General features: G+C 43.6%; 1 protein-coding gene across 1 annotated transcript; it reads right to left on the bottom strand.

The window, feature by feature from the left end:
• Window positions 1–28,888: 28,888 nt before the first annotated feature.
• On the bottom strand, window positions 28,889–58,787 carry LOC126424644 (uncharacterized). The gene is made up of 2 exons (XM_050087376.1): window positions 58,716–58,787; window positions 28,889–29,965 (listed from the first exon to the last, which is right to left on the bottom strand). The coding sequence occupies exons 1-2, from the start codon at window positions 58,785–58,787 to the stop codon at window positions 29,345–29,347; spliced, it is 693 nt and encodes a 230-aa protein (XP_049943333.1). The 3' UTR covers window positions 28,889–29,344.
• Between the last annotated feature and the right edge of the window lie 13,302 nt (window positions 58,788–72,089).

Genomic DNA, 72,089 nt, shown 5'->3' with positions numbered 1-72,089 from the left:
AGCAAAAGGAGGAGGTGGGGAAAGGGGATGAGTGCTCCTACAGTCGTGGGGGGAAGGAAGGCAGATATAGAAGACAAGGCAGAGCACATGGCGCTCTGGGGTTTGGAGGACCTTATAAAAGTGGGAGGGGGGCGGAGATCCAAGTGATGCTGGCATAATAGAGGATAGGGCAGATGAGGGACTTGTAGGTTTGGAGGATAGTGGAATGATGCAATCCCCATGTCTGGCCAGACAGGAGTTTCAGGAGGTAGACACCAGTAGGGTGGATGACGTTGTATAAATTGGCAAGCACAGGCAAGAATGAGAAGGGGCATTCTTGAGATGGCGGTAGGTGGCGTAGTCATGGCCAGGGTCCGTATTGCGTTTTGACCGGAGGATAAGTTTAATATCTTGCGCTGAAATAGGAGTGTTGATGTCGAAGGGGGGCAATTGCCCAAAGTACTGGAGATGGAAGTGAGTGGGGCGACTGAGGTATCGGTGGATTCCATGACAGCTGGGGAAAGAGAATAATCAAAGTGGGGATCATCAGGAACGGAGAAGATCTTGGAAAGGTAGGAAGCGAAGTGGTTGGCCCTACTGAAGTTGTCAGGAAGGGGTGTTCGTTATGGAGAAGAGGGTAATGGGGTGTGGAACGGGAACCAGCAAAGTGATGGAAGACTGACCAGTACTTAGAGGAGTTTATAGGGAGGGTGGCGTTGAGTCGTGTTAATGTCTGGCGCCAGCGTTTCTTTGCTGTAATGAGGTTGCGAACGTGTCGCTGTATTTGCCGGTGGCGTCGGAGTGTATCCCTGTCACGAGTGCGCAGGAAGGAGCAATAGAGGCGGCGGGATTCCCGGAAGAGAAGGATAGCCCTCGGAGGGAGAGTGGAATAGTGGGGGTGGATGGTTTTCGTGGGGACATGCGCCTCCATCAGTAATGGCCTTCTGAAGGAAGTGTCATTATTTTTCTTCTTTATTGGATTTCGATCCCCCCGCCAGAGGGGAGGGGGGCGGGGGCTGGCAGCAGCATAATACGCCACTATTCAGCCTACAGAAAAGTTAAGAGAATTAGGAGATTTCATAACAATAAAAGCAGACGATGAAACGGTGACTGTTAAAAACTGAAACATGGCGAAAAGTTGCGTAGAAAATATGAAAACAAAGGGTCAGTGATGCTGATTAAAACACATAGTACATACGCAGGCTCAATTAAAAAACATGACGACAGTCTGGTGTTTGTTCAAAAGATTTAAAAAGGGGGAAGCGACATTAACAGTTAAGGATCCTTTCTGTGTTTTCACGTGTGTACAATACACAGCACGCAATTTGATTTATTGCCTTTTACCTTGTTATTTTGGCCCAGGTCTTTATATATATTATCCACAATTTTATACGATTAATTTCTTATCCCCCCCCATGAACCATGGACCTTGCCGTTGGTGGGGAAGCTTGCGTGCCTCAGCGATACAGATAGCCGTACCGTATGTGTAACCACAACGGAGGGGTATCTGTTGAGAGGCCAGACAAACGTGTGGTTCCTGAAGAGGGGCAGCAGCCTTTTCAGTAGTTGCAAGGGCAACAGTCTGGATGATTGACTGATTTGGCCTTGTAACAATAACCAAAACGGCCTTGCTGTGCTGGTACTGCGAACGGCTGAAAGCAAGGGAAAACTACAGCCGTAATTTTTCCCGAGGGCATGCAGCTTTACTGTATAATTACATGATGATGGCGTCCTCTTGGGTAAAATATTCCGGAGGTAAAATAGTCCCCCACTCGGATCTCCGGGCGGGGACTACTCAAGAGGATGTCGTTATCAGGAGAAAGAAAACCGGCGTTCTACGGATCGGAGCGTGGAATGTCAGATCCCTTAATCGGGCAGGTAGGTTAGAAAATTTAAAAAGGGAAATGGATAGGTTGAAGTTAGATATAGTGGGAATTAGTGAAGTTCGGTGGCAGGAGGAACAAGACTTCTGGTCAGGTGACTACAGGGTTATAAACACAAAATCAAATAGGGGTAATGCAGGAGTAGGTTTAATAATGAATAGGAAAATAGGAATGCGGGTAAGCTACTACAAACTGCATAGTGAACGCATTATTGTGGCCAAGATAGATACGAAGCCCACACCTACTACAGTAGTACAAGTTTATATGCCAACTAGCTCTGCAGATGACGAAGAAATTGAAGAAATGTATGATGAAATAAAAGAAATTATTCAGATTGTGAAGGGAGACGAAAATTTAATAGTCATGGGTGACTGGAATTCGAGTGTAGGAAAAGGGAGAGAAGGAAACGTAGTAGGTGAATATGGATTGGGGGACAGAAATGAAAGAGGAAACCGCCTGGTCGAATTTTGCACAGAGCACAACATAATCATAACTAACACTTGGTTTAAGAATCATGAAAGAAGGTTGTATACATGGAAGAACCCTGGAGATACTAAAAGGTATCAGATAGATTATATAATGGTAAGACAGAGATTTAGGAACCAGGTTTTAAATTGTAAGACATTTCCAGGGGCAGATGTGGACACTGACCACAATCTATTGGTTATGACCTGTAGATTAAAACTGAAGAAGCTGCAAAAAGGTGGGAATTTAAGGAGATGGGACCTGGATAAACTAAAAGAACCGGAGGTTGTACAGAGATTCAGGGAGAGCATAAGGGAACAATTGACAGGAATGGGGGAAATAAATACAGTAGAAGAAGAATGGGTAGCTTTGAGGGATGAAGTAGTGAAGGCAGCAGAGGATCAAGTAGGTAAAAAGACGAGGGCTAGTAGAAATCCTTGGGTAACAGAAGAAATATTGAATTTAATTGATGAAAGGAGGAAATATAAAAATGCAGTAAGGGAAACAGGCAAAAAGGAATACAAACGTCTCAAAAATGAGGTCGACAGGAAGTGCAAAATGGCTAAGCAGGGATGGCTAGAGGACAAATGTAAGGATGTAGAGGCCTATCTCACTTGGGGTAAGATAGATACCGCCTACAGGAAAATTAAAGAGACCTTTGGAGATAAGAGAACCACTTGTATGAATATCAAGAGCTCAGATGGAAACCCAGTTCTAAGCAAAGAAGGGAAAGCAGAAAGGTGGAAGGAGTATATAGAGGGTCTACACAAGGGCGATGTACTTGAGGACAATATTATGGAAATGGAAGAGGATGTAGATGAAGATGAAATGGGAGATATGATACTGCGTGAAGAGTTTGACAGAGCACTGAAAGACCTAAGTCGAAACAAGGCCCCCGGAGTAGACAATATTCCATTGGAACTACTAACGGCCGTGGGAGAGCCAGTCCAGACAAAACTCTACCATCTGGTGAGCAAGATGTATGAAACAGGCGAAATACCATCAGACTTCAAGAAGAATATAATAATTCCAATCCCAAAGAAAGCAGGTGTTGACAGATGTGAAAATTACCGAACTATCAGCTTAATAAGTCACAGCTGCAAAATACTAACACGAATTCTTTACAGACGAATGGAAAAACTAGCAGAAGCCAACCTCGGGGAAGATCAGTTTGGATTCCGTAGAAACACTGGAACACGTGAGGCAATACTGACCTTACGACTTATCTTAGAAGAAAGATTAAGGAAAGGCAAACCTACGTTTCTAGCATTTGTAGACTTAGAGAAAGCTTTTGACAATGTTGACTGGAATACTCTCTTTCAAATTCTAAAGGTGGCAGGGGTAAAATACAGGGAGCGAAAGGCTATTTACAATTTGTACAGAAACCAGACTGCAGTTATAGGAGTCGAGGGACATGAAAGGGAAGCAGTGGTTGGGAAGGGAGTAAGACAGGGTTGTAGCCTCTCCCCGATGTTGTTCAATCTGTATATTGAGCAAGCAGTAAAGGAAACAAAAGAAAAATTCGGAGTAGGTATTAAAATTCATGGAGAAGAAATAAAAACTTTGAGGTTCGCCGATGACATTGTAATTCTGTCAGAGACAGCAAAGGACTTGGAAGAGTAGTTGAACGGAATGGACAGTGTCTTGAAAGGAGGATATAAGATGAACATCAACAAAAGCAAAACAAGGATAATGGAATGTAGTCTAATTAAGTCGGGTGATGCTGAGGGAATTAGATTAGGAAATGAGGCACTTAAAGTAGTAAATGAGTTTTGCTATTTGGGGAGTAAAATAACTGATGATGGTCGAAGTAGAGAGGATATAAAATGTAGGCTGGCAATGGCAAGGAAAGCGTTTCTGAAGAAGAGAAATTTGTTAACATCGAGTATAGATTTAAGTGTCAGGAAGTCATTTCTGAAAGTATTTGTATGGAGTGTAGCCATGTATGGAAGTGAAACATGGACGGTAAATAGTTTGGACAAGAAGAGAATAGAAGCTTTCGAAATGTGGTGCTACAGAAGAATGCTGAAGATTAGATGGGTAGATCACATAACTAATGAGGAAGTATTGAATAGGATTGGAGAGAAGAGAAGTTTGTGGAACAACTTGACAAGAAGAAGGGATCGGTTGGTAGGACATGTTCTGAGGCATCAAGGGATCACCAATTTAGTATTGGAGGGCAGCGTGGAGAGTAAAAATCGTAGAGGGAGACCAAGAGATGAATACACTAAGCAGATTCAGAAGGATGTAGGTTGCAGTAGGTACTGGGAGATGAAGAAGCTTGCACAGGATAGAGTAGCATGGAGAGCTGCAGCAAACCAGTCTCAGGACTGAAGACCACAACAACAACAATTTCTTATCGGTTTTTTACATGACTTGTGACAACTCTCATGTTTTGCTATTTAATACTTGTCTATATTTGGTAAAGAAATAGCACTTCGTAACTCGCATCTCACTAACGCCATCTACGGTACTGTGAGCTTGGGACACCCGGCGGCTGTGGCGAAGCGGTTCTAGGCGCTTTAGTCTGGAACCGCGCTGCTGCTACGGTCGCAGGTTCGAATCCTGCCTCAGGCATGGATGTGTGTGATGTCCTTTCGTTAGTTAGGTTTAAGTAGTTGTAAGTTCTAGGGGACTGATGACCTCAGATGTTAAGTCCCATAGTGCTCAGAGCCATTTGAACCATTTTGAGCTGCGGACACCTGGCGCACATTTCTGTGTGTTTTCGTGCCCAGTACTGTTTGCGTAGCCCGAATGTGAGTAGCTACATTTCCTACATGTTTAAACTGTGACAGATCTGTGTAGGACTGTATCTCTATCCAACTCAATGGGCTAAGTTGCATGCCTCAACAAAGTGATCTATTTTTTTTTATCTTTTTAAATTTTTTGATGATGTGACAAAAACGGGCACTGAGTTTGACCACTTTTAGGTTAAATTTAGATTTATTTTTTTTATGGGACACCGCGCGATGTTTCCGAATATTTGACGAGGGCAATTTGCTGGGACGTTTTGTTTGCTTGGCATCCCGTGTACCTAACACCATGTATTATCAGTAAGTTGAAAAGCGTTATGTTACATTTTCTTGCGAATGACTCCAGATTTGCGAAATGGGATCACGCAACTTCCAACAAAACGTATATTTTTACGTATAGGGTAATCTGAAGATGCCCGAATCAGGCGAAACGCATCGTTGGTTGCTGTATCATTACCGCTATGAGCTAGAATAAGTTTTGCTGCGTCGTCTTCCTTTAATCCGACCTGGTGGGGATCCCAAACACGCGAATAGTACCCAAGAATGTGTCCCACTAGTGTTGAGTACGCGCCTCCTTTATAGATGGGCTACACTTTCCTAGAATTCTCTAAAGAAACCGAAGTGGAAATGTCACGTTCCCTGCTACCGTACTTGCGCGCTCGTTCCACCTCATAGCGCTTTGCAACGTTACGCCTAGATATTTAATCGGACTCACCGTTTCAAGTAGCATGTTAGTGATTCTATAAAAGAACATTACAGGGTTATTCTTCCTACTGATCCCCATTAACATTCATTTTTCTACATTTACAACAAGCTGGCCTTCATGACACCAGATAGAAATTCTCAGTCATCCTGTATCCCCCTATAGCCACTCAGCGACGATACTTTGCCATCTACTACAGCCAAATCAGCAAATTGCCGATGATTACTGCTGAAGCTATCCGACGAATCGTCTGACTATGTAGGGAACCAGAGCGGTTTCTTTTGGAGCACCTGGCGATAGGCTTGCCTTTGATGAACACTCGCCGTCAAGTACGAGGGCAGTTCAATAAGTAATGCAACACATTTTTTTTCTCGGCCAATTTTGGTTGAAAAAACCGGAAATTTCTTGTGGAACATTTTCAAACATTCCCGCTTCGTCTCATATAGTTTCATTGACTTCCGACAGGTGGCAGCGCTGTACGGAGCTGTTAAAATGGCGTCTGTAACGGATGTTCGTTGCAAACAACGGGCAGTGATCGAGTTTCTTTTGGCGGAAAACCAGGGCATCTCAGATATTCATAGGCGCTTGCAGAATGTCTACGGTGATCTGGCAGTGGACAAAAGCACGGTGAGTCGTTGGGCAAAGCGTGTGTCATCATCGCCGCAAGGTCAAGCAAGACTGTCCGATCTCCCGCGTGCGGGCCGGCCGTGCACAGCTGTGACTCCTGCAATGGCGGAGCGTGCGAACACACTCGTTCGAGATGATCGACGGATCACCATCAAACAACTCAGTGCTCAACTTGACATCTCTGTTGGTAGTGCTGTCACAATTGTTCACCATTTGGGATATTCAAAGGTTTGTTCCCGCTGGGTCCCTCGTTGTCTAACCGAACACCATAAAGAGCAAAGGAGAACCATCTGTGCGGAATTGCTTGCTCGTCATGTGGCTGAGGGTGACAATTTCTTGTCAAAGACTGTTACAGGCGATGAAACATGGGTTTATCACTTCGAACCTGAAACAAAACGGCAATCAATGGAGTGGCGCCACACCCACTCCCCTACCAAGAAAAAGTTTAAAGCCATACCCTCAGCCGGTAAAGTCATGGTTACAGTCTTCTGGGACGCTGAAGGGGTTATTCTGTTCGATGTCCTTTCCCATGGTCAAACGATCAGTTCTGAAGTGTATTGTGCTACTCTTCAGAAATTGAAGAAACGACTTCAGCGTGTTCGTAGGCACAAAAATCTGAACGAACTTCTCCTTCTTCATGACAACGCAAGACCTCACACAAGTCTTCGCACCCGAGAGGAGCTCACAAAACTTCAGTGGACTGTTCTTCCTCATGCACCCTACAGCCCCGATCTCGCACCGTCAGATTTCCATATGTTTGGCCCAATGAAGGATGCAATCCGTGGGAGGCACTACGCGGATGATGAAGAAGTTATTGATGCAGTACGACGTTGGCTCCGACATCGACCAGTGGAATGGTACCGTGCAGGCATACATGCCCTCATTTCAAGGTGGCGTAAGGCCGTAGCATTGAATGGAGATTACGTTGAAAAATAGTGTTGTGTAGCTAAAAGATTGGGGAATAACCTGGTGTATTTCAATGCTGAATAAAACAACCCCTGTTTCAGAAAAAAAATGTATTGCATTACTTATTGAACTGCCCTCGTACAACGTACAGGGCACTATTACATAACAAGTAATCAGGATATCTGCAGTTCAACAAAAAATGAGGGAGACCTCCCAATATAGCGTCGGACCTCTTTTTGTCCGGCATAGTACAGCAACAAGTCGTTGGAAGTGCCCTGCCGAAGTACTGGGCCTTTCTGCCTCTATAACCGTTCACAATTGCGAAAGTGTTCCCAGTGCAGGATTTTGTACACAAACTGACCTCTCGATTGTGTTCCACAAATGTTCGATGGGATTCATGTCGGGCGATCTGGGTGGCCAAATCATTCGGTTGAGCTGACCAAAATGTTCTTGAAACCAGTCGCAAACAATTGTGGCCCGGTGACACGGCGCAATGTCATCCATAAAAATTCCATCGTTGTTTGGGAACATGAAGTCCATGAATGGCGCGCGGGGTAGCGTCGCAGACGAGACGCCTCGTCACGGCCCGTGCGGCTCCTCCTGTCGGAGGTTCGAGTCCTTCACCCGGCCATTGGTGTGTGTGTCCTCCACAGCGTAAATAAGGAACGGGCATGTGAAATTACGGAATGCTACTAGCGTGGTTCACTCCCGTGCGCATCTTTGCCTTAAAATGCAGGGAGCAAATTTTGAACACTTGCTTTAAATCCACTCTGAATGCAAGAGACTGCTACAGAACTGTTTAAATGAATTAGTATGTGCATTTTTATAGTGAAATCCTACAGTAAAGTTTCTGCCATTTTCCTTTCAATTACTGTACCCCTTAATTATGGATCTGATCCCATTACTGTATTTTTTGTTCCAAATAACCTAATGAAACCCTCCATAAACCGGGGGAAACCCTCGTGACTCATCCTGTATAGGTTTCGGCGACAGCCGTCGTCAGTAAAGAAACACACACACACACACACACACACACACACACACACACACACACACACACATACACAATGGCTTTTCAGCCCGAGATGCTGGAGGTGGCGGTCGCGTGTACGTGAGGTGTGCTTGCTTTTCTGAGTTTGTGAATGTTGTGAATCTTTATTGACGAAAGCTGTGGCCGAAAGCTGTATGTGAGCCTTTAAACGTGCCTGTCCGCAACCTGAAGTGTTTATTTTACGGTAGTTTCCATTGTCAATTACTCTCAGTGTTCGTTAAACTGCGGTCCGAATCAAGTATTCACGTGGCCCGCGATTTTCAGCCGTATTTTATAATAAGATGGAAGGAGACTGTTCTGTTTGCTATGTCAATTTTCATGAAGTCTTGGCCATAAGTGTGAATCAAGTTGTGAATTTGATAAATGTACTCAACCTCCGTGGTATCGAGGTAAGCATATCCTTTCAGTCTGTTGGTGAGACAACAGATTTTGGTTAGAGAGGGTACTTCTTTTGAAGAGAGTAGCAAGTAGTGTGTGTTAGACAATCTGGTAATGTACTTCGTTTGAGAAAGATGGAAGTTGTCTCTCTGTGCAGTGGGAGCAGCATTATTTGAAAAGCGTTTTGTAATAATATGTTCCCGAGAAGAATTTTGTGGAAATGAGATGATATGAATGCAAGAATGTCAAAAGAGCAATTTTTAAGGTAATTTAGTTTCTTATGCGTATTTGTAACTGTGCCATTTCTTATTGTTGGAACATTGTGTATGATTGAAGTTTTCTGTAGAAATATTATAATGCAACATATGTTTTTGTCTTATAATTGAAACAAATGTCAAGGAAAGTAATCGTACACAGGAAAATTATTAAGAAATATTTTGCTAAATAGTCTAATCGTGAGCAATTTATGAAAGGGGGTATTGTTGGTATGGCTTAATGAAGCATAGTTTAACATCGAGTCTTGTTCTCATTTATCAGTCTTTAAGATTAGTTTCCCGTTCTCATTTTTTTTCATGAATGTGTTTGTGTATTCGCTGCGGGAGCATTTTGTGAAAATTGGCAATATACCGTTTTGCACTGCACGTCGCAAGTACGGCAAATGAAATTTGGTTTCCGACAGTCAGACAAAAATTCCTATTAGTGACAGGCTGCAGAACAGACGATCTCCTTTGGCACAGGTAGGCCAACAAATTTAATTATCATCAAAAATCATGTCTACTGTGAAGTACAGTGTCTGTCGGAATATATTTGTGAAAATATCATATCATTTAAGAGATTTCAAATCAGTAAATGATTTCAGAAAAGTGGCTGTCTTTTCAGTTTTCAAGCAGTTTTATCAAAAAGTAAGATGCGTCAATTTACATGTTCATTTACTTTGTAATTACAATAACAATCCTGGTATAGTGATTGTGTACAAGACTAAGATTAGCTATATTCAGGCCTAACATTTTAATCTGTATACTTTTGTTTTGCAGTCAGATAACATACGTAAGTTTCACCGAAAACGGATTGCTTTCTCGCAATCTGGATTCCGCATCGTGTATCGTGAGCTTCACATACTTCCGCTCAAAATTAAATTTTCACGTAGTTCTGTTGCCCTGCACTGGGTTTTACGTATTCCGATATCAGAGCAAGTCTTATACAGTTATCATACGAACCAGACAATTACAAACACGAGTTTCAAAAAATACGAACACCAGTTTAACTTTCAAACATAGGTCTTGCAACTAACAGCCAAACCCAGAAACGTCAACTAAGATTAAGAGCTTCTTAAGAGTGTTGTTATCGTGCTCAGTGAGAAACAAAAATACTTATAGAGACAATATGGTTTTAAGAAGTGCCTAATTTTAACTGACGATGGGTAAAAGCCGTGAGCTAAGTAGTGTTGGCTGCTTAGTACAGCGACAAAGCTCTATGCAGGGGTAGATGGATTTGTTGTTGCGGGGTGAGGGGACGATGTAGAGGAAATTTTTCTTGTTTGCCTACCTGTGCTGACAACTAATGAGCGTGTGTGTCTCGTACCTCACAGCTGCTTTGCTATAAATTTCAAAAGGAAGAAACGTGGACTCGTGAATGAGCTTTACAGAAAATGTCATCTTCAAATGGGATGCGTATTTGTATTAATTAAATTAAGGTTGTTGTAATACAATGCAGAGCAGAAGAAAAATGAAATTCAGAACATTTATTACCCATTTGTGATCCTGTCTCAGACTACATAATCCATTTAAATATAATCTATGTTCAATTAGTGTTATCAATCAATTACTTTAGCCAGCCACTGTGGCCGAGCGGTTCTAGGTTCTTCACGCTCGAACCTCGCTGCTGTTACGGTCGCAGGTTCGGATCCTGCCTCGGGAATGGATGTGTGTGATGTCCTTTGGTTAGTTAGGTTTAAGGAGTTCTACGTCTAGGGGACTGATGACCTCAGATGTTGAGTCCAATAGTGCTTAGAGCCATTTGAACGAATTACTCTACTTACACAGGCAACACAGAAACGTTTCGTCAGAAAATTTCACCATTACAACACTAGGGTTGCTATCAGTGAGAGATAGAGAACACTAAGCGTTCCAAATGGTGCCGAGGATCGCTACTTGGGTATCGGCGGCCAAAGTACCGCTCCCTCACTATAGCCGTCCTACTGGGGCCATAACATACTAATTTATGTAGGTTAGCAACTGGTAATAAGCCATAGGGGCCAATGTCATTATTTCCTCTTGAGCAAAGAAGTTTGACGGCCGCTGCTCTAGGGTGTATGTCCTAGTACAACATAATACTTGTTGGACGATTCAGATGTTGAGTCGAAAACCTGCCACATTACTTCTCTTTACTGACACTGTAATCGGCGACAAATAGACTCAGCCACTACTTTATTCGCGAGAAATCAAAGCCCTGCTTGATAGTACTGCATCTCGTAAACAACAACGGCGCTTATGAATCGCACCCAGGAAGGCGGCTCCCAAAATGCCAACCATCAGCCTCTACACCTATATGTCATTTCACACAACTACTTTCAGGTTATTTCTCTATCGTTCCATTCTCAAATAGCACATGGGAAAAATGAAAGCCTAAATCTCAAAATTTTATACATTGCTGCACGTTTTCAGAGACCGTGAATAGTTACAATTGAAAGGAAACAGCCCTCGGTCACTATTTTTAGCGAATTAACCGGGTGTCTTCCACAGAATTTAAATCAAAGAATGACCATGTTATAGACCATTCTTTGATTTAAATTCTGAGGAAGACACCTAGCAGTGTTGAAACCCGGTTAATTCGTTAAAAATAGTGTCCGAGGGCTGTTTTCTTTCAATTGATGCCTAAATCTTCCCATTACAACTTTAATTTCTCTTATTTAATAATGATACTCATTTGACCGCATGTAGATGGCAGTCAGTAACATACACTCTAAGAAAAAAAATTACAACGCACACCCGAAGAAAGAATCAATGGATGCGCTCTGCATCTCTACATGTACAAAAAAATGGCTGGAATTTGAAAACAACTGGATCGAGTATCTAGGCGAAAGACCTTCACACATCAAGCCAATAACGTGTTGGCCCACATCTGGCGCCGGCAGCTGTGGCCAAGCGGTTCTATGCTCTTCAATCTGGAACCAAGCGGCTGTTTCGGTCGCAGGTTCGAATCCTGCCTCGGACATGGATGTTTGTGATGTCCTTAGGTTAATTAGGTTTACGTAGTTCTAAGTCTAGAGGGGACTGATGACCACAGATGTTAAGTGCCATAGTGCTCAGAGCCATTTGAACCATTTTGAACCACATCTGGCACTTATTCAAGCAGCTATTCGGCTTGACATTGATTTGTCGAGTTGCTGGATGTCCTCTTGAGGAATATCGTGCCACAGTCTGTCCTATTTGCGCGTTAGGTCGGCAAAATTCCGAGAAGGCAGAAGGACCCTGTCCACAATGCTTTATCATTCTCAGTTGGGGAGAGATCCGGCGATCTGGCAGCAATCACAAAGACAAACAGTAGAGACTCTCGCCGTGCTATCTTGCTAAAATGTAACCCAGTATGGCTTGCCATGCAGTGTAACAATACGCAGCGTAGAATATCTTCGACCTACCGCTCTGCTGTAAGTATACCACAGATGATGATCAACGAATGAGATGACACCACAGATCATCACTCCTGGTTGTCAGGCTGTATGGTGGGCGACTGTCAGGTTGTTTCCCGCCGCTCTCTGGGGTGTCTTCAGACACGTCTTCACTCGTCATCGGGGATTAGATCCAAGTGGAACTTATCAATGAAAATTCTCCTCCATGCAATGTAATCGCATTTGGGAATATGGACAACCATGGAATGATAGACCGAGGGTCGAACCCGGATTTCCCGCTTATCGCCAGCGGTCGTCTTACAATTAGGCTATCCGAGCTTGCTTCACAGCCATATCAAAACTTCCGTATGTCGTCAATCATGTTCCGACAACCTACACTCGTACATCCTATACATACTGTGCACGATGGAATGTTTCTTCGGACATACATGTCCAAGGGGACATTGCATCGTACTTGTGAACAACACAGACTCTGCAGCATCGAATTCTACTCCACTCAATGAGAACTCAGGCCACGACGCCACTGCAAACAGCCTTGCTCATGTGCAGAGGTCAAGGGGCGCCGTGAGCTCAGCTCTCCATCTGTGAGTCGCCCATTAATGGTCCTTTGGTCACTGATGCAAGTCGAATCGATTATAATGAATCCGGGACTCTGAGTGCCTGTCTAACCATTGATCAGTCCTCACTTTCTGTTGTCTCTGTAGGTCGACCACTTCCTTCTTGACGCTGTGTTCGGCCATGGTTCACCCATTCCCGCCAAAATCCTTGTATAATGACAACGCTCCTATTCAAATGTCGAGCGATTCGCCGATTACGGCATCCCGTCTCTTTGTGCCCAATTACACGTCCTCTCTCAAACGCCGACAGCTCCGGATCTGTTTAAATGAGTCTCTGCGAGGTATAGTTACTATCCAAGCGAGTACACGGAATGAAATTTGCAAAGATTTATGCCCTCGTATCGACATGTCCCCTCTTTACTATCCTTGTCAGCTGCGCCGTAGCGTGACACATTCATCCGTCAAAGTTTATAATTTTGGATTTTCCGTCGAGCCGGCCGCTGTGGCCGAGCGGTTCTAGGCGCTTCAGCCTGGAAACGCGTGACTGCTACGGTGGCAGGTTCGAATCCTGCCTCGGATATGGATGTGTGTGATGCCCTTATGTTAGTTAGGTTTTACGGGACGGATGACCTCAGATGTTAAGTCCCATAGTGTTCAGAGCCGTTTTTTTTTTTTTTTTGACTTTCCGGCGATACTGTATTTCTGACCACTTTGCATAAATCCTTTTCTTTTTTTCTTTTTTGAGTGTATTTTCGCATTCAGAGGAGAAAATAGAAATTTCGTGGAAAGTAGTTCTCGCTGCAACGAAAATCAATTTTGTTTCAACGAGTGCCATCCCAACTCGCTTATCATATCTGTGACACTCCCTCCCCTATTTCGCGATAACAGGAAACGAGCTGCACTACTTTGAACTTTTCCAGTGTTCTCCCTCAATCGTGTCTGATGCGGATACCACACCACGCAGCAGCACTCTAGTAGAGGACGGACAAGAATAGTGTAAGCAGTCACTTTTTTAGACCTGTTGCATCCTCTAAGTGTTCTTTCAATTAAACGTAGAATTTGGTTGACCTGCCTCACAACATGTTACCTGTGATAGTTCCGATTTAAGCTGTTTGTGATTATAATCCCTGGGTATTTAGCTGAATCGCCAACTTTTAGATTTGTCTGATTTGACGTGTAACGAAATTTAATGGAATGTTTTGTTAGTCATGTAGAGTACCTAACACTTTTACTGCTTATGGTCATGATTAAATTTCTGTTTTTGTTTTGGAAAGGTGGTATTACACGTGTGGTCCACCCAGGACTTCACGCTGTACGTTTCTTCCGTCGTATCTCCAGGAGACGTCGAACACAGCCGGCGCCTACAGAGTAGCAACCCAACCAACACCGCAGCCATCGGGTAGAGGACGCTGCAGTGGGCAGACGTTTAACGAAATATCGTGGGCATACGTTTAAAACAGTAGCTTCCAAAACAAATTGAATACCCCTGGATATATATCATCAGGTTTGGCCAATGGTGTGTTCTACCATTCCTTAGAAAATTTGTCGTAATTCAGTGAAAATCGTTCGATGTTACGGACGCCAGTATTTAATTTGGGAGAGAACACGACGCGTGATGCAGTAAACATGAGCAACTACTTATAATGGTGTAAACGTTTTAGCCTCAATTTTTATAGTGCCCCATCTTGCCCCTTTCCATATAGAAAAGCGTGCTCCAAATTGAGGTTTAACAAATGCACATTCTCTGTTTCACCGTAATGTAGCTACACTACTGGCGATTAAAATTGCTACACCACGAAGATGACTTGCTACAGACGCGAAATTTAACCGACAGGAAGAAGATGCTGTAATATGCAAATGATTAGTTTTTCGGAGCATTCACACAAGGTTGTCGCCGGTGGCGACAAAGTGCTCACATCAGGAAAGTTTCCAATCGATTTCTCATACACAAACAGCAGTTGACAGGCGTTGCCTGGTGAAACGTTGTTGTGATGCCTCGTGAAAGGAAAAGAAAAGCGTACCATCAGGTTTCCGACTTTGATAAAGGTCGGATTGTAGCCTATCGCGATTGCAGTTTATCGTATCGCGACATTGCTCCTCGCGTTGGTCGAGATCCTATGATTGTTAGCAGAATATAGAATCGGTGGATTCAGGAGGGTAAAACGGAACGCCGCGCTGGATCCCAGCGGCCTCGTATCATCAGCAGTCGAGATGACAGGCATCTTATCCGCATGGCTGTAACGGATCGTGCAGCCACGTTTCGATCCCCGAGTCAACAGATGGGGACGTTTGCAAGACAACAACCATCTGCACGAACAGTTCGACGATGTTTGCAGCAGCATGGACTATCAGCTCGGAGACCATGGCTGCGGTTACCCTTGACGCTGCATCACAGACACGAGCGCCTGCGATGGTGTACTCAACGACGAACCTGGGTGCACGAATGGCAAAACGTCATTTTTTTGGATGAATCCACGTTCTGTTTACAGCATCATGATGGTCGCATCCGTGTTTGGCGATATCGCGGTGAACGCACATTGGAAGCGTGTATTCGTCATCGCCATACTGGCGTATCACCCGGCATGATGGTATGGGGTACCATTGGTTACACGTCTCGGTCACCTCTTGTTCGCATTGACAGCACTTTGAACAGTGGACGTTACATTTCAGATGTGTTACGACTCGTGGCTCTATCCTTCACTCGATCCCTGCGTAACCCTACATTTCAACAGGATAATGCACGACCGCTTGTTGCAGGTCCTGTACTGGCCTTTCTGGATACAGAAAATGTTCGAGTGCTGCCCTGGCCAGCACATTCTCAAGATCTCTCACCAATTGAAAATGTCTGGTCAATGGTGGCTGAGCAACTGGCTCGTCACAATACGCCGGTCACTACTCTTGATGAACTGTATCGTGTTGAAGCTGCATGGGCAGCTGTATCTGTACACGCCATCCAAGCTCTGTTTGCCTCAATGCCCAGGCGTATCAAGGCCGTTATTACGGTCAGAGGTGGTTGTTCTGGGTACTGATTTCTCAGGATCTATGCACCCAAATTGGGTGAAAATGTAATCACATATCACTTCTAGTATAAAATATGTGTCGAATGAATACCCGTTTATCATCTGCATTTCTTCTTGGTGTAGCAATTTTAATGACCAGTAATGTAATTAGTTCGATTTTTTCTTTGATAACTTTTGAGCTTCTCAGTTCGAAGATTGATTTGATGCAGATCTCCCGTTTGGTCTATCCTGTGAAAGCCTCAACAACTGCGACATACACCCGCCCAAACCTTTTTACTGCAAAGCCTTGCCCTCAGCCAACAAGATTTATCCTACGCGTCACTCCATTAACGGTATGACTATCTCTTGATGCCTGAGGCTGTATCCTACCAACCGATCCTTCCTTATAGTCTTCCGGCTCAATTCAGTACCTCTACATTGGTTTTCCTGTCTACCCATCTAATCTTTAGCAATATTCTGATACACATTTCGAAAGACTCTACAGTGTTCAGTCACATTAATGTGACCACCTATCAAAAGCTTGAATATCAACCTCTTTCCGAGCGGACGTGCAAGAAGAGACTCAATGAGGTTCTGGAAGGTAGTGACGGGGATGTGGAGACGACTCTGGTGCTGCGGCCCGCTGCGCCAGGTTACTCGCTTGAGAATCCATAGCGCGAACAGCACACTTTTTCGATTCGGTTTGAATTTGGTGAATCTGATGGGCGGGAAAGTATGGTAAATTGATCCTGATGCTCTAAAAACCACGCACAGACTCTGCGAGCTGCGTGACACTTTGCATGGTCCTGTTGGTAGATGCTATCGTTGTGAGGAAAACGAATTCAGTGCAGAGTGGAAATGGTCTACAAGGATACATACACACTTGTGTTGCTCCATTGTACCTTCCAGAGTGGCGAAATCACAAGGGGAATGCCACCGAAATGTTGCACAGATCATAACGCTCTGAGCTCCGGTCTGAACCCTTCAGTCGATTGTTCTAGGGCGTTCGCTGTCAGACGTTTCGCACCGTACACGCCACCGGTCACCTGCATGCACTCACTCCATCTTCAGGCCATGAGTGGCCACCGGAACCATCCGACCGCCGTGTCATCCTCAGCGGAGGATGCGGAGAGGATTGGCGGGGGTGAACACACCTCTCTCCCGGTCGTTTTGATGGTATTCTTGACCGAAGCCGCTACTATTCGGTCGAGTAGTTCCTCAATTGGCATCACGAGGCTGAGTGCACCCCGAAAAATGGCAACAGCGCATGGCGGCCTTGATGGTCACCCATCCTAGTGCCGACCACGCCCGACAGCGCTTAACTTCGGTGTAACCACTGCGGCAAGGCCGTGGCCCGGCCACCTGTATGATGGAGTATAAAACTTGACTCGTCTGAGAAGACTGCCTGTCGCCACTCTGTGGACGTGCAGTTGTGTTACGGGAGTTCAAATCCTAGACATGGTCGCCGATGAACTGCAGTCAGCATGGGTGCACGAACCAGGCACTTACTGCGTAGGCCCATACGCAGCAATGTTCGCTGATCGATCGTTGAGGAGACACTGTTCGTAGTTCCTTGATAGACGTGTCCGGTCAGATCCACAACAGCTGCAAGACTATTCGCCCGTACACGTCTCCGCAGCCGTCGTTTACCCGTCTCATCTATGGCCCGTCGTGCAGCACCGTTGCCTCGTCGAGTTTGGATACCGCCATTTTGTCATACTTCAACCACGATGGTACGCGAACAGCTTACAGATTTTCTCGTTTCCGAAAATGTTTCCACACTTGACCCGAAGCCCAATGATAATGCCCTTCATTACGTCAGATAAATCGCTCCTTTTACGCATTAAGGCAACGACTGCAGTGTTTTCCGCGTCCTCCCTACACGCTTTATACACCCTCCACTGCTAGAGCTGGTACCTGCCGTCTATGAGTGATACCGAACATAGGTGGCGCTCACATTAATGTGACCCAACTGTGTTTATTCTTCCATACTGTGGGGGAGAATGTTGTATCTGGAGGACAGTGCACCTGGAGAAAAAATGATGTTTCCTGATCGGTGTTTCAATATACTGATCAATTTTAGAACAATGCGAAGGAATATACGCCAGAGACAATTTAAAGCTCTTTCCAGGATTTATATAGTTTTTGTTGTTATGAGGCATGAGATTATTTTGTGCAGAATTTCTAAATATTTTAACTTCTACATATTTAAGCGTAGTTATTAAAGCTCTTGATGTACTGTGGTATCGTATTGAAGCTGCATGGGCAGCTGTACCTGTACACGCCATCCAAGCTCTGTTTGACTCAGTGCCCAGGCGTATCAAGGCCGTTATTACGGTCGGTTGTTCTGGGTACTGATATCTCAGGATCTATGCACCCAAATTGCGTGAAAATGTAATTACATCTCAGTTCTAGTATAATATATTTGTCCATTGAATACCCGTCTACCATGTGCATTTCTTCTTGGTGTAGCAATTTTAATGGCCAGTAGTGCATTTTAACTTCTACATATTTAAAGGTAATCAATAACGCTATTTTGTAAATATTGTTACATCTTCAGTTATATAATTTCATATAACCGAGCGAGGTGGCGCAGTAGTTAGTACACTGGACTCAGAAGTACGACGGTTCAAACCTACGTCCGGTCATCCTATTTAAGTTTTCCGTGATTTCCCTAAATCGCTTTAGGCAAATGCTGGAATGGTTGCTTTGACAGGGAAAGGCCGATTTCCTTCCGCATCCTTCCCTAACCCGAAGGGACCTCGCTGTTTGGTCCCATTCCCCCTAATCAACCAACCAATTATACAGGGTAGTCCATTGATCGTGACCGGACCAAATATCTCACGAAATAAGCGTCAAACGAAAAACCTACATAGAACGAAACTTGTCTAGCTTGAAGGGGGAAACCAGATGGCACTATGGTTGCCCGCTAGATGGCGCTCCCACAGGTCAAACGGATATCAACTGCATTTTTTCTTTAAATAGGAACCCCCATTTTTATTACATATCCCCGTAGTACGTAAAGAAATATGAATGTTTTAGTTGGACCACTTTTTACGCTTTGTGGTAGATGGCGCTGTAATAGTCACAAACATATGGCTCACAATTTTAGACGGACAGTTGGTAACAGGTAGGTTTTTTTTAAAATTAAAATACAGGACGTAGGTACGTTTCAACGTTTTATTTCGGTCGTTCCAATAGATACATGTATCCTTGTGAACTTATCATTTCTGAGAACGCATACTGTTAGAGCGTGATTACCTGTAAATACCACATTAATGCAATAAATGCTCAAAATGATGTCCGTCAACCTCAATTCATTTGGCAATACATGTAACGACATTCCTCTCAACAGCCAGTAGTTAGCCTTCCGTAATGTTCGCACATGCATTGACAGTGCACTGACGCATGTACGTCATCCAGCTTTCCCCATAGAAAGAAATCCGGGGACGTCTCATCCGGTGAATGTGCGGTGCTTCGACGACCAATCCACCTGTCAAGAAATATGCTATTCAATACCGCTTCAAACGCACACGAGCTATCTGCCGGACATCCATCATGTTGGAAGTACATCGCCATTCTGTCATGCAGTGAAACATCTTGTAGTAACATCGATAGAACATTACGTGGGAAATCAGCATACATTGCACCATTTAGATTGCCATCGATAAAATGGGGGCCAATTATCCTTCCTCCCATAATGCTGCACCATACATTAACCCGCCAAGGTCGCTTATGTTCCACTTGTCGCAGCCATCGTGGTTTTTCCCTTGCCCAATAGTGCATATTATGCCGGTTTATGTTACCGGATGTCCCCATGAACCTTGCCGTTGGTGGAGAGGCTTGCGTGCCTCAGCGATACAGATGGCCGTACCGTAGGTGCAACCACAACGGAGGGGTATCTGTCGAGAGGCCAGACAAACGTGTGGTTCCTGAAGAGGGGCAGCAGCCTTTTCAGTACTTGCAGGGACGACAGTCTGGATGATTGACTGGTCTGGCGTTGTAACACTAACCAAAACAGCCTTGCTGTTCCGGTACTGCGAGCGGCTGAAAGCAAGGGAAAACCACGGCCGTAATTTTTCCCGAGGGCATACAGCTTTACTGTATAGTTAAATGATGATGTCGTCGTCTTGGGTAAAATATTCCGGAGGTAAAATAGTCCCCCATTCCGATCTCCGGGCGGGGACTACTCAAGAGGACGTCATTATCAGGAGAATGAAAACTAGCGTTCTGCGGATCGGAGCGGGGAATGTCAGATTCCTTAATCTGGCAGGTAGGTTAGAAAATTTAAAAAGGGAAATGGATAGGTTAAAGTTAGATATGGTGGGAATTAGTGAAGTTCGGTGGCGAGGAACAAGACTTTTGGTCAGGTGAAAGCAGGATTATAAATACAAAATCAAGTAGTGGTAATGCAGGAGTAGGTTTAATAATGAATTAAAAGTAGGAGTGCAGGTAAGCTACTACAAACAGCATAGTGAACGCATTATTGTGGCCAAGATAGACGCGAAGCCCACGCCTACTACAATAGTACAAGTTTATATGCCAGCTACCTCTGCAGATGATGAAGAAATTGATGAAATGTATGATGAGCCAAAAGAAATTATTCAGGCAGTGAAGGGAGACGAAAATTTAATAGTCATGGGTGACTGGAATTCGGGAGTAGGAAAATTGAGAGAAGGAAACATAGTAGGTGAATATCGATTGGGCCTAAGAAATGAAAGAGGAAGTCGCGTGGTAGAGTTTTGCACAGAGCATAACATAATCATAGCTAACACTTGGTTCAAGAATCATGAAAGAAGGTTGTATACATGGAAGAATCCTGGAGATACTATAAGGTATCAGATAGATTATATAATGGTAAGACAGAGATTTAGGAACCAGGTTTTAAATTGTAAGACATTTCCAGGGGCAGATGTAGACTGACCACAATCTATTGGTTATGAACTGTAGATTAAAACTGAAGAAACTGCAAAAAGGTGAGAATTTAAGAAGATGGGACCTGGATAAACTGACTAAACCAGAGGTTGTACAGAGTTTCAGGGAGAGCATAAGGGAACAATTGACAGGAATGGGGGAAAGAAGTACAGTAGAAGAAGAATGAGTAGCTCTGAGGTATGAAGTAGTGAAGGCTGCAGACGATCAAGTAGGTAAAAAGACGAGGGCTAGTAGAAATCCTAGGGTAACATAAGAAATATTGAATTTAATAGATGAAAGGAGAAAATATAAAAAGGCAGTAAATGAAGCAGGCAAAAAGGAATACAAACGTCCCAAATAAGAGATCGACAGGAAGTGCAAAATGGCTAAGAAGGGATGGCTAGAGGACAAATGCAAGGATGTTGAGGTTTATCTCACTAGGGGTTAGATAGATACTGCCTACAGGAAAATTAAAGAGACCTTTGGAGAAAAGAGAACCACTTGTATGAATATCAAGAGCTCAGATGGAAACCCAGTTCTAAGCAAAGAAGGGAAAGCAGAAAGGTGGAAGGAGTATATAGAGGGTCTATACAAGGGCGATGTACTTGAGGACAATATTATGGAAATGGAATAGATGAAGATGAAATGGGATATACGATACTGCGTGAAGAGTTTGACAGAGCACTGAAAGACCCGAGTCGAAACAAAGCCCCGGGAGTAGACAACATTCCATTAGAACTACTGATAGCCCTAGGAGAGCCAGCCCTGATAAAACTCTACCATGTGGTGAGCTAGATGTATGAGACAGGCGAAATACCCTCAGACTTCAAGAAGAATATAATAATTCCAATCCCAAAGAAAGCAGGTGTTGACACATGTGAAAATTACCGAACTATCAGTTTAATAAGTCACAGCTGCAAAATACTAACACGAATTCTTTACAGACGAATGGAAAAACTGGTAGAAGCCGACCTCCGGGAAGATCAGTTTGGATTCCGCAGAAATATTGGAACACGTGAGGCAATACTGACCTTCCGACTTAGAAGAAAGATTAAGGAAAGGCAAACCTACGTTTCTAGCATTTGTAGACTTAGAGAAAGCTTTTGACAATGTTGACTGGAATACTCTCTTTCAAAATCTGAAGGTGGCAGGGGTAAAATACAGGGAGCGAAAGGCTATTTACAATTTGTACAGAAACCAGATGGCAGTTATAAGATTCGAGGGGCATGAAAGGGAAGCAGTGGTTGGGAAGGGAGTGAGACCGGGTTGTAGCCTCTCCCCGATGTAATTCAATGTGTATATTGTGCAAGCAGTATAGGAAACAAAAGAAAAATTCGGAGTAGGTATTAAAATCCATGGAGAAGGAATAAAAGCTTTGAGGTTCGCCGATGACATTGTAATTCTGTCAGCTACAGCAAAGGACTTGGAAGAGTAGTTGAACGGAATGGACAGTGCCTTGAAAGGAGGATATAAGATGACCATCAACAAAAGCAAAACGAGGATAATGGAATGTAGTCGAATTAAGTCGGGTGATGCTGAGGGGATTAGATTAGGAAATGAGACACTTAAAGTAGTAAAGGAGTTTTGCTATTTGGGGAGCAAAGGAAACTGATGATGGTCGAGGTACAGAAGATATAAAATGTAGACTGGCAATGGCAAGGAAAGCATTTCTGAAGGAGAGAAATTTGTTAACATCGAGTATAGATTTAAGTGTCAGGAAGTCATTTCTGACAGTATTTGTATGGAGTGTAGCCATGCATGGAAGTGAAACATGAACGATAGCTAGTTTGGACACGAAGAGAATAGAAGCTTTCGAAATTTGGTGCTACAGAAGAATGCTGAAGATTAGATGGGTAGATCACATAACTAATGATGAAGTATTGAATAGGATTGGGGAGAAGAGGAGTTTGTGCCACAACTTGACAAATAGAAGGGACCTGTTAGTAGGATATGTTCTGAGGCATCAAGGGATCACGAATTTAGTATTGGAGGGCAGCGTGGAGGGCAAAAATCGTAGAGGGAGACTAAGAGATGAATACACTAAGCAGAGTCAGAAGGATGTAGGTTGCAGTAAGTACTGGGAGATGAAGAAGCTTGCACAGGATAGGGTAGCATGAATAGCTGCATCAAACCAGTCGCAGGACTGAAGACCACAACAACAACATGTTACCGCTGTTGGTGAATGACGCTTCGTCACTAAACAGAAAATTTGTCATCGTCCTGTAATTTCTCTTGTGCCCAGTGGAAGAACTGTGCACGACGTTCAAAGTTGTTCCTGGTGCATAGAAATATAGTACGGATGCAATCGATGTTGATGTAGCATTCTCAACACCGACGTTTTTGAGATTCCCGATTCTCGTGCAATTTGTCTGCTACTGATGTGCGGATTAGCCGCGATAGCAGCTAAAACACCTACTTGGACATCATCATTTGTTGCAAGTCGTGGTTGACGTTTCACATGTGGCTGAACACTTCCTGTTTCCTTAAATAACGTAACTATCCGGTGAACGGTCCGGACACTTGGATGATGTCGTCCATGATACCGAGCAGTATACATAGAACACGCCCGTTGGGCATTTTGATCACAATAGCCATACATCAACACGATATCCGCCTTTTCCGCAATTGGTACACGGCCCATTTTAACACGGGTAATGTATCACGAAGCAAATACCGTCCGCACTGGCGGAATTTTAAGTGGCACCACGTACTTATACGTTTGTGACTATTACAGCGCCATCTATCACAAAGCGAAAAAAGTGGTCCAACTAAAACATTCATATTTCTTTACCTACTGCATGAATATGTACTAAAAATGGGGGTTCCTATTTTTAAAAAAACGCAGTTGATATCCGTTTGACCTATGGCAGTGCCATCTAGCGGGCCAACCATAGCGCCATCTGGTTTCCCCCTTCAAGCTAGACGAGTTTCGTTTTTTGTAGTTTTTTTTCGTTTGACGCTTATTTCGTGAGATATTTGGCCCGGTCACTATCAATGGACCACCCTGTATATCAATGATTTGCCAGGTATTTTTCAGAAGTTTTCTACTAGCAGATGACACAAATGTCATTTCGAAAGATATGGAATGTAACGTAAATGATTTAGCGAGGAGGATAATGGATAGCATCAGCTCAACCCTTTCAGAAGACAAATCGATTGACGCTTAACTACAGTAAAATGCACACAATTATTAATTAAAGAATCTTTAGTTGTTGCTTGGCATTGTCAAACTTTGACCTTATAAAACTTTGCTTGTTAGTAGCGCTATCTGGCAGTCTGCGTTTCGTGTAGCAGTGACGTCACTTATACGGCCAGTTCCGACAGCCTTATACTTCCTTGTTCCTGCAGCTTACGTCGCGGGTGGTTCGCCATATTTACCTCCACACATGGGCTCTGTGATAGTCACCACTGTCAGTCATGAAGCATTTAAACACAAGTGTGGCACTATGAACACTGGAGGTACGTATGACTTATGTTGTTAATGATGTAACCAAGTTTAAAGCTTCATGGCATTCAGCAAATGTACTTTGGTATGTCTTTATTTTCGTCACGATCTTTAAAACTTTTCGGGGTGTACATGACAAAAAGAGTGACAGTTAAACAGGTTATGACGATATGTAAGATCTGGTGGCTGAGATTCATTAAATTAAGTATTAATTCTTATTAATATGTATCGTATTACGAAAGTTTATTTATCACATGTATTTTTCTACTGTCCACTTTTTATGCAATTGTCTGTGTTTTAGATGCGAAGATAGCTAGTCAATGAGATGAAACTAATAGCCTGTAAAGGAATTTTGCCGATCTTGAAGTATTTTTATCCACATGTTATAATTTTGGTGTTAGGTCGTGTCATTGTCGTGTCATTATAAAACATTAAAGCAACTAGCCGGCCGCTTTGGCGAGCGGTTCTAGGCGCTGCAGTCCGGAACCGCGCGACTGCTAGGGTCGCAGGTTCGAATCCTGCCTCGGGCATGGATGTATGTGATGTCCTTAGGTTAGTTAGACTTAAGTAGTTCTAAGATCTAGGGGACTAATGACCTCAGATGTTAAGTCACATAGTGCTCAGAGCCATTTGAACTAAAGCAACTAAACTGCCGACGTTCGGACCGACACTGCAGCGGTCCTCTTCAGGGTGGTTAGCTGACCTGAGGAGTGCGTCTGGAAATTCAGTCGAAACGTCGGCAGTTTAGTTGCTTCGTTGTTTCATAATGGCGTGGCCTAATACCCAAAATTATTTTATCCAAAATGTCACTGCCCGTAGAAGACTACGAACTTGAAACTCTGCGCGCAGCTTGTGTGCCTCTTTTAGAGGTAATATCTTATAATCTGTAGTTAATAGAATAATCATGAAGACATACATTAAAAATTTTTTTGGACTGAAGATAAATGAAAAGCTTTCTAGGTAGCACCACATTCAGAATCTCGTCTATAAACTAAACATTGCACTATTTGCTATAAATACAGTGTGTATAAAAACTAATAATCTGGTTTAGAAAATCATACGTAATACGTTATTTGAGACATGTATGTGAGCCGTAAGGTTGGAAAGAGCAAACTCAAGAGTTTTACATGGTTCCCGCTAGGTAGCAGCAGTGTGTGCCCACTTGAGTTCCAGTAAAAATTGTGTCGCGACAATAGAAAGTGTTTTGTGTTCTACGTTTTGCGCAGTGTGGGTCAGCGATAACTGTTCAGCGTGACTTTCGTACTGGGTATGGTGTGGATCCACTTACAGCATAGAGCATTAGACGATGGCACGAACAAGTCCGAGAAACAGGTTGTTTGTGTAAAGGCAAACCGCCGGGCCGTCCGCGAGTGTCTGACACAGACGTCGAACGCATCCGCCATAGTTTCACAAGGAGTCCGCAGATATTCGTTCGCTGTGCGGCTTGACAGCTCAACCTGCCCCCGATGACCGTCTGGTGTGTGTTGCGTCGACGTTTACACATGAAACCGTACAAAATTCAGCTACTGCAGGCTCTTTGTGGAGGTGACAAACAACAACGTGTGGAGTTCTGTAATTTCGTTCTTGGCAAGATGGAGGATGACAGTTTCCTTCCACGCTTAGTGTTTAGTGACGAGGCAACATTCCATTTAAATGAAAAGGTGAACCGTCATAATGGGAGAATATGGGGTACAGAACAACCACATGAATTTGTACAAAATAGGAGGGACTCTCCAAAATTTAATGTCTTTTCTGCTGTTTCGTGGGAAAAGATGTATGGTCCATTTTTTTTCGCCGAGAATAGTGTTACAGGAAGCACATATCTCAATATGCTTGAGAACTTTCTTTTCCCACAGTTGGAGACTGATTCGAACGACTTCATTTACCAACAGGATGGGGCACCGCGTCACTGGCATCTGGAAGTGTGAGAATTTTTAAATTAAAGGATTACTGAACGGTGGATTGGTCGCACTGGACCAAATGATTCAGCTTTACCTTACTGGCCTACAACGCCACCGGACCTCACTGTAGGTGATTATTTCTTGTGGGGGTTTATTGTTCATGTGCTTCCGTTCCCAACAGCAATGAATGAAGTGAAACGTCGCATAACAGCAGCTATGGAAGCTTCAAAAATGGCTCTGAGAACTATGGGACTTAACGTCTGAGGTCATCAGTCCCCTAGAACTTAGAACTACTTAAACCTAACTAACCTAAGGACATCACACACATCCATGCTCGAGGCAGGATTCAAACCTGCGACCGTAGCGGTCGCGGGGTTCCAGACTGAAGCGCCTAGAACCGCACGGCCATTCCGACCGGCCGCTGTGGAAGCTGTAACGCAGTGTGGCAACAATTTGAATACCACATTGACATGTACCGTGTATCTCAAGGGGGCCATATTGAACACCTATGAAGAGGTATGAAAAAACTTTTTCAGGTTCCCGTTCATCAAAAAATACATTGTGTATGTTTGTCAGATGATTCTTTTTGACACACTCTGTATTACTTCAGTTGTGTTGTACACCGAAATGCGGAAGCTCGTTCCCTTAGCATACCTTGATCTTATTTTATCTTACATTACATCGAAGGCCTCCGAAAGTATGGAACTTGTTTCATGATGAGTTTGAGGAAGAGATAGGGGACCTAGTGATAGAGTCCGTGTTGAACAGACTTGCGATCCTTCAAAAATGGTTCAAATGGCTCTGAACACTACGGGACTTATCATCTGAGATCATCAATCCTCTAGACATAAGTACTGAAACCTAACTAACCTAAGGACATCACACAGATTTAAGCCCGGGGAAGGATTAGAACCTGCGAACGTAGCAGTCGCGCGGTTCCAGACTAAAGAGCCTAGAACCGCTCGGCTACCGCGGCCGGTTCCATAGGGGACCTGTTGTTACAAAAAAATTTATGTAAAAACAAATATTGTTATCCTAGCATAAATGATGTTGGTTAAAGTGTTCGAGTCCTTCCACACCATTTCCATAATCCTGGTAATTCCCGATTCCAGTTTCGTGGTACAAGGTGTAGATTCATTAAAAGGAAAAAAAACTGCTTGCAATCATTGTTCTAGCTTCCCGAAATTCCAACTATGATGTTTTTGCACGTATACTCTTTCGTTGGAGCTGTCTACAATAACGTGGACACATTCAAAAGCAACTTGCAAATTTATGACGCGAACAAAGAATGAAAACACAATTTGCATTTGGCCAACACCTCTTCAGCCACTGAGCATAAAAAAAAAAAAAAAATACTGTGTGTGTACTACTCCGTAAATTTTACATTTAATAAGCCAGCCAAACTGGAAAAAAAGGAAATAGCAATGAAGCCCAGAGTTTCCAATCTAAATTGAAAGCCTTCCTTGTGCTACACTTCTTTAATTATGTATAGGAGTTTCTCAGTGCAATTTAGAACCTTGCACTGTAACATATAACTAATTGGATTAGTGTTTTAATTTACTGTGATTTTCTAAATTTTTACCATATTCTTTACTGGTTTCTAAATTTTGTCGTTAGTTTTCTGTAAATTACATAGTGACGCTATTGATGGCAAAATAACATTAACTCACATGGTCAGATAATATCTGATGTATTTAAATTATATCTTCCCATTAACATTTAGTATGATGTGGCATACTTTATGCTATATGGAAACAAAAAATAATGAATGGAAATGGAAACCAGTGCACTTTTATTGGACATAACCATGGTAGTCAATTTTATTTACATTTACAGGCTGCAATAAATATTAAATAAATACATAAATAATGTAAATGATAATTATATACAAGCAATTATGAGACATAAATTACGTACAAGAATCATTTTAGAATATCACTTTGGTGACAAGCAGTACGCATGCACTCCCATAATAAACAGCATTCTGCACATATCGGGTCAAGTCTACATATAATACCAAAATAAAATCTCTCATTACCAGAAATTATTTGCAGATTTCAGCCAGGTACTTTAATGACACAATTACTTTAAAACACGTTTGACAGCTAGTGTTTTTTCGATTATACATCTTCATAGGCTTCATTGTCTTTCTTGTCTCGGAAACAGTGATACCTTTCACCACTGATAGGTAGAGGTAATATTCAGGAAACATAACGGTAAAATAATTTGTTTTTGCCTAACCTAATCACGTTTAAGTTTTTAGATCACCAACTTCTACTGTGTCGAATGGTTATCTTGAAATCATTTTGCTGGACAGGAGGACAATGCGTTATCCTATCTATAGCAGTCAGCTCTGAATGGCAATGTAGTGACCCCACCGAGAAGGCGCAACGCATATGGTCAGACTTACTATCAATGGTGTCCAAAGTAGAGGGTAGGCGAGCAGTGTGAATCTTTGCATCCTGAGTGGCATCTCTTCAGCCACCACTGTCTGCAACCACATGTATATTCTGGCGATCTGCTACTTTATAAGGTGGATTTCTGTGGTTCGGAGCTGGAATATCAGAAGGCGAGAAGGAGTACTGGTAATGGCTGCATTCCTGAAACTGTTTGCAGCAAGAAATTGCTGCAGAAGTGAGAAGATACATGGTACGAATGTCATACTCCATCAGATGTCGTAGTAACTGGACGTCATGTTGCGATATGGTGGGTTGGATATTTCATCACGTATCATCTTAGATCGACAGTTCAGTGAGGAATAGCCTCGAATGGGGAAGTACAAAGTGGGAAATATGATTGTGACAATTAAACAGCAATGCTCCAGATAGGTGCCAGTGGTATCCTACGTGGATGAGCTCGGCGTACTTCCGATGATATACACCTGAAGATGACCAGACAGCTCTGCATCCAAGTATCGTGACAAAAGTTCAGTTCTCCCCAGAGTTCTATGCCACAATTCAAAGGGGTTTGATAAAGTGCTGTGCTGTATGGAAGGATGGTGGACTGGACATGTAATCCTTTCGGTGCTGTCCTGCGTCACGAGCGGAGTAGAATATTCCTAGAATCAACGTGTACGAATTGGAGGTGTGACTGTCATTGCTGTACTGTGTTGGAACACAGTGGGTCGCCAAGTGAAGAGGAGGATTACACGTGCCTCAGGCTTTCTTTTTGTCTTCTTTGTTGAGGGAGTTGGCCTTACCGCCATCTTCCTTGTCGAGGGAGTTGGCCTTCTCGCCGAAGGACTTCCCCGCCTTGGCGTTCATTTTGCTGTACTTCTCGAGGGCCTCGGTGACGAAGGCGGCCGCCTGGGTGAGTCGGTCGTCCTCGAGGAAGGCCCTCACGGACTCGCGCACCTGCGCCCTGCCGAAGGGGAACCCCAGGAAGGTGAGCGTGCAGAGCGGCGTGAAGGTGCAGACGGCGACGGTGAAGCCGCCGCCCAGCAGCACCACCAGCGAGAAGCCCAGCAGCCACAGGCCGACCGTGCCGATCAGCTTGAGACCGAACTTGGGCAGGAAGTGCAGGAAGACGGAGGTGAAGGCGTTCCAGGGGCCGGGCGGCAGCAGCGAGTGCAGCTGCTGCTCCACGGGCACCAGGAAGCCCTCGTAGCCGGTCTGGATGGTGAAGCCGGGGTCGGCGGGGCCGTAGTGCGTGTAGGGCGCCCCGGGGTCCACCGAGGGCGGCGGCAGCGGCACGCCAGGGTACGGCACCGGCCCCTCGGCCACCGCCCCCAGCACGCCCACCCCCAGAACCAGCAGCCACGCCGACACTCGCCTCATCTGCAACACACACACACACACACCACTTACTGCAATGGTGCCCTCAGAACAAACACTCCAATTGGATGGCTAAGGCGCGTCAGTGGCAGTCAGTCACAATACATCTACATCTACAAGGTGGCAATTATTGGGAATAATATCATCATAACTTCTGAATGGTTTGTGTCAGGACGTTCAAACTGGACAGTTGGACATGGGGCTTGTTGGGGATTAGTATGGGCTGTATGGTTTGGTTTAGCGACGAATCTAACTTTCATTTGCTTGGGTTCGTCAATATGCAAAATTGGCGCATTTTGGGGACTGAGAATCCTCGATGCATGACTGTGTGATGTGCATTGTCCGGTGACGGAATAATCGGTGCGATATTCCTCGATGGTAGGGTGGCTACCAAACGCTATGTGAAGGTTTTTGTGATGTCGTCAGTCATACGATCACAACACCGCCTGTGAGACCGACCTGCCGGATGCGATTCCCTCGATAAACGGAAGAACGGCTGTGTTAGCCAAAGAGTACACAGCCAGTCGCAGTACTTACTCACCACTAGTTCACTTCATGTGCAACAGGAGAGTAGTACAGATGTGCCAGTCTACAGTTCGTAACCGCGCTCAGTGGTCAGCCAGCGCCGATGTTAATCAGTCATCGTCTGCAGTTCAGTCATCGCTGCCATCACGTCTTTGTAACTCCGTTCCCAGTTAATCTTCAAATTCACCGGATTCGACATTCAATATTACGAGAGATTAATTCGTCACTGCAGGCTTTGTGACTTGTAAATTATGTCATTCTACAGACGCTTAGTCTAGTCAGCGTCTTCTATAATTGTCAACCAGCTGATCATGGACTACAGCAAAGTTAAGTAATAAATACTTTCTTATTTTGTACTCCTGCTAATTAATTGTGTTTTCCTGTTGTACCTACGAAGCAGTCTTGGCATAGTAGAACCCACGTTTCCACCTCCTTGGCTACCTCATATTTGGCACCTCATGTTGATTGACTCGATTGTGGTGGAAGATCGAGAGCCATCAGTTTTGAGATACACTCATGCTCATAAATTAAGGATAATGCTCATACATGGTGAAACAATGTAGTGCATTTGACCTGCAGCCTTCGCACGGTGGCGCTGGCAGCACTCAACATACGCAGAGGTGTGTTGGTGCATGTCAAATGGCTGGTTCAAATGGCTCTGAGCACTATGGGACTCAACTGCTGAGGTCATTAGTCCCCTAGAACTTAGAACTAGTTAAACCTAACTAACCTAAGGACATCACAAACATCCATGCCCGAGGCAGGATTCGAACCTGCGACCGTAGCGGTCTTGCGGTTCCAGACTGCAGCGCCTTTAACCGCACGGCCACTTCGGCCGGCGGTGCATGTCAGAGTATGGTGCAGCGAGTAAGTATGCAGACGGTTTCGGACTGCTAATGGTGACTGTGTGTTTAAAACGGCTCAAAGAACACATATTGATGACGTTATCAGGGGTAGAATACTAGGGCGACTGGAACACAGCAGGCCGTAGCACGGGCCCTCTGTGTGTCACAAAGTGTGATCTCACAATTATGACAACGATTTCAGCAGACAGGAAACGTTTCCAGGGGCTACAGTACGGGACTTCCACGGTGTACAACACGACAAGAAGACCGATACCTCACCATCGGTGCCCGTAGACGGCCACAGAGTACTTGTTTGTGACCTTACCGCAGTTACTGGAACAGTTGTCTCCAGACACACGGTCTACAGACGACTGAACAGACACGGGTTATTCGCCCGGAGACCTGCAAGGTGCATTCCACTGACCCCTGGTCATAGGAGAGCCCGTAAAGCCTGGTGTCAAGAACACAGTACAAGGTCATTAGAACAGTGGTCCCAGGTTATGTTCACGGATGAGTCCAGGTATAGTCTGAACAGTGATTCTCGCCATGTTTTCATCTGGCGTGAACCAGGAACTAGATACCAACCCCTTAATGTCCTTGAAAGAGACCTGTATGGAGGTCGTGGGATGGGATTGGTGCACGTACACCCCTGCATGTCTTTGACAGAGGAACTGTAACAGGTCAGGTGTATAGGGTCGTCATTTTGCACTAGTATGTCCACCGTTTCAGGGGTGCACAGCCCCACCGTGCTACCATCGTCGAGGAGCACCTGGAAACAGAAGATATCAGGCGAATGGTGTGGCCTGCCTGTTCTCCAGACCTAAACCCCATCGAGCACGTCTGGGATGCTCTCGGTCGACGTATCGCTGCACATCTTCAAACCGCTAAGACACTTCAGGAGCTCCGACATGCACTGGTGCAAGAATGGGAGGCTATACCCCAGCAGCTGCTCGACCACTTGATCCAGAGTATGCCAACCCGTTGTGCGGCCTGTGTACGTGTGCATGGCGATCATATTCTATATTGATGTCGGGGTACATGCGCAGGAAACAACGGCGTATTGTAGCACATTTCTTTCAGGACAGTTTTCTCAACTTATCACTAATACCGTGGACTTACAGATCTGTGTCGTGTGCATTCCCTATGTGCCTATGCTATTAGCGCCAGTTCTGTGTAGTGCCACGTTGTGTGGCACCACATTCTGCCATTATCCTTAATTTAAGGACATGAGTGTAGTTCAGTAATTGTCACCCTGTACGTACACACTCAGTAAGTCACAGTGTGGTGTGTGGCAGATGGTATCTGGCACCACTACTAGTAATTCTCCATCATTTTCGACTCTAGCATGGAGCGGCGGAGCAACGGCCTTCTATACACCTCCGTATCTCTCTCTCAGCTTACCTTCGTGGTCCGTTCATGAAACGTATATTGGAAGGAGTGATCATTCTGTAGCCAGCTTCAAGTGCCCATTCTCTAAATTTTCTCAATAGTTTTCCTCGAAAACATCGGCGCCTTCTCTTCAGGAATTCTCATATGATTTAACGAGGTATCTCTGTTAACATATCTGCCTGTTGATGGAACTTACCAGTAACCAGCCTGATCCTCAAATCTTTGGATGTCTTCCTTTAACCTGGTTTGGATCCAAACACTCTAGCAGTACTCAAGAATGGATCGCACTATTCTTCTATACGCTGTCTCCTTTACAGATGAACCACACTTTCCTAAAATTCTCTCAATAAACCAAAGTTCTTCATCGATTCACTTCAAAATTTTAGATAATACTCTAATTAGCTTTCGGGTGGACATAGGCCTTTACCAGACCAATTTACATATTTTTATACGATAAACATTCAAACAGGCATGCTCTATATATTTTTTTTAAAAAAGCCATGTATAGGTTTTCTGTAAAAGTCGATTGCTAAGAAAAAACATGCTGTGGTGAAAACGAGTGGTTTTGATCTCTTTCTCGCAGCCATCTGTAACTAAGATAGCAGAGCACCTAAACCATTACACATTTCCTCTATGTCATATACATTCTCTCTCATCACACATATTTTCAAACAAAATTGTTTTATGTTCTTCCTCACTGTCGGTTTTACAGAAAACACGAAAGTTGTATTTATAGCTTATCGGCCAATTAGAATACTTCTGCGAAATGTGAACTATCCTAAACTTTGCAAAGCTACCCATGCACAGATTAAAATTACGCAAAATTCTGTCCTTTCAGATCCATCAGCTGGAGAGGACTCTCTCATACCCCGTATACCAATGACGCCAAGCGCTTTATTAATTTTTTTCAACAGACTTCAGGCCCCCAAGCAAGGTTTCGTTTGCCTTAACAATGTACAAAGCCTAATATCAGGGAGAGGAGTAAGAGTACCAAATAGCATGGTACGGTCATGGAGACGGTGGAAGATGAACAGAGAAAGAGGGGAAGTAATTATACATATAGAGAGAGAGAGGCAGGAGGAGGGGGAGATGAACAAAGAGGGGGGAAGTACACTACTCGCCATTAAATTGCTACACCAATAAGAAATGCGTCCGCAGCTCGTGGTCGTGCGGTAGCGTTCTCGCTTCCCGCGCCCGGGTTCACGAGTTCGATTCCCGGCGGGGTCAGGGATTTTCACTGCCTCGTGATGACTGGGTGTTGTGTGCTGTCCTTAGGTTAGTTAGGTTTAAGTAGTTCTAAGTTCTAGGGGACTGATGACCAGAGATGTTAAGTCCCATCGTGCTCAGAGCCATTTGAACCATTTAAGAAATGCAGATGATAAACGGGTATTCACTGGACAAATATATTATACTAGAACTGACACGTGATTACATTTTCACGCAATTTGGGTGCATAGATCCTGAGAAATCAGTACCCAGAACAACCACTTCTAGCCGTAATAACGGCCTTGATACGTCTGGGGATTGAGTAAGACAGAGCTTGGATGGCTTGTACAGGTACAGCTGCCCATACAGCTGCAATACGATACCACTGCACTAACTGGCGTATTGTGACGAGCCAGTTGCTCGGCCACAATTGACCAGATGTTTTGAGTTGCTGAGAGATCTGGAGAATGTGCTGGACAGGGCAGCAGTCGAACAATTTCTGTATCCAGAAAGGCCCATACACGACCTGCAACATGCGGTCGTGGATTATCCTGCTGAAATGTAGGGTTTCGCAGGGATCGAATGAAGGGTAGAGCCACGGGTCATAACACATCTGAAATGTAACGTCCACTGTTCAAAGTGCCGTCAATGCGATCAAGAGGTGACCGAGACGTGTAACCAATGGCAGCCCGTACCATCACGCCGGGTGATACGCCAGTATGGCGATGACGACGCGATGTCACCAAACACGGATGCGACCATCATGATGGTGTCAACAGATGCACTGTGAAGGGTAACTGCAGCCATGATCTCCGAGCTGTAAGTCCATGCTGCTGCAAACGTCGTCGAACGGTTCGTGCAGATGGTTGTTGTCTTGCAAACGTCCTCATCTGTTGACTCAGGGATCGAGACGTGGCTGCACGATCCGTTACAGCCATGCGGATAAGATGCCTTTCATCTCAACTGCTAGTGATACGAGGCCGTTGGGATCCAGCACGGCGTTCCGTATTACCCTCCTGAACCCACCGATTCCAATTCTGCTAATAGTCATTGGATCTCGACCGACGTGAGCAGCAATGTCGCGATACGATAAACAACAATCGCGATAGGCTACAATCCGACCTTTATCAAAGTCGGAAACGTGATGGTACGCATTTCTTCTCCTTACACGAGGCAACACAACAACGTTTCACCAGGCAACGCCGGTCAACTTCAGTTTGTGTATGAGAAATCGGTTGGAAACTTTCCTCATGTCAGCACGTTGTAGGTATCGCCACCGGCGCCAACCTTGTGTGAATGCTCTGAATATTACAGCATCTTCTTCCTGTCGGTTAAATTTCGCGTCTGTAGCACGTTATCTTTGTGGTGTAGCAATTTTAACGGCCATTAGTTAAGATAATTGACACAGAGAAAGTGAGGGTTGGGGGCGGGGGGGTTGGGGAGGAGTTTAGGATGTATATTCAATTCCCATACATATTCAGCAACTGCGAAGCATTGCTGACGTGGCTAGTTTGTGTATGCGGATAATAAGAGCGGTTCTATCACATTTCTCTGGGGAACCTCTGACGATACCCTTGTCTCTGATCAACACACGCCGTTGAAGACAACGTACTGAGTTCTACTACGTAAGAAGTCTTCGAGCCACTTACATATCTGGGAACCTATTCCGCCCTCTCGTATATTGGTTAAGAGTCTACAGAGGGACACAGTGTCAAGTAATTTTCCTGAAATCTAGGGATATGGACTCTGCCTGTGGGCCTTCAGCTATGGCTCGTAAGATATCCTGTGAGAAAAGCGCAAGCTGAGCTTCGCACAGTGCTGATTTGTGGACAGAAGATTTCCTGTCTCAAGAATGTATTCAAGAATTCCAAGCAGTTCGGTCTCACTCGCCTTCAGGAGGATGAGTATCGGAGGAATGCAACTCAACCGGTGCGTAGCCACTTCTTCGTGGCTAAGGAAACATCATACTTGGCTACGTCACAATACAGCACAGCCGTGCCATCATCAATGGGTATTATTTACCAAAATTTGCGAAATGTGAACATATTTTGAGTGAGAACTGATCTACGAAAATTAGGCCTAAAGAGCAGGTTTTGCTTGTTGCTGTCATTTTAATATTTTTACTTTATAAGCCTATGTATCGCTATTCTCATAATTTTACATTATAAGCTTGTGTAAATCTATTTTTACATTACGATGTAATAGCGCTCTACCAAAACTACGGTTCGGGGGTTTTCGTAAAGTACATAACTGACGTAGTAAGTTCTAGGACTACCTGTAGTATTGCTGAAACATAAATGAATTCGTGAGAGAGAAACTCGGAGACGACGATTTCTCTTTTTTATTATTATTATTATTACTCACATATGGGCCTAATAGCACCATGCGAGGTACCATCAGTCAATGTCGCTTTTAATACTTGGGATTCCTTTGAGCCCAAAATTTGTTTCATCCTTTCAGAATGAAGTCTCTTTCTCTCATCAGACCACAGTGTTCTAGTCCCTTTTCTAATTTCCCTCTGACTAATTTTGCAATCACTTATCTTTTGTCTGAATGTTTCCCTATCTGTAACGTGTGCCTGAGTTATACCGGCTACTTTAAGATCCTCCTTAATCTCAGCGATCCATTTAATTGGCTCAGTTTTGTCATTACTTCTGTTTTCGTAGCTTTCTACTATTTGTTTCGTCAACCTAGTAAGTGTCATTCTTTTAATGTGTCCACAAAATCTAAGTATTCTGTTTCTCATGTCACTATGTATGCCTGTGTATTCTTCTATTCCTTTATTACTTCACAGCCTATAAGTTTCTCTGTCAGTAATTTTGGGGCCTAATATTTTCCTAATAATCTTTCTTTCTTCCTTCTGAATTCGTTTAGTATCCCTATTTCTATTTAAAACTAAAGTTTATGCTCCGTAAAGACTTTCACGTTTGATTGCAGTGTTGTAACACCTCTTCAGTTTTCGTTTGTTTGTTCTGTAAGTAATAAAAATTATTTGATCGCTTAACTTCTCCACTTTTCTGTAATCAAAGCCATTACTATTGATGCAAGTACAGCTTACATGCACAAACATAAAATGTATGTGTCATTAATGTTGTTATTTTGTACTCAATAGAACGTTCTTCATCATGGTCAAAGATAAGAGTTTCCTGTTATTACTGGTAAGTGGGACGTTATTTATGAATAACAGAAATATGTTTTATACTCGTATAAGCTCGATAAAGTACTGAAGGAATGTTTGGTACGTTTTTGTATTGCGCTTCTTTTAATTTCACCTATTTTTATTTAGGAAATTAAGTTTTGTAGAGTTACATGATAAATCTATATTGGTTTTTTTTCTTTAATTTTCGCTACAACATTCATTTGTTTCACCTACAAATCAAGCATTTTCGAACAGAACCTGGATTACATACTGACAATTTCAATTTTGCTACACATACTATTTCCTTTTAAGTAACACACAGGAGGATAAGTATGTTGGACAAAAATGTTACGAAGGTTACACTGTCCTTTATCTGTCCTCGCTCATTTTCTAGATGGTTCACCGCTTCCGGTTTGTAGGGGAGTGTAGTAGGTCACTAATCGCATACACAAACAAAATGATCCAGATGTGGTAGCGCCTGATGGGCATGCAACACACGTAACGCAACGGTAAGGCGGGCATGTTCTTATCTGACGAAGGCTACTAGGTTCAAAAATGGTTCAAATGGCTCTGAGCACTATGGGACTTAACTTCTGAGGTCATCAGTCCCCTAGAACTTAGAACTACTTAAACCTAACTAACTTAAGGACATCACACACATCCATGCCCGAGGCAGGATTCGAACCTGCGACCGTAGCTCCTAGAACCGCTCGGCCATAGCGGCCGGCGACTACTACGTAAACTACCGTAGTCTACACTTACTTATGATAGTCTGTCGTAGCCAACATGAAGTTTACAGCTCCGTCTACAACCAGCCGATGTTTACTCATCGCTTAATATTCATCTTTTGGATCTGCAGCCCCTGTCTTTCCTTCCGTGTTTGCAGTTAAGTTATAGGAGATAAGGTCCGCCTCTTATGCGGAAACACTGTTTCTTCTTGTTACCCAAACATCTTTCGGCGCATCTCTGCCATCACTGTGGGTTTTGATTATTGCAAAATGTAAAAAGTGAACATATTTTAGCTTGTAACTGACCTAACAATGTGAGGCTTGAATAAAGTTTTTGTTCGTTTTTCTTCTTACCGTGATTTTGGATTATATGGTTTTGCAGTACCATCTCTATAGTGTCCGACACTGACAGCTTGTCATCTGCAAACCAAACGATGTAAATGTAAATTTCATCGACGAGTTAACAGATCCCTTGGTTTTTAAGAAACGTGATTCTGGTGTGTCAAAATGTGTTGCATATATATTTGTTATGACTCATGGTTTGTTGTGACTGATCCTTCTTCTTTTGCGTTCTGAGGGCACTGCACACACATATTAATGTACTTTGTGTAGTTTCGTTTTTACAAAACGCCTTTTCACTTCGCAAGAGGCGGCGAACACTATGTTGCTGTTTTTCCTAAGCCCGTCGGTGCCGAATTTAAATTTTGTTTACTCTCTCTCTCTCTCTCTCTCTCTCTCTCTCTCTCTCTCTGTGTGTGTGTGCGTGTGTGTGTGTGTGTGTTAAATAATGTGACTTTGCGGAGTTTCTGTACGTGCAACTTCTCTTCTGTTGTCAGTTTTTGGTATAGGCTGTGGGTGGATTTCAGTATTTTTAAATCTGTTGCTGTTGTAGTTGGGTGATGGTTGCGGGCTATTAAGCTGTCCACAAATGTTCCATGGGTGCTGTTACTTTTTAGGGCTCTGAGGTCTTCTGAGCATCTTGTTTTGAAGTTCTTGCATGTTTTTCTTATTGCCAATTTTGTTGTATGTGAGTTAATTTATTCCTGATCTATTTAATTTATCTGTGGGTGTCCCCTGTGTTGTTCTGAGTTTTTCTGTGTTGCGTTGTCTGCTCTGTGTTCTATTTGGATTCCCTGTTTTTTCGGTACGTTGCCTATTCTGTGTACAATTTTGTTATTGTAGGTGAATGTGTGTCATTTTGTTTTGTGTGTGTGTTGTTGCGCTGTTGTGTCTCCCTTGTGGTCATTGTTTGTATGTTTTGCTCATCTTTGTTGTGTGAGGTTTCGTGTACGTGTTGTATGTTCGCTTCTTTTCCGTTTACAAACCTATGTCCAATAATCATAACTTTATGTTTAAACTGCAAACGCGGCAAATATAAGGGCAGCAAGTTCAAATGATAAATGAAAGGGGAAGAGCTTCTAGCCTGCACACAAAGCAGCTTCGCAGCCTTCGCGCATCTGCCCGCGTTCTGCATGGCTGTGCGAGCCACGCACTGTGACATTAGGTGAGGCAGTGTCGGACACTTCCCCTTGTCGCTCGCTGCCGAAGCTGAGTGAACCCAATGCGGGTCCAGGGCTGTAGCTTACGTGGGCCAATGTTATGGTAATGTGTGGCGTCAGTTATCTTCCCGACGCGCCAGTACTGGTCTATAGTTGTGCAATGTTGCTAATGGATCAGGCTATTGCAAGCAGAGTTCGCGCAAAGGAACTTAAAGCACAGAAACACATTCTCGTCCTGAGCACGGAGCGATTCCGTCATCTCACTAGGGAATGGTCCGATACGTCGAAACCTACACTGAAATTTATCACATATGAAGAATACATCGATAGAAATGTACTGTCAAAATTTTAACTGCTAAGGCGCAACACTTCAGTTGATCAATGAAAGGAGGAAGTAGAAAATGTTCAGAGAAATTCAGGAATACAGAAATATAAGTCGCTGGGGAATGAAATAAACATGAAGCGCAGGGAAGCTTAGACGAAATGTCTGCATGAAAAATGCGAAGAAATCGAAAAATAAATAATTGTTGGAAGGACTGACTCAGCAAATAGGAGGCCAAAATAACCTTCGGTGAAATTAAAAACAAGGGTCGTAAATTTAAGAGTGCCACGGGAATTCCTCTGTTAAATGCAGGGGAGAGAGCAGATAGGTGGAAAGAATACACTGAAGGTCCCTATGAGGGGCAAGATTTGTCTGATGTGATAGAAGAAGAAACAGGAGTTGTTTTAGAAGAGATGGGGGATCCAGTATTATAAACACAATTTAAGAGAGCTTTATAGGACTTAAAATTAAGTAAGACCGAAGGGATAGATAACATTCCATCAAAATTTCTGAAATAATTGGGGGAAATGGCAACAAAACGACTATTCACGTTGGTATGTAAATACTATCTAAGTTTCGGAAACATATCATCCACACAATTCCGAAGACTGCATGAGCTGACAAGTGCGAGAATTATCGCAAAGTGAGCTTAACAGTTCATACATCCAAGTTGCCGACAAGAATAATATACAGAAGAATGGAGAAGAAAATTGAGGGTGTGCTAGATGACGATCAGTTTGGCTTTAGATAAGGTGAAGGCACGAGAGAGGCAATTATGACGTTGCGGGTGATATTGGAAGCAAGACTGAAGAAAAATCAAGACACGTTCATAGGATTTGTCGATCTCGAAAATGCGTTCGACAATGTAAAATAGTGCAAGGTGTTCGAAATTCTGAGAAAACTAGGGGTAAACTATACGCAGAGACGTGTAATATCTTGCATCAATGGCGATAACAGGCAAAAGTCCTCGAGATACTCGTTTCCCGGAATGGATCAACTGCCTACATATATGTGTTACTTCCTAAGGGACCAAACTGCTGAGGTCATCGGTTCTTAGACTTACAGAGTACTTGAACTAACGACACACACACACCCATGCCCGAGGGAGGACTCGAACCTCCGGCGGGAGAGGCCTCTAACAGCACGGCCGCTCCTCGCGGCCCTACATACATAATTATGTTTGTAAGGATCCCTCAGTGCGCCATTCCTACTCCCACCTGGCCAATTTTTGTTCCACTAAATATCCTTCTGCAAGCTCGTGGTCCAATTTGTTTTACTTTGTTTATGGCTCTATTTCTTTTCCGGTGCTCTGCTGAAAACTATAAGTTTCGAAGTGTATATCTGTCAAATTTTTGTTAGTACTGGCATAACCTGATAACCCAATCGTTTGCAGACTCGCTGGCTGTAGCTTACATCTTACGCTGGATATGCGTACATGAGTGCGCAGACTTCAGCTGTTTTCTTACCACGCGGTGGTCGCTAGCAGCGAAACTCCCACCACTACCGTTTTCCCCTCCCCAAACCGTAAATCTGCGCTAGTACGGGACGCGTTTTGGTGGTCCAGCTATTGTGTGGAAAGGCTTAATGTTCCATCCGAGTAACGATCTCCGAATCTTTGGACATGGTACACTCAATCGTCAATATTGACACCCTACTTCTTCCTCATGCGCTTCTTTTCAGGAGTGCAGTCGGTGCTGACTTCATTTATGAATTTCACTGTGGGACCACATCAAACAACGCAACTGTAGAAGCTCATTGAACGAGAGGATATTCGGCGGGTAGACTGGCCCGCCCGTTTCTCTGGCTCAAATCCCATTTAGCATTTGTGGCAATCACTTCAACTGACGAATTTCTACTTAATACTTTCTAGCCAGGAAGAAATTGATGCAGTCGGATAAGTAGGACTAAAATAGTAACGAATGTCGAATCAAACAGCTTTCAGCTGTGTAGTTTCCAAACTTATTTTATTGGGCTACCTACTTCGGTGATATATTACGCGATCTTCAGGCACCCTGACCGACCTATAGGAACAAAATAACCTCGGTTCCGCTCAAAATAGGGGCCAACATTCAGAGACTGGTATCTGTAGATTTCCACGTCATACAGTCACTGAAATTTAGCAGATGACGTCTTAAGTGATTGTTGTATCACGTAGAAATCCACAGATACCAGTCTTTCAATGCTGGCCCCTATTTTGACCGGAACCGAGGTTGGAATCTTCCTATAGGTCGGTCAGGGAGCTTGAAGATGGCGTAATATATCGCCGAAACTGATAGCCGAAGAGCCGGCCGGTGTGGCCGTGCGGTTAAAGGCGCTTCAGTCTGGAACCGCGTGACCGCTACGGTCGCAGGTTCGAATCCTGCCTCGGGCATGGATGTGTGTGATGTCCTTAGGTTAGTTAGGTTTAATTAGTTCTAAGTTCTAGGCGACTGATGTTCTCAGAAGTTAAGTCGCATAGTGCTCAGAGCCATTTGAACCATTTTGATAGCCGAAGAAAATAAGTTTGCAAATTACACGCCTGAAAGGTGCTTGCTTTGACATTCTGTACTGAACAGCCGATGTTCAGCAACCATCTCTGAAGAGAGGGACATACAGGGAAAATAGTAATGTGTTAATTAGTGTTAACACAAATCATGAAATATCATGTGAACTGACTCGTTCCACATTATTTCAATAAAAGAATCGTTCATATGATCTATGGGACATGTAAATAACTAACGTCCAAGTGCACCGGCAACCATCTAGCAGTCATTAGCCGCCCTGGAGGAGGAAAGCGACGCCCAGTCACAAGAACTCCTTAACCAACCTTGTGGCCAGCATGGGAACACGTTGCAGGACATGCATTTCCGCCTGTGATGTTCACACACACGATTAAGAACCACGTCCCGCCGCATGTAACGTCCAGGACACCATGAGGAATCGTGTTGACTTCAGAGTAATTAATGTCTTTCAAAAAAAGGGTCATTTGTCATAGTGAATTTCTTTCAGTTACTTCTGTAATATACCGAAGCAGTTATTTCCACACGCGATCCTAGTTTCATCGAGCTATGTTAGTATTTGACTGTGAGACATCACGTGAAAGTCGCATTCGACCTTAAGTTTTGCATATAGAGTTTATGTAAAATATTCAGGCCTACGGTCCCTTGGCAGTGTAATAAACGTTAGATCCTGAGTCAATCCAGTCAAAAGATATAGCCATTCATGTTAAATATTTTAAAACTCGAAAACTCACTCATAAAAAATTTCAGAAAGGATTCTGTGATTGGGGCATAACGATCGGTATAAAATGCTACAAATTAAAAAAAAGAAAAAACAGTTTTCAGGTTTCTTATTTGTTAGCAACCGGTTTCGGCCCTTTCCTTAGACCTTCTTCATGCAATTCACCGCCATTCGGACTCCTTATATAAAATTTAGTTTGGAATTATAATGAATGAAACTTCGACGAATGTTTCTGTTGTCAGAACACGCCCCTGCCGGGCGTGTGAAACGATATCTTTTCAGGTAGATGTTTTCGTTTACGTTGAACCCGTTTTATTCAGCTTCGGAAACCACGTACCATGTTGCAGTCAAAGTGGAGACAACAGGGAGAAAGCCGTAATATTATAAATCCGAATTAAAACTGTGGCGGAACGGGACTCGAACCTGTGCCTTATGGCCTTTCGTGAGCAAGTACTCCACCGACTGAAACCAGCCGAACACGACTCACGACCTGTCCTCGCAGCTTGATCTGTGGCAGTACATCTCCAACTTTCCTAACTTCTGTGAAGTCGCGCTTGGATGCTTCAGTCGGCAGACCACTTACATCTGACATGTAAAGGTCCTAGGTTCGAATCCCGGTTCGGCACACAGTTTTAATCTACCAGGAAGTTTCAGATCAGTGCACACTTCGCTGCAGAACGAAATCCATTCTGGATTAAAAATCCGCATTTCAAAATGCTGTCGATCATCAGTACCTATAACCACACAAATGTTTAACTGAGACACAGGCCCACATACAGTACGTGTGATAGTGAAATAAACAGTCCCGGTATTGGAATAAAGACGGACTACTGGCAGTAGGACTCACGTTCTGCGAGTTCAGCACAAAATTATTTATACAGATGATATAATAATAATACTAATAATAATAATTTCGTGTGGCTCAATGACCTGGGATAAGCCTTTCAATTAGACACCACTACGACGATTTTTGTGAGCCAAACGTATCCCAGTTATCCAACTGGGGAAAGGGGACCTACAGTTTAAGGTGGAAACCGAACCATGTGTTGTTTATGGCGAATCATCACATCGTTGACACCTGAAGGATAGCTTAAAACGGAGACTGAAAAATTTGTGAACCGACCCAGATTTGATTCCGCAACCTTTCGGCTTCCAGGCACGCGCTTTGCGCCTAGGGCCGGCATGTATACAGATAGTTCATCAAAGGGGTTGTGATGAGTGAGTTTGCGAGTATCGAAATATGTGTCATACCTGGTCGCGTCTTTTGACTGCATTGACTTGATTATTATGATGATGAGTCCCATACTTCTTTACAGAGCGTAGGGGAGCGACGCGGGAGACCCGCGCCGCAATATTAGGCAAGGTCCTAGTGGAGGTGGTTCCCCATTGCCTTCCCCCGACCGTAATGGGGATTGACTCAGAAGCTTCAATTATTTACGTCGTCAAGGATCCATGTTATACACTGAAGCTGCAAATAAACTGGTACAGGCATGCGTATTCGAATACAGAGATATGTAAACGGGGAGAATACGGCGCTGCAGTCGGAAACACCTATATAACACAACAAGTGTCTGGCGCAGTTGTTAGATTGCTGCTACGATGGCACAATGGCAAGTTATCAAGATTTAAGTGAGTTTGAACATTGTGTTATAGTCGGCGCACTAGCGGTGGGACACGGCATTTCCGAGGTGGCGATGAAGTGGGGATTTTCTCTTACAACCATTTCACGAGTGTACCGTGAATATAAGGAATCGGGTAAAATCAAATCTCCGACATCGCCGCGGCCGGAAAAGGATCCTACAAGAACGGGACCAACGATGACTGAAGAGAATCGTTCAAATTTCCCAAAATTGCTGCAGATTTCAATGCTGGGCGATCAACAAGTGTCAGCGTGTGAACCATTGAACGAAACATCATTGACACGGGCTTTCGGAGCCGAAGGCCCAATCGTGTATCCTTGATGACTGCATCACACAAAGCATTGCGCCTCGCCTGGCACGTCAACACCGACACTGGACTGTTGATGACTGGAAACATGTTACCTGGTAGGACGAGTCTCGTTTGAAATTGTATCAAGCAGATGGAGGTGTATAGGTATGGAGACAACCTCATGAATCTATTGGTCCTGGGGTTCAAGCTGGTAGAGCTTCTGTAATGGTGTGATACGGGACCCCTGATACGTCTAGACATGACTCTGACAGGTGACGCGTACGTAAGCATACTGTCTGATAACCTGCATCCATTCATGTCCATTATGCATTCCGACTGACCTGGTCAATTGCAGCAGGACAATGCGACATCCCACACGTCCAGAATTGCTACAGAGTGGCTCCAGGAACACTCTTCTCAGTTTAAACAATTCCGTTGGCCACTAAATTCCCAGACATAATTACTGAGCATATCTGGGATGCCTTGCAACGTGCTACTCAAAAAAATGCTTCAAATGGCTCTGACCACTATGGGACTTAACTTCTGAGGTCATCAGTCCGCTAGAACTTAGAACTACTTAAACCTAACTAACGTAAGGACATCACACACATCCATGCCCGAGGCAGGATTCGAACCTGCGACCGTAGCGGTCGCGCGGTTCCAGACTGTAGCGCCTAGAACCGCTCGGGGACTGATGACCTGAGATGTTAAGTCCCATAGCGCTCAGAGCCATTTGAACCGTTTTTGAACGTAAACTGTCTGATCAGTCTGCCCTTCATACGAATCAATAATGCAACTTTTTCTTGCCCCCACCTGCGGAAGTATGACAAGTTTTAGAAACCCTTCGAGCAGTACTTTCATAAACTTCCCTCATTTCGTGCAGGTCACAAGCACATTTTTTAACTCACGAGTCGAGTCGTCAACTCTTTTTTGAGCAATCAGCCGAAATTTTCCTGATGGTTCTTCCGTACATAACAAATCGTAATGGAATATCTTTTCTGCTGAAGTTATGATTGCTGTGAAGGCATGACTAATTCTGTTGAAATCTGTTTTAGTACTTCGCCCCAGTAGGGATCTGATGTACGGCGGTTGGTACTGGCAACCAGTTTGATCGGTATTAATTACATAATCGACGTCTAAATTAGGGGCGAGTACATTCGTCTGCATCTAGAATCCTTCCGCAGCTACTAATACTTCGTCCATCGTTGCGAACTATTTGTAGTTGTCCAAATATTTGGAATTTTAACTACGAACCACAAGTGGAAAATTCATTTAAAGGAAGTATGCTCTATTCATTGAATTATTAATGAAACTACTGTGACGAAAATTATTTTTGAGTAATTTTAGGTGACATATACTATTTAATGATACTATACACGCCGAAATTAAAAAAAAATGGACGTGGGCGGTGAGTGACCTGCTTACCACCTGCATGCTAGTTATAAACCTCAGTCCCTGCAGTACGTTCGCCTGCTCGAAACAGTTTTAAGGTTATGGATACAAGTACGTAAAAAATTTCAACATCGATTGTCTCAGAAATCAGCGGCCGTCGCATGAAAAGCCGCTGGGCAGGTACTCAGAACGTGTCCCTCTGCAACAGACATAAGGTTCATTAAAATCCGCGATTAAAAGATCTGATGACCCCTTGTCGCTATGGTCTCAAATCCCAGATCAAAAGTACCTCGGGTTCTATACTCGAGACCATTTCGCACTGGAGACAACACGGAGTGTAGACTCCATACGAAAGCCAGCCCACATGTGATAGAAACAAGGATCCCACAGTAAATGCGCCTAAAAAATCGAGTACTCATTTGGCAGTGGTGAGGCCTGAGAATGGTGATAGTGTGCCGACCGAACTAGTCGTGCGATATAGTAAAGACATTCTGAAGACACCAGCTGTGGTGGTACTTTTTCTCCTGTATACCATTAGCTCAAATCCCTCTTTCGTGCAATAATATGAACATCCATAAATTAAGTTTCAATGCTTTCTAACTGCAGCACTAAGCCGGTGGCATAACAGCCAGGTCAATAAAGACAAGAAACGTCAGATACGGAAAATAACTCGCGAGTACAGTGGTAGAAGAGGCTGCCGTAAACAACTTGCTAAACATCATGAGCGGTGAGACTGGTTGTGGGGCTGCAGGCGCGTTTGAAGGTCCCTTTTGTGCATTTTCTTTTTTTTTTTTCAGCAACCCGAAAATCACTGCCTTTAGCGAAAACATGTTCTGTTACAAAAGTAAACTACAGTACATTTCCAACTAAAACTGTTCTATCAATTTTGGTTTGCACGGAGAGAGCGAGAGGAACTGAAAATTCGTGCGACGTCCATGCGCTGTAGCTTGAGTAGTGTTTTGTACGCCAGTTCGAGGGTGTTCCCCACCTCATAGACCACAAGTGTCCTGTATCAATTTCTCCTTCTCCACTTCCTCTACGCCACAGTGGCGCGTTTTAAACACTCGTCTGCATCCCGCAGAACAAATTGAGAGATGCGCCCCTACCCTGAAGAGCCAAAGACACTGGTACACCTGCCTAATATCGTGCAGCACCCCAGCGAACACGCAGAAGTGCCTCAACAGGTGTCTGAACTAGTGCTGGAGGGAACTGACACAGTCAATGCTGCAGCGCTGAGCATGAATACGTAAGAGTACGAGGGGTTGGAGACCTCTTCTGAACAGCATACCAAATTTGCTCAATGATGTACATGTCTGGGGAGTTTGGTGGACAGCGGAAGTGTTTAAACTCAGAGGAGTGTTCCTGGATCCACTCTGTAGCAATTCTGGATGTGTGGGGTATCGCATTGTTCTGCTGTAATTGCCCAGGTCAGTCCGAATGCACAATGGACACCAATGGATGCAGGTGATCAGACAGGATGCTTACGTACGTGTCACCTGTCATACTCGTAGCTAGAAGTATCAAGGATCCCATATCACTCCACCTGCTCACGCCCCACACCATTACACTGCCTCCACCAGCTGTAGCAGCCCCTGCTGACAAGCAGGATCCATGGGTTCGTGAGGTTGTCTCCATACCCGTACACGTCCATCCGCTTGATACAATTTGAAACGAGACTCCTTTGACAAAGTAACATGTTTCCAATCATCAATAGTCCAATGTCGGTCTTGACGGACGTGGCGTAAAGCTTTGTGTCGTGCAATCATCAAGGGCACACGAGTGGCCCTTGGGCTCCGGAAGTCCATGTCGATGATGTTTCGTTGAATGGTTCGCACACTGACACATGTTGATGGTCCATCATTAAATCTGCAGTAATTTGCAGAAGGGTTGCACTTCTGTCTCATTGATCGATTCTTTTCAGTCGTCGTCGGTCCCAATCTTGCAGGATCTTTTTCCGGCCGCGGCGATGTCGGAGATTTGATGTTTTACCGGATTCCTAATATTCACGGTACGCTCGTGTAATGGCCGCACAGGAAAATCCCACTTCGTCGCTACCTCCGAGATGCTGCGTCCCATCGCTCGTGCGCTGACTGTAACACCCCAAACTGACTTAAATCTTGACAGCCTGCCATTTCAGTAGCAGTAACCGATCTAGCAACTGCTCCAGACACTTGTTTTCTAATGTAGACGTTGCCGACCGCAGTGCCGTATTCTGCCTGTTAACATATCACTGTCTCTGAGATTGATGGCTCGCATGTTTAAACTGTCATGCTTACAAGGCAAGTGAGTGGTCCCGAACGCTCAGAACTGCACAGTAATTGGAAATTTGTGGTAAGTTCTACGGGACCAAACTGCTGAGCTCATCTATTCCTACGGTTATACACTACTTATTCTAACTTAAACTAACTTACGCTAACTCCAAGAAACACACCCATGCCCTAGGGAGGGGGGAGAGGAGGGGGGGGCTGTCGCGCGAACCGTGACAAGGCGCCTGAGACCGCACAGCTACCCCGCGCGGCCCATATGTCTGTATTTGAATATGCTTGCCTATACCAGTGTGTTTGGCGCTTCATTCTAGGATGGTGTTAACAGAAGTGCTCAGTAAACGATAAATGGTATCAAATGGCTCTGAGCACTATGGGACTTAACATCTTAGGTCATCAGTCCCCTAGAACTTAGAACTACTTAAACCTAACTAACCTAAGGACATCACACACATCCATGCCCGAGGCAGGATTCGAACCCGCGACAGTAGCAGTCCTGCGGTTCCGGACTGCAGCGCCTAGAACCGCACGGCCACCGCAGCCGGCTAAATGGTATCCCTGAGAGAAAGATGACCTTGGTTTCGCGACACTCTGAAGGGTAGTTTTGGCTGAACGGTGTTCGGGGATGGAAGAGCGACAATTCTGTTTGTACCATTGTGTATCCCCCTTAGGGATTATGGGAATGAGAGGGATTAGGGCTCATATGCAGGCATATTGAGCAGGCATTTGTCCTTCGCACAATGCGCAAGTGGAATAGGGTGGAAAGTCGCTGAGATTGGTGGCTCGCATGTTTAGAGTGTCATGCTTACAAGGCAAGTGAGTTGCGCCGAACGCTCAGAACTGAACAAAAATCTTCTTAGGATATAAATCGCACATCGCACATCATAGTGGTACGAGCCTTTAGTAAGCAAAACTGAGCGTCTAACAACGTGAGGCACTTGAATGAACCCTCATTTCAAGGTCTAAGAAAGGAACTTTGGCAGCGCAAAGAATCAAAATCTTTACATATTACAAAAACGCTTAGATGTATAAATACATATATTGTATGTATGTCACCCATGTTCTCCTAAACCACTGGGCATATTTCAATCTAACTTGGTACACTTATACCCTACTCTCTGAACAATGTCGTTGTGTAGGGTAGGAGCCACGTACCTATCAAAGAGCCAGGGGTGAGGATGAAAACGTAGTGTAGTTCATGACGCGCGAATTCACATATTTATTCATCAAATACACGAGAATGAAAGTACTTACATACTTGCCACAAACTCCACACATTACTTCAAACCTTTATGAAACTTCTCGCTGGCGCCCCGCACAAAATCAAAAAGGAAACAAATTTATCACTTACTGCATTGTCACTTTTCATGCAGTAAAACTGCAGCGTCAGGCTTGACATTTCAGTTTATTACGTCTTTTCCACGTACTCTATTCACAACAAATTTTTGAGATATTATCCATATATAGCACTGAACGGCCCTGCATACCAGTATATGACATATTGTTCAGGATGTGTAAGGTATAGAGACTGAACTGCGTGAAAACGAATCTGCAGGTCGAAATTCGCTAGAGATACAGATGAAATATGTGTACAAATGTATGTGAGATATGTTAAACATATGTGAAATATATGTGGCATGTGCTTAATCTGGCAAAGCCCTGGGTAAAACTTCGTAACACCACATCTCTTCTGTTCCGGAACCAAGTGTGGCGCACCTCATATTACTTACTGTGGGGGTATGAACCAGCAACCTCCTATTGGGGTGTGAGTGTTAAAGCGGAAAGAGAACAGTGGAGGAAAAATGGTTCAAATGGCTCTGAGCACTATGGGACTTAACATCTATGGTCATCAGTCCCCTAGAACAGAAGTACTTAAACCTAACTAACCTATGGACAGCACACAACACCCAGTCATCACGAGGCAGAGAAAATCCCTGACCCCGCCGGGAATCGAACCCAGGAACCCGGGCGCGGGAAGCGAGAACGCTACCGCACGACCACGAGCTGCGGACAACAGTGGAGGAAGAGACTGTCAGATAGAGAAGGGAATGGAGGACATGGACACGGATTTGGTGGAGGAGAAGACGGACAGGAAGAAGGGGAATTGAACAGAAAAAGGAAGAGGCAGAGGATAAAGACAGAGAAAGCAAAGAGTAGGAGATGGAAAGAGAGAGGAGGAGGAGAAAAATAAAGGGAATGAGGAAGAGATAGAGGGGAAGGAGGAGATGGGCAGAAGGATATGGGCAGAGGGAGAAACAGCAGATGGACAGTGGGGAGAAGGAGCAGATGGACAGAGACACCGTGGGGGTAGGGAAGGTGGAGGAGATGCACGTAGACAGAGGAAGCAGTTACAGAAACATTGACTGAAACAAAGTGCAAAATAAAATTCAGTAGAGGAATTTCGAAATGATTTGAAATTCAAATTGGTGGCGGCGAGGTGACGGCCTGTCCCCATAACTCTTCATCTGCGTTTTGGAATGGGTAATCTTAGTCAAGAAAAGGGAACCCAAGAAATCAGACTGTATATAAAAACTCGAACCTCAAGCTCAAATGTCTAGCCTTTGCAGATGATTAAGCAATATTTTCCGAAAACATCGATACAGTAAAGGAGAAAATCAGTCTGTTGAAAGAGACAGCGGAAAAGGCTCGATTGCCAATTTCTTTCGAGAAACACAATTCGTAACGAACATTAAAAATGATTCAGAATTCCTAGGCACAGGATACAGTAGATTCAATAAATAAATTTAAGCTCTTAGGGGGAATAATACAGCAAAACGTTTTAGATAAATTATAAAACAATAATAGAGCTCAGAAAATGGAACTGGCTTATCAAATAACGACTGACATTTACAATAAAAAATCACTCAATAGAAAAAAAAATTCCAGCACTACAGCACTATCATAGATCAGAAGTGTCTTCGTGTAGCAGAATGTTTAGTCCTCAACAAAAATGGAGAAATTGGAGGGGGGGGGGGGCGTTGGAAAGAAAAGGAAAGGAGGGTACTACGGAAAAAGTTGGAATTACGAAGATGAGAAGAAGAAATGAAGAAATTCATAGCCAAAGTGAAAAACTACCTGATGCTCTTAGGAGAAGGCGAATTTAGTTTCATGGTCTCTTGGTTCGAATGAACCCGGAAAATCTGTCTAAAGAAAGTATGCGACCATTCAAAAAAAAAATCCCAGAATAAAATCAGTTGGTTCAGGGAGAAATTAACTTAACATAGGCAGAAATCCTAAGTAGTCCAACTTTTCTAAACAAGATTAGGAAGTTTGGGGGTTTTTCAGGAATGGGTCAGAAAGCGCATCAAGGTGTGGAGAGGTGAAAGAAAAATAGGTCACAGGAAAGAATGAAGAAATACTGGAAAAACTGAAACTCAGGAAACAAGACATCATGTAGTTACTTCACCTGATACGTAGAAGACCGAAATCGAAGAAAGAAGAAGAGGAAGCACGAGGATCTCCGTCTTCTTAAAATAATTGTGCTATCTCAATAACCAACTTTACTGCGGACCCGATAATGTTGCACAGTTATTGATTCCTCAAAGAGCAGGTGTGGAATTTAAACGAAGTGGTCAAAGCAAAGTGGCACAGAAAGTAGGCACACCCGACTGAAGCCACTTTTTGACATTCAACACAACTTTTGCGTTGAAACAGTTAAATACCAAACTAATTGCATTATCAAACGATGATATTGGTATGTCAGTCCCATTTTCTAAGCATATTGTAACATAGGCTTGTATTGCAGCGCAGAAAGTTGACTGTACAACTCATAGTGAAATCTGATGATAGAAAGTGGATGGGTGTGATTTTACTTGTGATTTTTTTACACTGTATGCCACAAAATGAACGTTCGTTCCCATGTAGAGCTTATCGTGCTTAAAGAACTACGCAGCAAGCGGTTGGCAATACTGTGTTGCCTCCGGGGGCAATATCTTAGCTGTAAAATCCTTGTTTGAATAACATTCATCTACCAGAGGACAAACCTTATGGCATGATCACTAATCACACGGCAGTAGACCCCCGCAGATAATAGCAGCTAGCAAACAATAGCCGCGTTTCGCAAGCTAATGGCTACATATTTTGAGTGACCAATTTGTACGACAACACATTTTCATGCGGTTCTGAGCGTTCGAAGTCACGAACTTCCTTTGTTAGCATATATGCCAGTTAACATTAAGTATCAGCTATAAACTGCTACGTCGAGTTTCACTACACTATGTACAGAACGTCGTCAGGGGACGACAAAAATTGTTTACAGACAACCAGTGCCGTGTAAGCGAGTATCTTCAAGTCCAGGCTTTACGCAGCATTAGCTTAAAGGCATGTTTCTGGCATCATACTCGTATACACTAAAAAAAAAAGATACAGCACGAAAGAATTATCTGAATGGAACGGAATCAGTAGACGTGATTTAAGTGTGCAGACAAATAAATGATTACAATGTCAGAAAAATTTAATGAATCATTCAAGAAAAAGAGCTTCACAAATTGAGCAAGTCAGTAACGCGTTGATCCATCTCTGGCCCTTATGCAAGTAGTAACTCGGCGTGGCATTGACTGGATGTCCTCCTACAGGATATCGTGCAAAATCCTGCCCAAGTGGTGCGTTATACCTTAAAAAGCCTGAGCTAGCTAGGGGGTCCTACCCACAATGCTCCAGACGGTCTCAGTTGCGGGAAGATGCGGCGATCTTGCTGGCGAAGGTAGGGGTTTGGCGAACCAGAAGACAAGCAGGAAAAACTCTCGCCGTATGCGGGCAGGCACTATGCGGCTGGCACGAAAGCCCAGACAGTTTGCAATGAAGGGCAATAAAACGGGGCGTAAAATATCGTCGACTTTTCTCATTATGGGTGGGGACTCCAATCAGCTTGGGAGTTTGTCTGTCCAACGAGTCAGTTGGGCATAATTTCGCACGATGTCCCTCAGGAGGACATGCCACATCTACTCCAATCAATGCTAAGCCGAATAACTGCTTGCATAAGTGCCGGAGCTATACCAAAGTGCAACTGATATACTCAATTTGTGAAGCTCTTTCTCTTAAATAAATCATCAAATTTTTCTGGAACTGTAATAATTTGCTGGTCTGCACATGTATGTCACATGTACTGATTTCCGTCTCATTCGGATAATTCCTTCGTTGTGCGTCTTTTTCTTTTTTTTTGTTCTTAGAGTGCACATAATTGTTTCAGTTACAGTAGCCATCACATATATATGAATCTTGTATGTAAAATGTAGAACCTGACTTGCTGAGGTGAGGAAGACAAAATGGTTCAAATGGCTCTGAGCACTATGGGACTTAACATCCATGGTCATCAGTCCCCTAGAACTTAGAACTACTTAAACCTAACTAAGCTAAGGACATCACACAACACCCAGTCACCACGAGGCAGAGAAAAACCCTGACCCCGCCGGGAATCGAACCCGGGAACCCAGGCGCGGGAAGCGAGAACGCTACCGCACGACCACGAGCTGCGGACGAGGAAGACAAAGCAATCTGTATTGTTTATTATTTATATTAGTAAATGGCTAAGTCGGTACAGGGTGCACACTTCAGCTCATTATTTCAATAAATAACTGACCGAATTTAAAAATTTAAAATGCTGTCAGCGTCTAATCATTGGAACGTATTATTTTCTTGCACAGTTTTAATACAATAAGCAAGCACTAAACTTAGAAACTATGTGAATGTCTTGAGCGTAACTCGCTTTGCGCAATTTGACACACTAAATTCATTCCGTTTGAGAAACGGAGAAACAGAGCACTTAGCGACTTCCAATAAAATTAAAACATAATTTCAAACCTTTTCTAACCTTTTTCTCGCTCACATGCTGAACGCCAAATATTTAACACATTAACTTAGTTGTGAAGCAATCAGACGTTTGAAGGTGTTTTACACTTCGGATCTCGATTCTTTAAATGGTGAGGGGGTTAATGGTAAATTTTAACTGTCTTGATCGCAGGGCAACGTAGTGAACAACAATTACACCGTATGGGACTTGTTTTTTACGTTGTCATCATCAGACCAGCCTTTAAATATTGACAAGTTGCGCTTAGTAACGATTCTACGGTTGGCAGGTTAATTTGGGGGGGCGGACGAAACAGTGATGTCATCAGTGCCATCTGATTAGGGAAGGATGGAGAAGGAAGTCGGCTGTGCCCTTTCGAAGGAACCATCCCGGCATTCGCCTGAAGCGATTTAGGGAAATCACGGAAAACCTAAGTTAGGATGGCCAAACGCGGGTTTGAACCGTCGTCCTCCAGTGTGCTAACCACTGCGCCACCTCGCTATGGCGGCATGGCGCTTAGTAGTATACAGTTATAGTGTATGCTTGGTCTGAAAATGATTGCTACTCAACCGAAATCGATTATCTTATAGTTGTTATTACTTGTACATTGTGTTGTGATTAAGACCATTAAAATTTGTAATATATTATTTTACATGTGTGCTGGAAAGGAAGCGTATCTGAAAATTCGCTAAAAGCGAAGATCATTCCTGTGTACATGAATGACACGAGTGAACTTGAAAATTATAAGGACGTTAGTTTGCTGGACAATGCCTAAAAAATACACCACAGAATAATCAGTATTAAGGTGAAGGGCGTACCACATAATATCGTCAGCGTAGAACAGACAGGGCTGGAGAAAAAAAGGAAATTCAATTTCAAAACTTACGTCGCCTTCCGTGATTTTCAAACGGCGTTTGACAGCTGGAATTGAGACGTGCTCTGGGAAATCTTTATGAGAAGAGGTTTACCAGATAATTAGTAAAAGCAGTGGAATGGTTCAAATGGTTCTGAGCACTATGGGACATCATCTGAGGTCTTCAGTCACCTAGAATTTAGAACTACTTAAACCTAACTAACCTAAGGACATCACACACATCCATGCCCGAGGCAGGATTCGAACCTGCGACCGTAGCAGTCTCGCGGTTCCGGACTGAGCGCCTAGAACCGCTAGACCACCGCGGCCGGCAAAAGCGGTGGAAAGTCTATATCAAAACCTACAGTACACACGAACTTCCAGTATGACGCAGTAATTGCAGAGAAACAACTTGTGTTAGTCAATACAATTAATCAATACAACTGAAAAACAGCCAAGGTGGCAAATTTTACTTTTATTTACTTGGTGATCGGCATCCATTTTCCAATCTTCCAGATAGTCAAAATGGTATTTGCCAAAATACAAGAAACATGTCAAGATAACAAACATATATGTATAACAAAGTGCAAATGAACAGTTACGAAGCATACTAGTCATCAAGTAAACGAAAAAGGAATTTCCAACTTTAGCTATTTTTCCGTTTTATTCAAAAATGGTTCAAATGGCTCTGAACACTATGGGGCTCAACTTCTGAGGTCATTAGTCCCCTAGAACTCAGAACTAGTTAAACATAACTAACCTAAGGACATCACACACATCCATGCCCGAGGCAGGATTCGAACCTGCGACCGTAGCGGTCTCGCGGTGCCAGACTGCAGCGCCTAGAACCGCACGGCCACTTCGGCCGGCTCTCGTTTTATTGAAAACACTACTGTGTTTATTGAAAGATGTAGGCAACTAATAGCACCACTAAAACCAATGAGGGACTTAGACGTTACTATCTCTCCCCAAAACTTTTTAATATCTACTTGGACGAAGTCATACAAAGATGGAAACAAATTTTTTAAGTGTGGTATAAAGCTCACGCCGCAGTACAGATAAAGTAGTATCATATACGCCACGATGCTGTTATTGTGCAACAGACAGAAGATAATTTACGAAAGGGGCATACATCTTAAATTATTCATCAGAAGAATATGGACTAATAACGTCTCCACATAAATAAAAAGTATCAGCTTTTCTGGAAAAAAACATGGTAAGATGCAAAGTTCAGATAACTGTGAAAGTACTGGAGCAGGTATCCACGTTTAATTATCTTGGATGTAAAATAGATTCAAAAAATAGAGCGCGAAATAGGCATGAAATTTTGCAGATTTAAACATGTATGTGGAACGACTCACAGAACTCTAAAATGTAACACCACAAAGAAAACTATGACGAAGCTTTATAAACCAATGGTGTTTCCGGTTGTATAGTATGGAACTGAGGTGTAGGAACCCTCAAAGAAACACAAAAGCAAAACTACGTCAGTTGAGATGAAATTTCTCTGGACAGTCAATGGCTGCACACAGACGAAAAAATTACGAAGCACAGCATACGGCAACAGCTAGAGGTTTTCGACTCGGAAAGGAAAATTAAAAGGTATGAATTCAGCTGTTGTAACTATTTGGAAAGGACTCTGCCTAGACTATGCCTGAAGTACAAGCCCTCTGGACAGAGAACCGTCCGACGTCCAACGCAATATGGTTTCCGGAACAGGTAGTGGAGTCCACCTCTTGAAATGAAGGTGATGACGACGATGATGATAATAATATACATTTTTCAACAGTCACCAAGAGCAAAAGTCGACAGTCCATTGCAGTGTTCAGCACACTGTCTGGCCAAAATCGTATCATAAACTTACTACTGAATCAGCTGACGTCTGTCAGTTCTCGCGCTTGGTGACTAATGAAAAATGTGTAAGATAATAGATGCACGTATATGTGACAGGTAGTACTACTGAAATTAAATAAGTGTTTGACACCAAGGTACCTTCCTTTAACTCGACAATGTTAATCTTTTGTACGATACTCGTTTTCTGTGAATAAATATTTATTACATTCCATTCTTTCAGTGCTATCACTGCTGGAACTTCACTGGATATAAGGTCCGCCTGTTGCGCAAACACTGTTTTTTCATTTAAACGCAAAAACATTTCAACTTCTTTTTGTGCCATCGTCGGTGGTTTCTCTTTGTTCAGTTCTGTAAATTGTAAAGAACTTTAATTGATCATTATTCTTACGAAACTTAGACAAAAAACCGTTTATGTCTGTAGCTGTAATTACCAAAATTCTTTAACATTATTGTGTTATGTAGGACCCCCTGTACGTTATTGGATACTGATAACTTGTCATCTGCAAAAAAATAGCGAGACGTTGGTTGGGGAGTTATCAGGTCACTTTCTCTCTAAACCTAATTTTGCTGTGTGAAAATATTTCGCGACTATGTTTTGCCACTACTTACAGTTTGTTTTCGAAAATCGCATCTCGCCTGCACTCTCATCTGTTGTTGAGAAGCACACTCCAACACTACACAGATGCGAAGAGAGGTGAGAAGCCGCGCGGGATTAGCCGAGCGGTCTCAGGGCGCTGCAGTCATGGACTGTGCGGCTTGTCCCGGCGGAGGTTCGAGTTCTCCCTCGGGCATGTGTGTGTGTGTGTGTGTGTGTGTGTGTGTGTGTGTGTGTGTGTTTGTTCTTAGGATAATTTCGGTTAAGTAGTGTGGAAGCTTAGGGACTGACGACCTTAGCAGTTAAGTCCCATTAGATTTCACACACATTTGAACGTTTAGAGGTGAGAAACGATTTTCGTAAACAAACTGTCAGTAACGGCAAAATATAGTAGCGAAATACTGTCACACAGCAAGAGTATGTTTACAGAGAAAGTAATATGGTAACTCGCCAATCGAATAACATTATGTAATTGCAGATGACAAGTTAGAAAATGCAATAATGTACAGAGGTTCCTACACAGCCAAATAATGCCCAAACATTATTATAGCAGACTAAAACTCGTTTTAGGCCAGCTGTCGTTAAAGTAACTATCACTTTAAACACGTTTATAGTTTACAGAACTCAATAAACAGTTAACCGCTGACGATGGCGCAAAAATGTACTGAAACGTTTTTGGGTTTGTACGAAAAAGCAGTTGCCTTGCGTAACAGGCACGCCTTATATCTAGTAACTCTGTCTACAAACAAGGCGACTGCTAGAGCTGCAAAACCAACTCATGAGTAACTGCAGCAACTGCGGAGTAAAAAAGGAATTGGTATTACCGTAGCAGATGTTGGTATCCGTGTGCGGAACACTGATCGTCAGATTCCGCAGTGCAGTACAGATTTAGCGCGCAACGCACAATGGTGGCAGCACACACAGTGCAGTAGAGATCACTCACCGTGTACTGACTACTGCAGTGTGTCCTCGCCGGTGTGTCAGCTGATGTCCCAGCGCCGTCTGGCTGTGGTATTCGCTCACCCGCCGGCAATGTGCGCATCTATATATACACACTTCGGTCTCCGGCAGCAGGCGAACGGGACATAACGGGGGCGTGAGGCGTGCGTCGTCCAACCCCTGAGTGCGCGGCAGAAAGCCACGCGGTCGCCGCTTTCACCCCCCAGCGCTGTCTGCCAAAACAGGATGTCCGCTGCCTCGAGCACTTACCACTCTATGATCCTCGAACGATCTCTCTAGCGTTCCAACAATCAAATCATCGTCGTCCTCATCTTCATACATTAGGCCCTGTGACCTGTTACGTGCCGGCCGCTGTGGCCGAGTGGTTCTAGGAGCTTCAGTCCGTAACCGCGCTGCTGCTGCGGTCGCAGGTTCGAATCCTGCCTCAGGCATGGCTGTGTGTCATGTCCTTAGGTTAGTTACATTTAAGTATTTCTAAGTCTAGGGGACTGATGACCTCAGATGTTAAGTCCCATAGTGCTTACAGGCATTTGAACCATTTTTGAACCTATTGCGTACTTCAAACTTGGTATTTCGATCATCGGGTCACTCTGAGAGACCTTCTGGCTCATACCTGTACACCGAATTCAGCAAACGTTCCTCGCCCATCCGTTTTACAAGTTGTATCGTAATTAATAGTGAAGATTCACATAAGGACGTAAGTGAAGGCACTGGTGCAATAACGAGATATGTCATTACCTAATTTCGTTTGAAACAGAAAAAGACTGTCTACAAATTGGAACAAGAAGTTTTAATCGGTCCCGTCCTCTCCCAAGCTTTATTTTAAGCCACCAGCACACCGTAATAGATGACTATATAACTTCAAAATGGTTCAAATGGCTCTGAGAACTATGCGACTTAACTTCTGAGGTCATCAGTCGCCTAGAACTGAGAACTAATTAAACCTAACTAACCTAAGGACATCATACACATCCATGCCCGAGGCAGGATTCGAACCTGCGACCGTAGCGGTCGCTCGGTTCCAGACTGTAGCGCCTAGAACCGCACGGCCACTTCGACCGGCGACTATATAACTAAAAAAAGATTTATTATCTATAAAAAAGAAAACTGTTGCCCATGTGCAAGTAGGACACGCGCACTGAGGGTTCTGTACAAACCTAATTAATTATACAGACAGTTCATCCAATCCGGAAATGGAGAATATCGACGATTTTTGCCTGTTATCGACATTGGTACTCCCAAGATATCGGTCCCAGCGGTTCCAAGGCTTTTGGGAATGTTTCAGTTTCAACTTTGAGGACGGATAACAAATAACAAAAAGAATTGTCTTTTCGCGTTATATAATTACAAATTGGCAATCTCCCTATTTTTTTCCTTCAGTTGTACTTTGAAATTTTTCGTCTTGCCACATTTCGCGTTTGCACGTCAATATGAAGTACCCTATATGCTTTATATAAGTGAGTATTCGAGTACCAAAATTTGTTACATAAATGGCCGTGTCTTTCGATTGCACTGACTTAGATTTAACTTCTTTACACCAGCAAAGGGCCATAGACATCTGTATGTGACAAACTTCAATTTGATACATCTGCCGTTCCTGAGAAAAAGGGGATTTGATGGACGGACGGACAGACTGAGAGATAACAAACGATATTCTTTTTTCGTGCGATATAGACACAAATTAACAGTTTTCAGATTTTTTAATTTGGTTGTACTGTGAAACCCCGCTTCTTCCCAAATTTCATCATGCTACATAAATGGGAAGAACCTACAAAGTTTTGATGAGTGAGTTTCCGAATATGAAAATTAGGTACATAAATTGCGGTACCTTTTGGGTTCTTTGACTTTCAAACTTACATTTATTACACCACCAGCGAACTATAAACCTTGGTGCATGAAGTAAATTTCAACTTGATAAGTCCACAAGTTCCTGAGAGAACGAGGTCTTAACAGACGGCCGGATCGACTGACAATCAGATGAGAAATGACAAAAACTTTTTTTTATGTTACATAACTACAACTTAACATTTTTCGTATTTTTTCCTTTGCTAGTACTGTGAAACCTTGCTTCTTGCCAAATTTCATAATTCTAGGCCGACGGGGGAGTATCGTATAGCTTTTGACGAGTTTCGGGTATCAATGTATGTGACATTAGTGGTCGTATCTTTTCATTGCAAGGGATTCCAGACCATGGCATGTGACATGGCATGGGGTTGCATTTCTGTCACGTTGAACGATTCTCTCCAGTCGTCGTTGGTCCCGTTCTTGTAGAATCTTTTTTTTGGGCACAGCGACTTCGGGGATTAGAAGTTTTACCGAATTCCTGATATTCACGGTTCACTCGTGAAATGATCGTACTGGAAAATTCCCACTTCATCGCTACCTCGGAGATGCTGTGCCCCACCGCTCGTGCGCCGACTATAACGCCACGTTCAAACTCACTTAAATCTTGATAACCTGCCATTGTAGCAGCAGTAAACGATCTAACAACTGCGCCAGACACTTGTTGTCTCATATAGGAGTTGCCGACCGCAGGGCCGTATGCTGCCTGTTTACAAATCTCTGTATTTGAATACGCATACCTATTGGCGCTTCAGTCCAGTTAACTGACATTGTCAGTGTAGACGCGTAATTTATTATTTCAGTGAATGTCGACTTTTTGTAAAATCTTTATTAGCTGTGATAGCATATACTAACTTCCATATTCGACTGTTGTCGGACATCTTCAGATCAAGCAGTGTGTAAGATAAGAGGTCACTTTGTCAACTGGCCCTGTACGACATTCCCTTACGTTGTTTAAAGCCAATTGGCAAAGTACACTCTTATCATCAAAGCTGCTGTGTATATTTTGATGAGCGGTAAAGTCTAAACTAAGTATCAAAATTCCTATACACTATCTAGCTTAATATGTATTTTACAAAAAAATCAACATTCACTTGATACATATCTCGTGATAACGACACACTACAGGTGACTACATGCTTCTGTTGACTGGAGTGTTCAAAGAAACAGTCCATTTCAATGGTAAATTTCTCATTATGAGCACTCTTCGTGTCAGGCCGAAGCGGGTTTTTTACTTGGGACGAGAAGTCTACAGAGCGAGGTGGCGCAGTGACTGGCACACTGGACTCGCATTCGGGAGGACGACGGTTCGAACCAGAGTCCTGTCATCCTGATTTAGGTTTACCGTGATTTCCCTAAATCGCTTTACGTAAATGCCGGGATGTTTCCTTTGAAAGGGCACGGCAGACTTCCTTCTCCACCCTTTCCTGATCCGATGCGACCGATGACCTCGCTGTCTGGTCCTTCCTAGCACCCCCCACCCACCCCCCCACCCAAAAAAAAAAAAAAATCAACCAACCAACGATGTGTTAAAACAGATTCTTGTGTGAGATCAACTGTCTTGGATGTATTCTTGAGGAGTTGTTTGCAGTCCCTTGGTAGTTAAAACGGATCATGTTTTCTTCTTTCATTTTCATCTAACCGAAAGGTGCGATCACAGGGTAAAAGCTGCAGCTTGGGCAGGAAAAGCATGAATTTTTGTCGTCAAAGATCCTGTGATGACGTTTGTGTACTAGAAAATGCACCACGTTGTGATGTCTTTTACGATACTGCAGTGTTCTGGAAATATATGCAGATGCTCTCCATTTTTGTATGTTATTAATGAAATCGTGCAGACAGTTTGTCACTATCGCTTCACTTGGCCCTTTCCACTCAAAAGTCTCATCGTCCAGCTAACGGTAAGTTTATACGTTCCTGTATTACAGAAGTCCAGTAAAATGAAACGAATGAATTTTGTTGATTTCCCATCTCGGGTATTAATAAACGCTTCAGTTGTATTTGGTCCTTTATTACTATACCGCTACCGGTTTCGTGAGGCTAAAAGCCACATCTTCAGGTGAGCATATGACTAAAACATTAGAGCGGAAAAGCTTGGAATCTCTTTCCCAACATCCGTTGTCTGTCAAACCAACTGTGCGCCAGGTACATGTAGTCTGCGCCCGCGAGCTCGGCTCCAGTTCACCATCGGCAATGGAGGGTGAAGCTTTGACAATGCCAGCCACTCGTGCTGGCGAAACGTCAGAAAAATCATTAGATGAACGTCGGCCGAAGAACCCGAGACAGAAGCCAATAGGCAGTTTGTCAGAATATATTGTTATTACTAACGTATGTTTGTTTTATTTTGTGGCTTTAGTCTATGTAATATTGTTGGGTGACTTGGCATTGCAAAACGTTCCGTATTTTTAAGCAAAACGTCATCCAGCTCGAGCAACCGTAGTCTTAGGGTTCTGCTTTTTTCACGAAGTCCGATTCACCACAGAGAGAAGAAACACGGTTAAAAATACATGAACGGACCTTTAACAGAATGCTCATGCTCAAGCGCAGAGAGTTTGTATGAAACATATTTTACCAAACGTAAACTTAAGTGATATCTATTTAACATTCATTACTATAATTCATTGTATGGTCTCGATCCAGTTACTAATGAGCTAAAAATAAATAAATAATAAAGGCGCCATACGTAGCCTTGAAAATGGCGTCCGTAACGGGGGTGCAGTCCAGGAAGAGAAATGTTGTTTCTTCTGGCGAAAAACCAAAGCACCATACATATTAACAGGTGCTTGCAGAATTCCTACAGAGACATCACTTCGAACTGGAAATAAAGCGGCAATCCACGGAGTGGCACCACAACACTTCTCCACCAAAGAGAAAGTTCACAGCCACACCCTCAGCAGGAAGAGTCATGGCGACGGTGCTCTGGGGCTCTGAAGGGGTTCTTCTGTTTGATGTTCTCCATCATGGTGCAACAACCAATTCTGAATGGTGGAGTGCTACCCCCAGGAAATTGAAAAAAACAACTTCAGCGCGTTTGTTGCCACAAAAATGCAAACGAATTTCCCCGCCTTCATGACAACGCAAGGCCTCACACTAGTGTGCGCACCCGGGAGGAGCTCACAAAACTTCATTGGACTGTTCTTCTTCATCCAATCCATCTTAGAACCCAGGTCTCGCACCTTCCGTCTGTTGGGCTCGATGAAGAATGCAGCCTGCGGGACGCAGTACATGGATGAGGGGGGGGGGGGGGGGGGAGGGGAGTTATCGATGGAGAAAACTGTTGGCTCCAACGTCGACCAGTGGAGTGGTACAATGCGGCGCTCCCAATAAGGTGGCATAAGGCCGTCGCACTGAACGGAGAATATGTTGACATTAGAGTTTTGTAACCAGATGTGTAGGTAATAATATGGTATACTGGAAAACCAATCTGCCTTAAAAAAAAGTGTTGCAGTACTTATTGGACGCCCTTTCGTATTAAGCGTGGTACATGGAACTAACAAACTCTTATTGGGATAAATACATTGGCCCTTTCCCTGAAGAGTAGTGTGGCCACATTTCCCTATCGGACTCCATGTCAGCGTTAGTGGTTCGCAGATGAAACTCTCAAACGCAGAAACAACAAGAATTTCCTGGCAGATTAAAACTATATGGCAGACAGAGATTCGAACTCGGGACCTGCCAGGAATCTGCCAGGAAATTTCATAACAGCACACATTCCGCTGCAGAGTGAAAATTTCACTCTGGGCCATGAACTACGTTTGCAGGCGAAAAGACACTGTTTGAACATAAATGTTGTGAAAAAGTATTACTGTATGAATATTTAAGATAACAAGAACAACAGAAATGATTTACCTCATGTCAGACGACTGAAAGAAAAGGTTGTGGCCGAGCGGTTCTAGGCGCTTCAGTCTGGAACAGCGAGACCGCTACGGTCGCAGGTTCGAATTCTGCCTCGGGCATGAATGTGTGTGATGTCCTTAGGTTAGTTAGGTTTAAGTAGTTCTAAGTTCTAGGGGACTGATGACCTCAGATGTTAACTCCCATAGTGCTCAGAGCCATTTGAACCATTTTTTAGAAAAGGTGTTACTAAACTGCAACGGAAAAAGCTTCCTCTGTTAAAGTCACTGAGTAAAGTGATGGTGTATATTACAAGTGGTGTGACCGCTTCTGGGCAAGCCACAGCCCTGTTCAGGGGCCGCGTGGTCTATGGGGCCTTGCCACGGTTCGCGCGGCTCCCCGCGTCAGAGGTTCGAGTCCTCCCTCGGGCATGTACGTGTGTTTGTTGTCTTTAGCTTAAGTAAGTTTAAGTTAGATTAAGTAGTGTGTTAGCCTAGGGACCGAAGACCTCAGCAGTTCGATCCCATAGCAGCTACCACCTGTTCAGGGCAAAAACTTGGCAATGGCTATTTTTCGCAACTTGGCAGTTTTGCCCCAACTTAACCTACAAATATATTTGAAACGCAAACTTTCCGATCAAGTCCCCATCTGACTGGGCTCAAATTTCATCCACGGAACATGGATCAGGAATGTGGTGCAAGGACGATGGCGCACTGGCACATTTTGCTGCTGATGTAAGACTAAAGCTGCGCTCTCCAGAACAAAGTTTCGGTGGTTTCGCTACAGTACACAAATGACGAAGCAAATGGTGGTACTACCGCTAGTATTGGTACTAAAAGAAACAAGACTGAATGTGTGAGAGAGAAACTGCGAGCCGGAAACTTCTCTCTGTTTTTTTTTCACAAGATAATTGTATTTTATAAGTAATAGAAATAAGTTGATAACGTAAATTCTGCGTTCTTATCTAACCAAAGCAATTACTTCTGCTGCAAGCACAGTTTAAGTGCACAAACATAAAAAGTATATATACTTATTGTTATTCGCTTATACTCAATAGAACGTTCTTCAGCTTGACCAAAGGCGGGTGCTTCCTGTTATTGCTGATAAATGCGACATTTGTTTATGCAAAAGAAAAATATGTTTTATATGAGTTCGACGAACTAGTGAAGTGATGTTTTATATACATTTGTCTTGCGTTTTTTTCTGTTTTGATTTTACTTTCTTGTCGAGGAAACTGCGTTTTCTGACGCTATGTGATAATTCTGTATTCTTTCTTCATGGCTCTGTTTCACGTTACAAATCACAGTTTTCGAATAAATACATGTTTTAGGATGGGTCCGCCTTTAGCAAAATACAGTTTTGTATTTTATCCTAAACATGTTTCACTGCAGTTGCAGTGTTTGGAATAAAAACTAAATTGTGTTTTGCTAAAGACATATGAATTGTTAAAGCAAACACGGCCAAAAGAGCTACAAACTCGAGATTACTTTTTCGAATAAAATCTGAATTAAACATTGACAGTTTAATTTTGCTGTAAATACTGTTCAGTTTTAATTAGCAGGAAAACAAAAATGTTCCATAGGTTACCGAGCCCTTTATAAATCCTTTTCAGTTTCTGGACGGTTCGCCGCTTCCGGTTGTTAGGTGTATCTAGTAAGACACTGGTGAAACATTCAAAGGAAGCGATCGTTATGAGGTAACGGCCGACAGATATACATAACTCTGTTACGGCGTTAACTGGCCGAAGCTACTGGGCAAACTACCGAAGTCTACGCTTACTTAGGCTAGTCTACGGTAGCCGGCAGTAGTTCTACAATTCTGTCAGACACTATACAGCACGCCATTATGGACCAAAGTGGACAGGTCGAGCAGAGTCTGTACTTTTGCCTCCAAGATGGTATGTGTTTTAACACTTGCTTAAGATCGCTTTTTTGTCTGTTTGTTCCTTACGAATTTTGCAATTGATTTCAAACAAACGTCCCGAAGAAATAGAGACTTGAAACTTTAAACATACCTCACAACTGGATGACAGTGAAATAGTAATCTGTCCTCTTGTCTGGTAAGTGGTGGAGGGCACTTTATTTACCACTATCATTTCGCGATGATTTAGAGACTTGAAACTCGATGACAATGCTATATCAACTCGCTTTCTTCTCGGGTGTGAGTTGGAGGGTACTTTGTGTACCTCCGCTATTTCCCCCTTTTCCTGCTCTACTTGCGAATGTTTAGTAGTAAGAACGATTCTGGGAACACCCCTGTGTGAACCCGATACTCTCTCATTTTTACCTCCGAGATCTCTTCGTGAGGTAACAGAAGGAAGAAGCAATTTATTGGCTGATGCAGGTGAAGGGAAACTAAAATAATCCTTTCAGAGCATGCTGATGTAACAGCTCCGTACGTACCAGTCATACACGACTGCTCCCTCGACGAAAGATCCGTACGGAAAACTGGAAAGTTGCACAGGTCATACCAATAGCCAAGAAAAGAAGTAGGAGGACTACACTGAACTACAGACCCAAATCACTGACGTAGATTTGCAGTAGGATTTTGGAACATATGTTGTGATACAACTTCACGAAGTACCTCTAGGAAAACAATCTAGTGACAGACGGTCAGCACGGATATTGTTCTTGTGAAACACAACAAGCTCTTTATTCTCACAAAGTAATTAGTGGTATCGACAGAGGATCTCATATTGATCCCACATTGATCTACATTTCCGGAAGGCTTTCAATACTGTTCTTTCCAAGCGCCATCTAATAAAATTGCGTGTGTATGGCGTACCGTTTCACTTGTGTATCGTCTCATTTGTGCTACTGGATTCGTGATTTCCTCCGTGAAATGCCACAGTTCGTATTAACTGACCGAAAGTCATCGAGTAAAACAGAAGTGGTATCTGGATTTCCTTAAGCAAGTGTTAGAGGCCGTCTGCAGTTTGAAATCTATATAAATGACAAAGGAAATAGTTTGAGCAGCCATCTTAGATTGCTTGCAGACGACACTGTCATTTATCGTCTAGTAATGTCATGAGAAGACGAAAACCAATTGCAACATCATTTAGAGAGGATATGTATGTGGTGCGAAGAGTGGCAATTCAACTTAAATAATGAAAACTGTGAGGTCACCCACATGAGTACTAAAATGAATCCATTAAATTTCGGTCACACGATAAATCAGACAAACATAACGGCTCTAGATTCCAATAAATACCTAGGAACTACAGTGAAGAACAAGATAAACTGGCACAAACACATAGATAATGTAGTCGGGAGCCAAATCCATTACTGCATTTATTGGCAGAACACTAAGAAGATGCTACGAGTTCTACTACAGAGACTGCCTACACCACGCTTCTCTGTGCTCTGATGGCGTTCGGTTTCGCTTACTTACCAGATAGGATTCGCAGCGGACATCGAAAACGTTAAAGGAATGGCAGCTCGTTTTGTATTATCGAAGAATACGTGAGAGAGTGACACGGATAAGATACGCAAGTTAGGGCGGCCATCATTGAAGCAAAGGCGCTTTTCGTTGCGGTGGGATGATTTCACGAAATTTCAATCATCAGCGTTTTCCTTCGAGTGTGAATATATTCTGTTAATACTCACGTAGTACATATGGTGAAATGATGGTTATAATAATGCAAGAGAAATCAGAACTCACACGGAAAGATTCAAGTTTTCGTTATTCCCGCACGTTGTTTGACTGTGAAACGGTAGAGAAACAGAGTTAAATTGATTCAATGAACCCTCTGCTAGGCTCTTAATTGTGAATTGCAAAGTAATCATGTAGCTGTAGACGTAGGATCTGACAATATGGCTTAAATTAATACTATGATAAATGCTTCTTTTTCGTGGTGCCGGCCGCGGTGGTCTCGCGGTTCTAGGCGCGCAGTCCGGAACCGTGCGACTGCTACGGTCGCAGGTTCAAATCCTGCCTCGGGCTTGGATGTGTGTGATGTCCTTAGGTTAGTTAGGTTTAGGGGACTAATGACCTCAGCAGTTGAGTCCCATAGTGCTCAGAGCCATTTGAACCATTTTTTCGTGGTTATTTGGAATAAGATTCCAGTCTCGAGGTCATGTTGGGATTTACAAGCTGCAACATAGTTGCGAACAAAACCAGTGAGCCAAGAAGTATAGTATCTGTTTCTTCAGTACAGTTTATGTCAACAGGCTACAGATTTCGGTCTGCAGCGATCCTCTGCAGATCTGAAGAAACAGGGGATACCAAACACGACTGATGGCCAATCCACATCTTGTAAACAATAAATTACGACGTAATGAAAAGTTTCTGATTTCATACATACAGAATACGTGAGCTTAAAAATACGTGGCGAATCATACGTGTTTAAAACGTACCCTAATGTAAAAGAGCCAGATTGACAAGTCAGGAGACAAAAAGAATTAGCATAGGCATCGTCTAAACAGAGACATAATGTGAACAACACTGCTGGAGTACAAATGTGACACGAAAAATATGTTACTCGTGTAAACTCGTCAGGTGTCGCTACCGTACTCACATTAGACAAAATATGTTTATATGTAATTAAGTAGAAATGGTTCAGTTAAGTTACAAACTTTGCTTTTGATAAATCTTTCGGGGTATAAGATCATGGTCCACAAAACTTTTTTGTTCGTAACGTTTCGTCCATAACTGCGCTGGACGTCTTCACAGGCGTTGCCCCTCCGTTGAATCTTGCCGACTGACAGATCGGACATGTGAGAACGACAGATATATTGTAGGAAAAGGGGCGTGGCCGGAATTACACGTGATAAGCAGAGATGACTTTGTCAAAGATAAAACTTAAATATCGATTGTCGTCTTGTCATGGCTTCTTCTTTCCTATTAAAAATGGTTCAAATGGCTCTGAGCACTATGGGACTTAACATCTTTGGTCATCAGTCCCCTAGAACTTAGAACTACTTAAACCTAACTAACCTAAGGACATCACACAACACCCAGTCATCACGAGGCAGAGAAAATCCCTGACCCTGCCGGGATCCTATTAAAATCATCCCTATGTGTACATTTCAATGGCTTCTCTATATAGCCGTGGATAATAGCTCGTTGTCGTAGATGAAGTGTTTGTTTCGGAAAACTTCACTTCGTGACTTCCTGGCTGAAGTGCAGGCTCTGCTACAGCCGATTTGTCTTGTTGTTGTTTTAATCTTATTGGACTTAACTGCTAAGGTCATCAGTCCCTAAGCTTACATACTACTTAACCTAAATTATCCTAAGTACAAACACACACACCCATGCCCGAGGGAGGAGTCGAACCTCATCCGGGACCAGCCGCACAGTCCATGACTGTAGCGCCCTAGACCGCTCGGCTAATCCCGCGCGGCCCTAGTCGGCAAAGACTTTCGTGTTCCTTCAGCCGTGTCTTCAAGCTTCTCTTGGTTGTTCCAATATAAGCTTTAGCACACGTAAATGGGATTTTATATACGCTACATGCAGAGGAGCGCGTTTGTCTGTCTCAGATCGGAGTGCTTGACCTATTTTCTTTGTTGGTCTAAAAACCGGTCTAACGTCGTGTTGCTGTAAGATCTTCCTGTATCTGATCTGTTACTTTTTAAAGTAGCTATTAGCTCATGCGTGTGGTCCTGGAGATGTGTTCATTAGCCTCCATGCTCCAGTTGGCAACATTACACACCGAACACACACATGTTGAACACAAAATGCAAAGTGCAAGTGGTGTGTTGAAAGTAACGAGTCACGTGCGGGTGAAAGAAGACCGGGAATCGGACAACTGGAGCGTGGAGACTAATGAACACATCCCCAAGGACCACACGCATGACCTAACAGCGCTAGAAATCGTAACGCCGAACGATGATATCACATAATGAAATTTGTGCTACAAAAGTCGATTTTAACCTAAAAAACAAGAGAAAAACACGACAGAATGTAACATAGTAACATATTGTAACTAACACGTAATACGTTTGTTATACGTATAAAGAGAAACATGTACTACAGGCCACTGAAAATGCGTCACAAATAAAAGAAGCAAAACGCGTATGGTAATAAACAAACTGCCTTCAATTAGTTGCATAGACCTCCACGAATTTTGAAGCACCTGAGGAACTACGATAAACAGAAAAAAATGAAGATTAAATGTTGTCTTTTCTGCTTGCGGCTGTCAAACACTGTTAATATTATTTATCGGTACAGGTACAGCATAAAATAGGGGTTATCCAAGTACTATTGTACTTCTCAAAATAACATCGTATAACGTACAGTGTAAACCAAAAATGATAATATACAAATGCTACCTGAGTAACTGGCATTATCCAGTGTGTATTAATTCAAGTCTTCTGTTATCCCATCTCCTCCTTTCCCGCCTCTCTGCCCCTCCCCCCCCCCCCACTACGTGTTCATCTCCTCCTGCCCCTCTCTCTGTCCATCTCTTCCTCTCCCTCTCTCTGACAATCTGTTCCCCCCTCTAACTGCATCTCATCCTCCCCCCTCTTTGTCCATTTCTCGCTCCCCTCCCTCTGTCCGTCTCCACCTCCTCCTATCTGTGCTGCTCTCCCCCTTCCCCCTTGCTGTCTGTCCATCTCTTCATTCTCCTTTCTGTCTCCACGTTATCACACTTACCGCATAGTAGGCTAGTGCTTCTTATCCTATAGTATTTCTTTCCGTATTGTAACTAATATGTGTGCCAAATTTGACTGAAATCGTTCCAGGCTTTTAGGATGAGCTTTTTTCCCGTGACTTTGCTCACTTATGCATATTCCAAATACACTATTGTCCATTAAAATTGCTACACCACAAGGATGACGTGCTACAGACGTGAAATTTAACCGCCAGGAAGTAGATGCTGTGATATGCAAACCATTAGCTTTTCAGAGCATTCACACAACTTCGGCGCCGGTGGCGAAACCTACAACGTGCTGACATGAGGAAACTTTCCAACAGATTTCTCATACACAAACAGCAGTTGACCGGCATTTCCTGGTGAAACGTTGTTGTGATGCCTCGTGTAAGGAGGAGAAATGCGTACCATCACGTTTCCAACTTTGATAAAGGTCCGTAGCCTATTGCGACTGCGGTTTATCGTATCGCTACATTGCCGCTCGCGTTATCAGAATATGGAATCGGTGGGTTCAGGAGGGTAATACGGAACACCGTGCTGGATCCCAACGGCCTCGTATCACTGGCAGTCGAGATGACAGGCATCTTATCCCCATGGCTGTAACGGATCGTGCTGCCACGTCTCGATCCCTGACTCAACAGATGGGGACGTTTGCATGACAACAACCATCTGCACGAACAGTTCGACGACGTTTGCAGTAGCATGGAGTATCAGCTCGGAGACCATGGCTGCGGTTACCTAGACGCTGCATCACAGACAGGAGCGCCTGCGATGGTGAACTCGACGACGAACCTGGGTGCACGAATGGCAAAACGTCATTTTTTTCGGAGGAATCCAGGTTCTGTTTACAGCATCATGATGGTCGCATCCGTGTTTGGCGACATCGCGGTGAACGCACATTGGAAGCGTATATTCGTCATCGCCATACTGGCGTATCACCCGGCGTGATGGTATGGGGTGCCACTGGTTACACGTCTTGGTCACCGCACTTTGAACAGTGGACGTTACATTTCAGATGTGTGGCTCTACCCTTCATTCGATCCCTGGGAAACCCTACATTTCAGCAGGATAATGCACGACCGCATGCTGCAGGTCCTGTACAGGCCTTTCTGGATACAGAAAATGTCCGACTGCTGCCCTGGTCAGCACATTCTCCAGATCTCTCACCAACTGAAATCATCTGGTCAAAGGTGGCCTAGCAACTGGCTCGTCACAATACGCCAGTCACTACCTTGATCAACTGTGGTATCGTGTTGAAGCTGTACGGGCAGCTGTAGTTGTAGACGCCATCCAAGCTCTGTTTGACTCAATAGCCAGGCGTATCAAGGCCGTTATTACGGCCAGAGGTGGTTGTTCTG

This window comes from Schistocerca serialis, chromosome 10, assembly GCF_023864345.2.
Source record: "Schistocerca serialis cubense isolate TAMUIC-IGC-003099 chromosome 10, iqSchSeri2.2, whole genome shotgun sequence".
Lineage (NCBI taxonomy): Eukaryota > Metazoa > Arthropoda > Insecta > Orthoptera > Acrididae > Schistocerca > Schistocerca serialis.
This window is presented reverse-complemented; position numbering and strand designations above follow the sequence as displayed.

What these genes read in the sequence shown, in the direction of transcription:
- LOC126424644 (XM_050087376.1), bottom strand. Translation starts at nt 58,787, where the DNA reads ATGTATGAAGATGAGGACGACGATGATTTGATTGTTGGAACGCTAGAG. An exon ending in CGTTCGAGGATCATAGAGTG is followed by an intron (nt 29,966 to 58,715) that starts GTAAGTGCTCGA and finishes TGTGTGTTGCAG; the next exon opens with ATGAGGCGAGTGTCGGCGTG.